At 40.2% G+C, this 72,089-nt stretch overlaps 1 long non-coding RNA gene across 1 annotated transcript; it reads right to left on the reverse strand.

The window, feature by feature from the left end:
• Window positions 1-19,915: 19,915 nt before the first annotated feature.
• On the reverse strand, window positions 19,916-20,994 carry LOC112729250 (uncharacterized). Its single transcript, XR_003166434.2, has 3 exons — window positions 20,488-20,994; window positions 20,257-20,386; window positions 19,916-20,112 (listed from the first exon to the last, which is right to left on the reverse strand). It is a non-coding gene; the product is annotated as an uncharacterized lncRNA (long non-coding RNA).
• Between the last annotated feature and the right edge of the window lie 51,095 nt (window positions 20,995-72,089).

Below are 72,089 nucleotides of genomic sequence, written 5' to 3' on the forward strand. Positions count from 1 at the left end.
TCAGCTGATGATCCCGGATTAGTTAATCCAAGTCACCAAGTGTTGATGCACTCCGAAGAGCTTACTAATCCAAGCAGATCCTAGTACAAAGACACCACAGGCATATATTTTAAGGTTCAAGCTATTGGTGTCCAGCTTTGTTTCTTTTTGTTTCCTTTTGTTCTGCCACTTTTTGGCTATTTCTTTTCTTTCTTTCTTTTTGTTTTTCTTTTTAACCAAGGATTTTTTTTATTGAGATTCATAGACAGTAGGCCACTCTATACTTAGAAGGAGATATCCTAGCTCTTTATTCACTAAAAGTAAGCTATTGTACAATCACACACATACCACCACTTACTTTTATTCTACTTCTATCTAACAGAGACTATCTTACTTCTCATTCAAACATTTCTTTTATTGGATTAAAGATGCAGGGGACAAAACATACTTTTTGTTCAGTGAAAGTAAACACACAAGCACACACATAGACTAGCTTACTTATTTTAAATTGAAACAGAAATGATGTACAGACTACTACACTAACAGTTACTGTTAAGATGGGCATATTCACACTTCCAATTTAGAGCAATTCAATGCTGATGGAGTTAAGTGACAATACAACCTCTTGGTGGCTTCTTCTTCTTTCTCTCAGCTAATGGTGTGTAGTCCTCCCAAGAGAGTGATTGAATTCCTGCAGTGTTAATGGAAGTTGCTTGTTTCTCAAGCCCTTAGATGACTGGTTAGTGTGCAAGACTTTCTTGTAGGCGTTTGAACTTACTTTGGTGTGTGAACACCAAACTTAGTCCCTTGCCATGTTTCTTATGCATAACCATATGTGAAAGCCTAAGTCTTTGCTAAAGGTAATAAAACTAAAAACTAGAAACAGACAATGATTAAATGATTTATCAGATTGCTTGGAGCTAGTAACCCTTTGTGCAGAAGGTGAGAATGTGCTTTTAAGTGAGATTTTGGTGGAACACCAAACTTAGAATCCTTTATTCTCCCTTAAATTGTTTTGGTGTGAAACACCAAACTTAGCTCCTTGCAATACATACCAATCATTTAACCTTTTTATTGAAATAGCTATGAAAAGAAAACTACCTCAGGTTGGGTTGCCTCCCATCAAGCGCTCTTTTAATGTCACTAGCTTGACATTGGGGCTTTCTTTCATGGTGGTTGATGGTTATAGTGCCTCAACTTGTCCCCTCTGATTGTGAGCTTCTTCTTTGTTCCTTGGTGTTCTATCTCAGCATGTTCTAGTGAGAGTATTTTGCTCACAGTATAGTAATCATCAATCTGTTGGCTTGCTCCCAGTTGTTGATAGACTAACTGCACTTTGTCACCTTTGGAGAGCCCTTCTGTTGGAAAACTTTTGTTCTTCCAACCCTTTTTGATTCTGTTTTCATTCTTCTTCCTTCTTCTTATTGATCCTTTCTGCTTGCAAGTGGGCTTCATTTTGGGATTCTTCTTCTTGATAACTAACACATCAATGCTTTCATGAATCTCTTCATTGCTCTGTACAAGTTCTTTTTCTTCTTCCCATGCTGCATTATCTTCTTTTTGCTTTGGGGTGTTGCTGTGAATCACCTTGTTGCTTTCTTTCGTTAACTGTGATTCTTCCTTGTCGAGTTCCATATAATCTTTCTTCTCATCACTGAACTGCGCTTCTAGTACTACTTTCAGAGTGACACTCTTATCATGCATCCTGAGAGTTAGTTCTCCTTGCTCTACGTCTATGATAGCTCTAGCAGTGGCCAAGAATGGCCTTCCCAGTATAACAAAGTCACCATCATCATCGTTTGATTCTAGAACCACAAAATCAGCAGGATATATAAAATTGTCCACCTTGACCAAAAGATTTTCAATTACACCCCTGGGGTATACCATTGACTTGTCTACCAGCTCTAGAGACATCTGTACTGGTTTGACCTCCTCTATATGCAGCTTTTTCACCAAGGAGGATGGTATTAAGTTAATACTTGCTCCGAGATCGTACATTGCTTTAGTGATGGTCAATTCCCCAATGGTGCAAGGCAACAGGAAGCTCCCTGGGTCCTCAAGCTTGGGAGGAAGCCCCTTTTGAATCAAGGCCCTGCATTCCTCAGTAATCATTATGGTTTCTTTCTCATCCCAGCTTCATTTCTTGTTGACAAGCTCCTTCAAGAATTTGGCATACAGAGGCATTTGCTCAAGTGCTTCAGCCAAGGGGATATTGATTTCCAGCTTCTTAAAAATCTCAAGGAATTTGTGAAAATGCTGGTCTTTAACCTCTTTGTTAAACCTCTGGGGATATGGCAGTGGAGGTGTGATGCTCTTTCTTATTTGCTGCTGTCCCTGAGCTACTTCCTTTGAGCTATGTGGCTGGTTGTCCTTCTCTTTAAGTTTCTCAGTGCTTTTGTTTGGCATCACAACTTGCTCCTTAGCTTCATCTGCCTTTGTTTGAGTCTCATCCTCTGTTGGTTCTTTGATGTTCTCTGCTTGCTTCCTTGTAGTGTCATTGTTACTTATCAATGTTCTCCCACTCCTTAATTGTATTGCCTTGCATTCCTCCTTGGGATTTGGAATTGTGTCACTGGGCAGTGAGTTTGAAGGTCTCTCAATAGATACTTGCTTGGAGAGTTGCTCCATCTGTCTCTCTAGGCTCTTCAGGGAGGCTTCCTGATTCTTGGTTACCATTTCCTGGTGTTTCAACATTTTGTCTATCATGGCCTCCAAGTGAGTGATTCTTTGGGCTTCAGGTGATACTTGAGGTGGGTTATGAGATGTGGGTGGTGGATGGTAGGCATTTTGGTTGGTGGGTTGGTTATTAGATTGGTATAGGTTGAGGTTGGGGTAGTTATTTTGAGGTTTTCTGTAGGGGTTTTGGCTAGTCTGCTGCTGGTTGTGGTTTTGGTTGCTTCTTGGGTTGTGTTGGTTTGAGTTCCTCTGCCATGGTTGTTGGTTTTGGGTATGGTTATCTCCCCATCTGAGGTTTGGGTGGTTCTTCCAGGATGGATTGTATGTATCACCATACACTTCATTTGGTCCTTGGTTGTGCATATACTGTACTTGCTCTTGTTGTTGTTCTTCTTGAGTTTCTTCACTCTGTCCCCATGTGGTTGATGGTTGGCTAGTGTTAACTGCTGCAACTTGGAGACTATCAATCCTCTTGGCCATTTGCTCAAATTGTTGTTGAATTTGCTGCTGCATCATCTTGTTTTGAGCCAGGATTGAATCCACTCCTTCTAGCTCCATTACTCCTCTCCTTTGTGATGGTTGGCGGCCTCTTTGATGAGCAAAGAAATATTGGTTGTTGGACACCATATCAATGAGTTCTTGAGCCTCTTCTGCAGTTTTCATGAGTTGCAAGGAACCTCTAGCTGAATGATCCAAAGCTTCCTGGGATTTCAGTGTTAAGCCTTCATAGAAGTTTTGAAGCTTCTCCCACTCATTAAACATGGCAGGGGGACATTTCCTGATCAGAGCCTTGTACCTCTCCCATGCCTCATAGATGGGTTCAGCCTCCATTTGTGTAAATGTTTGTACCTCAGCCTTCAACCTTATAATCCTCTGAGGTGGGTAAAACTTGGCAAGAAACTTGGTTACCAAATTATCCCAGTTGTTGATGCTGTCCCTTGGAAAAGATTCCAACCATTGAGTGGCCTTGTCCCTGAGAGAAAATGGGAATAGCATCAGCTTGTAACTGTCAGGAGGCACACCATTAGTTTTGACAGTGTTGCATATCCTCAAGAAAGTGGATAAGTGTTGGTGTGGGTCTTCAAGTGGTCCTCCACCAAAAGAGCAATTGTTCTGAACCAAAGTGATAAGTTGTGGCTTGAGTTCAAAATTGTTAGCATTGACATTTGGAGCCAAGATGCTGCTCCCACAATGTCTAGGATTTGCAAAGGTATAGGACGCCAAAACTCTCTTCTGGGGTGGGTTGTCATTGTTGTTGCCTGCTCCACCTGGTGGATTGGTTGAATGTTCCTCCATCTCTTGGAATTCTTCGTCTGATTCCTCTTCTCCAAAAATATTTTTCCCTCTTTCAGCTCTTCTTATCCTCCTGAGAGTTCTTTCGTCTTGTTCATGAAAATTGGGTATGGTTCTTCTTGTACCTGACATACAAGCAGAGCATGAGAAATGCACAAAACCAGTGACACTTCAATCTACTGCTAGATTGAAGTGTTAGTTAGTTTAAGCAAAAAATCAAACAGTTGGTGGATTAATCAAAATTAAAGAGAAAGTGTTTGATCTAGATTACCACCTCACTTAATCATTGTCAATCTAATCAATCCCCAGCAACGGCGCCAAAAACTTGATGAGTATTTTGGTGAAAAATAAATTTCTCCCAAAACACACAAATCTAACCGGCAAGTGTACCGGGTCGTATCAAGTAATAAAAACTCACGGGAGTGAGGTCGATCCCACAGGGATTGAAGGATTGAGCAATTTTAGCTTAGTGGTTAATTTAGTCAAGCGAATCAAGATTTGGTTGAGTGTTTTGTGATTTGCAGAAATTAAATTGCATGGAAGTAAAGAGAACAGGGAATTAAAGTGCTGAATCTTAAAGAACAAGAAATTAAATAGCAGAAACTTAAAATGCAAGAAATGTAAATTGCGGAATCTTAAAATGCAAGAAATGTAAACGGCTGGAATTGTAAAGGGAATTGGGGATTGGATTTGCAGAATTTAAACAAGGAAAAGTAAATTGCATCAAGCAGAGAAGTAGAAGAGGTGTGGGATCAAATTGGATCTCAGAGCAGAAAAGTAAATGAACATGGAAAACAGTAACAGAGAATGTAAAATTGGGAAATTAGATCTCAGGACCCAGAGACTAGAAAACCAAGTCTAGATCTCAATGCCTTCCTAGATCCAACAAGAAATTGTAATTGAAATTCAAAGAAAGTGGATGAAGAGCAATTAACAGAAATTGAAATCCAATCAAGCAGTAAATAAAGCAGTGAGATCAAAGGTTGAGATTGAAACAGAATTTCTTCAATTCTCCAACCCAAAATCCAAGACAATTGTAATTGAAATTGAAAGTAATAAAACTGAGAGGAAGAGAAGTGAATTCTCCTTCCCCAAGACGAAGAAATTAAAGGTCACTCAATATCCAAAGCTCTCCGAAAACTATTATGAAAATTCCCAAAAGAAAAGCTCTCTGAAGAACTTGAATTCTATCCTATTTATACACTTTCTTCAAATGATCTTCAAGCCTTGAGTTGGGCCTTTGCTCTTGGTGGAATTGGGTTGAAAGAGGCCTTGGTTGATTGCTCTTGAAGTTTGGAGAAGAACCAAAGTGAACCATTTGAACTGGTTTGGAGTTTTGCAAAAGTTGGACCAAAAGTTTGAGCAAACGTTAGGGGGCTAACTTTTGCCCAAACTTTTCATATCAGCAGCTATACCCATCTGATACCAACGTTGGTGCCAAAGTTAGGGGTCTAACTTTGGCCCTAACGTTGGCCTTACCTTGTGCACTTGTGGCGCCAACGTTAGCCACCAAGTTAGGGGGCTAACGTTGGCGCAAACTTTTGCTCCTCCCCTTGTGATTTTCATGTGCCAACGTTAGCCACCAAGTTAGGGGGCTAACGTTGGCGCAAACTTTTGGTGCCCAGGGAGGTTTTCTTCATGCCAACGTTAGCCTCAAAGTTAGGGGGCTAACGTTGGCGCAAACTTTTGGTGCCCAGGGGTGATTTTCATGTGTCAACGTTTGCCACTAAGTTAGGGGGCTAACGTTGGCGCAAACTTTTGGTACCCAGGGAGTGATTTTCATCATGCCAACGTTAGCCTCCAAGTTAGGGGCTAACGTTGGGGCTAACTTTTCACCCAAAAGTTTGTGCAAAAGTTTGAGGCTAACTTTAGGTCCAGCTTTTTGCTTCCTGGTTCAATTTCACTTATTCCATTGTCCTCCCTTTACTCCTAGCCATTCCTTCTTGCTTCAACCTTTCTCCAAGCATTCTTCACCTATCATTAATCAACCAAACACATCAAAGCTATGCTCAAAATCATGAGATATTCATTCTTTCATAATATGTGACAATTATAGCATAAAACCTCATGAAATAGCATGAATTCATACATGGTTGATTAAATCAAAGGAAACATGAAAATCTAGCCAATTGGCTTGCTTGTAGCTCAAGAAAGTGCATAATTCTAATGAAAACAAAAGAAAAAGACTAGTTAAAATAGGCTAAGATGACTTGTCATCATCCCTCAATTTCAGCCAGAAAATACCTGAAATCACAGAAAAACACACAAACTCATAGTAAAGTCTAGAAAAGTGAATTTTAATTAAAAACTAACAAAATATAATAAAAACAAACTAAAACATACTAAAAACTAACTAAAACATACTAAAAACATACTAAAAACAATGCCAAAAAGCGTATAAATTATCCGCTGATCACAACACCAAACTTAAATTGTTGCTTGTCGCCAAGAAACTGAAAATCAAATAGTATAAAAAGAAGAGAATATACAATGAATTCCAAAAATATCTATGAAGATCAGTCTTAATTAGATGAGTGGGGCTATTAGCTTTTTGCTTCTGAACAGTTTTGGCATCTCACTTTTTCCTTTGAAGTTTAGAATGATTGGCATCTATAGGAACTCAGAATTCAGATAGTGTTATTGATTCTCATAGTTAAGTGTGTTGATTCTTGAACATAGCTACTTTATGAGTCTTGGCCGTGACCCTAAGCATTTTGTTTTCCAGTATTACCACCGGATACATAAATGCCACAGACACATAACTGGGTGAACCTTTTCAGATTGTGACTTAGCTTTTCTCGAGTCCCCAATTAGAGGTGTCCAGAGCTCTTAAGCACACTCTTTTTGCTTTGGGCCACGACTTTAACCGCTCAGTCTCAGGTTTTCACTTGACACCTTCACGCCACAAGCACATGGTTAGGGACAACTTGGTTTAGCCGCTTAGGCCAGGATTTTATTACTGTAGGCCCTCCTATCCACTGATGCTCAAAGCCTTGGATCCTTTTTATTACCGTTGCCTTTTGGTTTAAAGGGCTATTGGCTTTTTCTGCTTGCTTTTCTCTCTTTTTTATTTTTTATTTTTTTTATTTTTTTTAATTTGCAAGCTTTTCACTGCTTTTTCTTGCTTCAAGAATCAATTATATGATTTTTCAGATTATGAATGACATTTTTCCTTTTCCATTATTCTCTCAAGAGCCAACAATTTTAACATTCATGGGCAACAAATTCAAAAATATGCACTGTTCAAGCATTCATTCAGAAAAACAAAAAGTATTGCCACCACCTCAAAATAATTAATCTATTTTAAAATTTGAAATTCAAGTACTTTTTTTCTTTTGTAATTAAAAACACTTTTTATTTAAGAAAGGTGATGGATTCACAGGACATTCATAACTTTAAGACATAAACTTTAAATTTTATTAATCATGGAACGAAAATAAGACTCAAAAATAAATATAAGAGCAAGCCAATAATAATAGAAGACCGAAAATTAAAAATAGAAAGATAAATGACTCTTAAAATAGATTCCTAATAATAGAGGTTATCACAGAGTTAGGATTCAACAACCTTGATTTTGAGCAGTGGATGCTCCTTCAGTCTGTGGGGTATTTGGTCCTTCAAGGGAGAGCTTCTGGCGCTTCAGCTCCTGTAGCTCATGCCCCTGCTTCTCCTGTTCCTTAAGCAGTTTGCAGAGCATGTAGTTTTGGTTCTGCTGTTCTTCCTTAAGTTGATCCATAGCTTCTTGCAGCCTGGTGACAGATGCTTCTAGGCGGGTCCAGTAGTCAATTTCAGGGATTTCTGGGAGGAACTCCTGCGCCCTCCTTTTGATGGAGTTGTCTTGCACTTGTCCTTCCATTGACTTCTTGGTGATTGGGTGTTCGATTGGGATGAATTCATCTACTCCCATCGTCACCCCAGCATCTTTACATAGCAGAGAAATTAAGCTTGGGTAGGCCAATTTGGCTTCAGTGGAGTTCTTATTTGCAATTATGTAAATCTCACAAGAAATCAAATGATGAATCTCCACTTCTTTTTCCAGCATGATACAATGAATCATCACTGCTCTTTTGACAGTGACCTCAGAGCGATTGCTAGTGGGCAATATAGAACACCCAATGAAGTCCAACCAGCCTCTTGCGACTGGTTTGAGATCTCCCCTCTTGAGTTGGTTTGGGACACCTTTTGAATTGGTTATCCACTTAGTTCCAGGGAGGCATATGTCCTCTAGAACTTGATCTAACCCTTTATCTACTCTCACCATTCTCCTATTAAAGGATTCTGGATCATCTTGTAGTTGAGGTAGTTCGAAGACCTCTCTTATTTTGTCCAGATGGAAGTAAATAAGCCTCCCTCTGACCATAGTTCGGTAGGTGTGAAAGGCGGTTCCAGTTATTCTCTGCTTATCTGTTAGCCACAGATTTGAGTAGAATTCCTGAACCATATTTCTTCCAACTTTTGTTTCAGGATTAGCTAGAATTTCCCATCCTCTGTTTTGAATTTGCTCTTGGATCTCCGGATATTCATCTTCTTTCAGATTGAATTTAACTTCTGGGATCACTGACCTCAGACCCATTATTTTGTGGTAGTGGTCTGCATGTTCTTTGGTTAAGAACCTCTCTTGATTCCAAAGAATCTTTGGAGTATTCTCTTTCTTGCCTCTTGAATTGGTTTGTTTTCCCTTAGGTGCCATGATCTTGATGAGTCTTAGCTCAGTGATCACAGAAAAACACACCAAACTTAGAGGTTTGCTTGCCCTCAAGCAAAAGAAAGGAAAGGGGAGAGAGAGGAGAAGAGGTAAATTCGAATGGTGGATAGGAGGGGATGGCCGAATGTGTATTTATAAGAGGAGGGGAGGGATTTCGAAAATTTTGAAATAGATATGACATAGAGATATGATTGGTGGAAGAAAATAAAATTATGATATAAAAAAGATGAGATTTTTAATTGAGAAAGATGTAAAGAGGTTGTTCCGAGGGTTACCTAAAACTGTAGGTCGATCTCGGACGAGATCTTCTGTACTGGTCGGAGTTGACGTGTCCGGCTGGCAGATGGCGGTCGGAGCTGGTGTGTCCGATTTGTCAGACTGATAGCGCTGCTGATCCTTTGTCACCGAAGGCTGGGGGGTACCTGCAAGGGACTCCGATGCTTAAGTTTGCAAGGGTATTATGCAGGTTTTTTGTAGAATTAGAGTATGAGTTATACCTGGGTGCTCCAGTGTATTTATAATAGTGTGGAATGACCTTCTTAGATAAGATAAGTTAGTTATCTTATCTTATCTTTATCTTTTGGCGAGGTCAGCTTATCTTCAATGGAACTGCCCTCATCTTTGTAGGCTTGGGCTGCCTTTGGATCTGGGTCGTATTCCTTGAGTTGGACCCTTTTTTGGGCTTTCTTGTCGATTTGGCCGAGCTCTTTTAGGAAGAGGTCAGATAGTCTGACCTGAAGAGGTCGGTCGCTTTGTCGCCAATCATCGCGGGTCGGATAGCTCGACCCAGGGTATGAACAGTGCCCATGCTTGAGCTCGGTCTTCTTTTTTGAGGTCGAGTTCTTGACCTCGGTCCTTCTCTAGTGAAGCCGATCTCAAGCATTTAGTCGATTCCTTTCTTTGTAGAACTTTTTTGAATGTGGAACGTTTTCCTCTAAAAGCGCGCGCTTTTATATCAGCACTTTGTTTTTGGGAGCATGCGAGGGTTTAATACCTTCATTAATTGGTATTGATTGCCCCGTTTCCCTTGGCTTTATTTTGAATTTTTGCAATTTAGAAACGGTTTCTCTTCTTCGTAACCTCCCTTAATTTTTTCTCTTTCTGTTTTTCGCCTAGAGTTCATAGTTTCTCCTTGCGACGCCTGCTTGCTACTACTTTCTGTGGAAGAAGGGTGATTTTGGATTTCACCTTCCGTTTCCTACTTTTGGCGAGTTTTTCCGTTCGAGGGGTGGCTCTTTCGCCTGCCACTTCTGCTCTTCAGCTTTCATTTGAGCTTTTCTCCTGTTTTTCCAAGTTTTATTTTTCTTCCTTTCTCTTTTTCGTGTCACTTTTTCATGTCTGATTTTGAGAAAGTTTTGGTTTTGCTTGGAGAAAGTTTGGATCTTTCTACTTTTGCCGTGCCTGATTGCTGTTGTAATGTGTGTTCTGGGAGTTTCTTCGCCTTTTTGCATGAACCTTTTTGCCTTTCCTGTTGTTTGATGCTTTTAGGGCTTTTGCATGTTATCACCTTTTCTGTTTGTGCTTTTGATTTTGAAGCTTTGGAATGATGGTTTTGTTTGATTCTGAAAAAGGGTTGCGTCTTTGACGATTTCCACTTGGCATGTTTGATGTTGGCGATGCTTTTTGCTGATAGACTGTAAAAAGATAGTGGCTTTTGATGACTTTTTGTGTTTTGACTTTTCTTTTTGTTATTTGAAATCTTTTTTTCTTGTTTTGAGAGATGCCGGGATGTAAGTTGTAGATTTTTCCTAAAACCTTGCTTTGTTACTGCCTCCAAAGGATGCCCCAGGACTTTGGTTTGAGTCTTAGGGTTTTCCTTTTCTGTTTGTTCTTCTGTGTCATATTAGTCGAGTTATTTTTCCCCTCGTCCGAGATATTTTTTAGTAATCCAATCTTCTTTTCTTATTGTAGGATTAGTTGGCTTCATGTCTTCTCACAATAACATTGTAGAGATGTCTTATAAAGTTCTTGAGGGGATGTCTGATTGGCTAGACTCCCTTGTCTTAATGTGTGTCTCTGTGGTGGACGCTGAGTTTTGTGTAGAGCTGAGGAAACGTCATAGGATTTGTGGTAGCAGTGCCCGGGAGAGGGATTATGAGCTTGAGCGCCCGACTCTGACGAGAGGGTTTGTTTTCCTACTTCGGTTGAAGGGGAGCGTCCATTCTTCTATGCCTATGAATATTTCTTCAGCCAGTTGGACATTACTTTTCCATTTACTGCTTTCGAGACCGACTTGTTGTGGTCGTGTAACATTGCTCCATCCCAGCTTCATCCGAATTCCTGGGGTTTTATCAAGATCTTTCAGCTGCTTTGCCAAGAGTTAGGCGTAACACCTTCTCAAACTCTTTTCCTTTATCTTTTTATTTCTACCAAGCCTGGTGCCTCTTCCAAAAAGAAAGCTTCCTAGGTTTCTTTCAGGTCTTCCCAGGGTCATAAATTTTTGCCATGTGTGATGAGTCTTTTAAGGACTTTAAGAATTATTTCCTTAGAGTCCGTGCTGTTGAGGGGGTCCTCCCTTTTTTTCTTGATGAGAATGACGAGCCTGCTTTCCCTCTAGAGTGGCAGAAGGATGTGAGAGTGTCTCGTTATACATGGGAGATGCTTGACGAGGTTGAGCGGACTTTTGTTATTGTTCTTGAAGATTTATGGGGGGAACCACCCCATCTTGATACAAAAAGGTTGTTGAATGACCCTTCCCTGGTTCGAACTGTTTTGGGTACTGTCTGACTTATTTCTGTACTTCTTTCTTAGTTTTGCTTCCTCTTTTGTGATTGTAACCCATTACTGTGGTTGATTCTATTTTCTCAGAGATGTCAAAAAACAATGATTCCATGAAGGCCTTCAAAAAGGCAAGGAAGGCTGCTGCTGCTCAAAATATCTCGGCCAAGGCGACGGGAGAGGGATCTTCTCAAGTTCAGGTGAAGCTGCCCGTGCCGAGTTCTCCTGGGCCGAGGAAGGTGATTCCCATTCCTCGGGTTCACCTGGCCGACCCTCCACAGTCTTCCGCTACTACTTCTGGTGCTCCTCCCAACAAGAAACAAAAAATAATTGAGCCTTTCAACCTTGATGCCCCTGATTTTGACGCAGTCGAGTTCGTAGATTAGCAGATCGGTCCCTACGGTGTCCTCCTTATGGATGATGTATCACTCCTTCATCACTTGGATTTTATAACTCGGAGTAGTGTAAAAATGGCACATATGGGAGCTGCCCTGTACCGAACTGCTCAAAATCTTCCTCTCCATGCCACCAAAGCTTTTGTGGAGGAGATAAAACAGGAATTCGATCGGATGAAGGGCTTGAAGGAGGAGCTTGAGGTGAAGGTGGCCAAACTGGAGAAGGATCTGAAGAATGAGAAGGTGAGTTCCCTTGCTCTGGCGGCTTCTGTGCGGTTGGTCGAGGACACGGCATTGAGGCATAAAGACAGCTACGTCACATCCTACCGGGAGGGAATGCGTTTGAAGGAGGAGTTGGAGAACGCCTGAGCTAATTACTCCGAGCTCCAGGGTCATCTTGTTGGCAGTGTGAATGCTGCTTACGAGAACCTGAAGGAGCAGGTTCGAATTATTACTCCCGAGGCCAACCTTACTCTTTTTAGCCTGGACAATGTTGAGAGGGATGGTAAGATTATCCCTGATGACCAGGATGATGACGATGTCGAACCTCCCCCTGTGCCTTCTGACAAAGTGTCAACTTCTACCGTTCCTCTAGTTGAGGTCGGTCATTCTATTTCTGATCCGGACTGTCAGATCTTGAATCGGGATGACGGTACCGTGGATGCTGTGCCGATTCAGACTCGCCCTCCTTCTCCCCGTACTGATGCTGACGAGAAGGCTCCCGTTCTTAGCTGATTTTTCTTGGATGTTTGTGTAGATAGCCCGGCTTGTGGGCTTTTAAACTCTTTATTTTGTAGTTTTGAATATTTTGCTGACTGTTGATACTCCTTCTGGTTGCTTGTTTAGCAACTTTTTATTTTGAAAAAACAACAAGTAGCTTTCATGCTTTTGGGCCTGACCCCGAAGCTTGTTATAATATTGTATTTTATATCATGCTTGTTTGCACTTGTCTTGGCACCTTTCTGGGTTTTGAGAATGCTGGAGCCTTGCTGCTCGGCCTCTTTGGATTTCTTTGTACTTATTGCTTGTAGCTTCGATCCTTTGAGGTCGTGGATGTGTGGATCCAACTTGTATTTCAGTTTTCTCGCTCTTACTTGTATTTATTTCTAGCAATCCATAACCGATTTCTTTACGTTGGTCCTCTTTCCAGTTATTTTTGTAGTATTCTTTTTTGGACCTTTGTCAGGTCTCTTTTAGGGACTACTTTTATAACTTGTTTGTGGGAGACCGACTTCTTTGCGTCGTCCTTTTCCATGTTATTTTTGTAATCCTCTTTCTTGGACCCTTGTCAGGTCTCTTTCAGGGATTACTTTTATAACTTGTTTTTTGTAGGAGACCGACTTCGTCATGTCAATCTCTTCTAAGTTATTTTTTAATCCTCTTTCTTGGACCTTTGTCAGGTCTCTTTCAGGGATTACTTTTATAACTTGTTTTTTGTAGGAGACCGACTTCGTCATGTCAATCTCTTCTAAGTTATTTTTTAATCCTCTTTCTTGGACCTTTGTCAAGTCTCTTTCAGGGATTACTTTTATAACTTGTTTTTCGTAGGAGACCGACTTCGTTATGTCGATCTCTTCTAAGTTATAGCAATTCCTCTTTTACAGGGTTGGCCAGATCTCTTTCCAGGGATTTGCTGATAACTTGGGTTGACTTGATCCGACTTTTTTAATGTCGGCCAGTCTTTAAGTTATTACTTAGCAATCCATTAAGACCTCGTCAGGTCCTTTCTCCGGATCACTTTCGATAACTTCTTGCATTATTCTGTTTTCATCTTTGCCGATTTGTAGAAAGTGGATTAAATCCTCGTTTAGTCGACCTTTAGATGAATTTGGTTTTCATCTCTGTTGGTCTTTATCGTGATTGGGCAATGATTTTGTTTTTCACTTTTGCCAATCTGTTGCTTTATAATCGGACGATGAATATTTCAGATTAATGCGTCTTGAAAACTTGTAGAATCATCTAATATATTTTATTTAAAAGACAATGAAAATATGTACATATAGATTTTTTATCCTCTGGATCTCAACATGGTGCCTCATTAAAAAACCTTTTCAGGAAAAAGAGTGCATCTCATGCTGGTATCCTTTATTTCTAACTATAGTACCTTCTTAAGTTGCAGGCGTGCCACGATCTGGGTTACTCTCGCCCGTCGAGTTTGGATAATCTTAGTAGCCCTTCCAAAGTACTTCTATGACTCGATAGGGTCCTTTCCAGTTTGCCGCCAGCTTTCCTTCTCCGGGTCGAGTTGTTCCGATATCATTTCGGATTAGGATGAGATCATTTTCAGCGAAACCTCTTGGCACTACTTTTTGATTATATCTCGAAGCCGTTCGGTGCTTTAGCGCTTCTTCCCTGATCCGAACTCTTTCTTGGATTTCTGGAAGTAGGTCGAGCTCTTCTCGTTGAAGTTGAGAGTTGGCTTCTTCATTGTAGTGGACTACTCTAGGTGACCCTTCCTCGACCTCCACTGGGATCATTGCCTCCACTCCGTACGCTAATCGAAATGGTGATTCGTTTGTGGTGGAATGTGGCGTTGTTCGATATGCCCATAGGACTTGTGGAAGTTCTTCGGCCCAAGCTCCCTTTGCATCTTGCAGTCTCCGTTTCAGCCCAGCCAATATGACTTTGTTGGCCGCTTCGGCTTGTCCATTGGCTTGGGGATGTTCGACGAAGGTGAACTGGTGTTTTATGTTCAAGTCGGCTACTAACTTTCTGAAGCCTGTATCTGTGAATTGGGTGCCATTGTCTGTAGTGATGGAGTATGGAACCGCAAACCTTGTGACAATGTTCCTATATAAGAATTTCCGGCTCCTTTGAGCAGTGGCGTTGGCTAGGGGCTCTTCCTCGATCCACTTTGTGAAATAGTCTACCCCGACTATGAGGAATTTAACTTGTCCCGATCCCTGGGGAAAGGGTCTGAGAAGATCGAGTCCCCATTTTGCAAATGGCCAAGGCGAAGTTACACTGATGAGCTCTTCTGGCGGGGCGATGTGAAAGTTGGCATGTTTCTGGCATGGTGGACATGTCTTTACAAATTCTGTTGCTTCTTTTTGTAGAGTTGGCCAGTAAAATCCCGCCCGGAGTACTTTTTGGGTGAGAGCTTGTGCTCCGAGATGGTTGCCGCAAATGCCGCTGTGTACTTCCTCTAAAACTTCCCTTGTGTTGGAGGTTGGCACACATTTTAAGAATGGTATTGAAATCCCTCTTTTGTATAGGGTGTTATTTATGATAGTGTAGTATTGTGCCTCCCGCTTTAACCTCTTTGCCTCTTTTTCATATGTGGGGAGTGTTTCTGTCTTGAGGTAGTTAATTATAGGGGTCATCCATCCTTGATCCTGTCCTGTTATGGGTAGGATTTTTTCCTCTTCCGAGATTGACGGGCTTTGTAGCATTTCCTGGATGAGGCTTCTATTGTTGCATCCTGGTTTGGTGCTGGCTAGTTTTGAGAGTGCGTCAGCTCGGGCATTTTGTTCACGGGGTGTGTGGTGGATCTCATATTCCCCAAGTTGTCCGAGCTGTTCCCTGGTTTTATTCAAATACTTTTTCATGGTGGGATCCTTGGCTTGGTAGCTCCCTGTTATTTGTGAGGTGACTACTTGTGAGTCGCTGAAGATGATGAGTTTTTGGGCTCGAACTTCCCTAGCCAGCTTCAAACCAGCTAGTAGTGCTTCATATTCTGCCTGGTTGTTTGAGGCAGGGAACCCGAATTTGAGGGAGAGCTCAATTTGGGTTCCTTGGGTGCTTTCAATTATCACACCTGCGCTGCTTCCGGTTTTATTCGAGGAGCCGTCCACGTATATATTCCACTCTATGGGGGTCTCCGGGGTGTCTGTAAACTCTACAATGAAGTCAGCTAAATATTGTAATTTAATGGCTGTCCGAGCCTCGTATTGAAGGTCAAACTCGGACAACTCAATTGCCCATTGTAGGATTCTTCCTGCTAGATCTGTCTTCTGCAATATCCCCTTTATGGGCTGGTTAGTCCGAACCTTAATGGTGTGAGCTTGGAAGTACGAGCGGAGTTGTCGAGATGTTAGTATAAGAGCATAGGCAAACTTTTCTATTTTTTGGTAGTTCAGCTCGGATCCTTGTAATGCTTTGCTGATAAGGTACACGGGTTGTTGCCCACTGTCCTCTTCTCGAACTAGTGCTGAGGCTACCGCTCGACTCCCTACCGCGAGGTATAATATGAGTGGTTCTCCTTGTCGTGGCTGAGATAGGATGGGTGGCCGCCCCAGAAATCTTTTGAAATCTTGGAAGGCTTGTTCGCACTCTGTTGTCCATTCGAAGTTCTTTCCTTTCCTTAGAGTGGCATAGAAAGGAAGGGATCTTATCGCTTATCCCGCTAGGAATCTGGACAAGGCTGCCAATCTCCCGTTGAGTTGTTGTACCTCTTTGAAACAAGGTGGGCTCTTCATGTTGAGTATGGCCTGACATTTATCCAGATTTGCCTCAATTCCTCTTTGTGTGAGCATAAAACCCAAGAACTTTCCTGCTTCTACTACAAAAGTGCATTTTGTAGGATTGAGTCGCATGCCATGCTTCCTTATAGTGTCGAACACATGGGCCAAGTCGGACAATAGTGTCTCTTCACTTTGTGTCTTTATCAACGTGTCGTCCACATAGACTTCCATTATTTTTCCGATATGGTCCAAAAAGACTTTGTTCATTAGCCTTTGATAAGTAGCTCCCACGTTTTTAAGACCAAAAGGCATTACGATGTAGCAGTAGTTTGCTTTTGGTGTTAAAAACGAGGTTTTTCCTGATCAGATGAATACATTGGGATTTGATTTTATCCAGAATATGCATCCATAAATGAAAGGTATTTATATCCTGATGAGGCATCCACCAGGGCGTCGATACTTGGTAGTGGATAAGGATCTTTTGGGCAGGCTTTGTTGAGATCGGTGTAGTCGGTGCACATCCGCCATTTTCCATTTGATTTGTTCACCAAGACGATGTTGGCTAGCCATAGTGGGTACTTGACTTCTCTTATGAATCCTGCCTCCAATAGTGCTTGTACCTGCTCCTCCACAGCTTGGGATCGTTCTGGCCCAAGTTTTCTTCGTCTCTGCTGTATTGGCCGAGATCCTGGATAGACCGCCAACTTGTGGCACATTAGTTTGGGGTCTATGCCTGGCATGTCTGCTGCTTTCCATGCGAAGAGGTCAACATTATCTCGTAAGAACTCTACTAGTGATTCTTTTTCGTCTCCTTTTAGGATTGTGCCAATATTAGTTGTTTTATCCGAGGTGTCTCCGATCTGAACTTTCTCTACTTCACCTTCAGGTTGTGGACGGAGTTCCTCTCGTCTCTGAACTCGTCCAAGCTCAATTGTATGGAATTCTTCTCTTCTGCCTCTGAGGTTTAGACTTTCATTATAGCAGTGGCGCGCCATCTTTTGATCTGCTTTTATTGTAGCTATCCCTTCTGCAGTTGGGAATTTCATGCACAGATGTGGAGTTGAGACTATTACGCCGAGTTGATTCAATGTTGTCTAACCTATTAAGGCGTTGTAAGCTGAACTCACATCGACTACGATGTAGTCTATTTTGAGTGTTCGGGATTGGTTTCCTCTTCCGAACGTTGTGTGTAGTGAGATGTAACCAAGTGGTTGCACTGGGGTGTCTCCCAGTCCGAACAGGCTGTTTGGGTATGCTCTAAGCTCCTTTTCTTCTAAACCAAGCTTGTCGAAGGTTTTTTTAAATAAGATGTCGGCGGAGCTCCCTTGTTCTATCAGTGTGCGGTGGAGATTTGTGTTTGCCAGTATGATGGTAATGACCATGGGATCGTCGTGTTCCGAGATGATACCGGATGCATCTTCTTTGGTGAACGTAATTGTGGGGATGTCGGGTTCTCCTTCCTTCCCCTCGACATGATATACTTCTTTGAGATATCTTTTGCGAGATGATTTGGAGATTCCTCCTCCTGCAAATCCGCCGTGTATCATGTGGACGTGTCTTTCTGGTGTACGAGGTGATCGCTCAGCTCGTCCGACATCTTCGTCCCTTCTTCTCTTTTTTTGCTCATCATCTTGGGTGGCCAAAAACCGATCTAGTTTTCCTTCTCTCACTAATTTTTCTATGATGTTTTTTAAGTCAAAGCATTCGTTGGTGAAATGTCCTCAGACTCGATGATATTCACAGTATTCGTTCCGACTTCCTCCTCCTCTTTTGCCTTTAAGTGGTCGAGCTGGGGGTATCTTTTCTGTGTTACAGACTTCTTTGTAAATATCCACAAAGGACACCCGAAGAGGGGTGTAATTATGATACTTTTTTGATTTTTTCCCTCGTTCGATCTTCCTTCCTCTTGGATTCTTTATCTTTATCTCGGTAGGTAAAACCGGATCTCGAGGCTTCTCCAAGTCGGGAATTTTCTTCCATGTTGATGTGCTTCTCCGCCCGCTCTTGCACCTCATCCAGAGATGTGGGGTATTTCTTTGATATAGATTGGCTAAAAGGTCCCTCCCGTTGGCCGTTGATGAGGCCCATGATAGCGGTCTCTGTTGGTAGGCTTTGTATGTCTAGGCATGTTTTATTGAATCTTTCCATGTAGTTGCGAAGGCTTTCCCGATCTCCTTGCTTGATTCCTAAGAGACTGGGGGCGTGCTTAGCCTTATCTTTTTGGATTGAAAATCTGGCCAGGAAATTTTTGGCTAAGCCGTCAAAGCTTGAGATAGATTTCGGAGGTAGGTTGTCGAACCATCTGATGGCAGTTTTGGTAAGGGTTGTTGGAAAAGCTTTGTAACAAACTGCATCCGAGGCATCGGTGAGGTACATTCTACTTCTGAAATTGCTGAGGTGATGGTTGGGGTCTGTGGTGCCATCGTACAAAGTCATATCCGGAAGTTTGAAGTCTTTTGGGATTTTGGTCTTCATGATCTCCCTAGTGAATGGATCTTGATCCTTGCGAGAGTTGTCCTCAGGGGTGGATCGAGTAGTTTTGGCTTTGAGATCGGCTTCGATTTTTAGAAGTTTATCCTCCAATTCCCGGTGTCACCTTATCTCTCTTTGTAGATCCTTTCCTGCTTCTTACTAATGTTGGGCTTCTTTCTCAAGTTGCTTTAATCGATCTTGAAGCGCCTCTAACGGGTTTGATGAATTTTTGTCCCCATTAGGGTCTGGAGTGTCTTTCGGTGTATCGTCCGCATTTTTGTGCGACGTTCTATCCTCTAGATCTGAGTCATGGTCGTTGTTATGGTCATCCGCCATGGTTATGGGATGACTTCCAGGTTCCCCAACAACGGCGCCAATGTTCCGAGGGTTACCTGAAATTGTAGGTCGATCTCGGACGAGATCTTCTGTACTGGTCGGAGTTGATGTGTCTGGCTGGCGGATGGCGGCCGGAGCTGGTGCGTCCGATTTCTCGAACTGATAGCGCTGCTGATCCTCTGTCATCGAAGGGTGGGGGGTACCTGCAAGGGACTCCGATGCTTAAGTTAGCAAGGGTATTAAGCAGGTTTTTTGTAGAATCAGAGTATGAGTTATACATGGGTGCTCTAGTGTATTTATAATAGTGTGGAATGACCTTCTTAGATAAGATAAGTTAGTTATCTTATCTTATCTTTATCTTTTGGCGACACTACAAGAAAATAAGCTTTCTGCCACGCTTTAAAAGCGTACCGAAAAGTGCAAAAAAGCGTACCGATAGCTTTTCGCCACGCTTTTTGAGCTATCGGCACGCTTTTGAAAGGGTCACATCTGCTAGCGTGCCGGTTGCTCTATCACCACGCTTTTGTGGATCTATCGGCACACTTTTTTTGTTGGCACGCTTTCATCTCTTGCCACGCTTAAAAAGCGTGGCCATAGATCTTAACCTGTAGGTACGCTTAAAAAGCGTACCGAAAAGTGTACATATCGCCACGCTTTTAAAACGTCCCAAAATGTTAGTTTTGGGTACTCTTTAAAAGCGTGCCAATAGGAGAAGATATGGCTACACTTTTTAAAGCGTGGCAATAGCCAGTGATACGACCACGCTTTAAAAACGTGGCAATAGCCTTATAAAATTAAAAAAAATTATTTTTCTTATTTTTACCTTCATCACTGCAAAATATAAATTTCCAATCCTTTTTTATTACCAAACCTACAAATATAGTATGCAATTTTTAGTACAAAATAAATCAAACAATAATTAGTGACATAATTTTTGCAATAATTATTTTATACATTAAAAAACTAATACTCAAATACAAAATAAATCTCAAGTTCAAATTCCAAAACTAAAAACTGAAAAAAAATAACTTAAATTCTATTTCCTTTGCTGTTCCTCCTTCCTCTAGCCCTCTTAAACCTCCTTCCCTTAGATCATACAAGAGACCCTCTGGCAAGAAGATCCTTCTGTCAGGACCTGTCACCAAATGGAAGCAATGATCAGAAACTAGTTTCCTACCTTGAATTGTACAACTAGAGTATATAAAAAAAACTTTGTTAGTTCATTACAAGAACTTAATTAGGACTAATTAGGAGATTATAGGCTATAGCAATAAGTTACCCTCCTCTTACTGCTAAGTCAAACTTTGTTAGCTGCTTTGGTTCTCTCAGTTTATTTACAAGCAACAATAAGTTACTTTGCCTTCTGTTGGCTTTCCCATGCAACAATTTTGGCTTCCTCTTTCTGAATCCTGCAATGAAATAGAAGTTCATCGGAAAACACACAATCAGAACAACTAAATTATATGTCTCTAGTTCATTGAATGATATGAACATAACAATGATGACATACTTGGTTATGTCCATGGTGGACTTTGCAATATCTGAACATGAAGTTTGGATTTCACTATTACTTTCTTGAAAGGAGGTGAGCTTTGTTGCATGACCTTTAGGCCACCTAATAACAGTGGCCTCACTATCAACCTCAACATCTCTAATCTCTAATTTGCTATTTTTCTATTTTCTAATAAAATGCAGATGCTTTAGCACATTAGTTAAAACAGCAGAAAACAGCAGAAATCATCCAATAAAAAGCAAGAGCTAACCACTAATCAATTCAATAAAACAGCAGAAAACATTCAATAATCATCTAATTTTCTTGTTTATAAATTAAGCAGAAGCACAGCAAGAGCTCATCACTAATCAATAGAACATTCACTTACCCTAATACTAAAGCACCAAACCACTGAAGCAAGAATCCAAGAATTGCCGAGCCAAAAATCACGGGTGTGTTTCCGAAGTTCCAACCAAAGGAGAGGACACCCAGAGGGTCTAAGCAGGGCATCATAGCAGCCAGGAAAATCAATGTAATAAAACAATTATGATTGACATTCATGAACAAAAATAAATTGGAACAAATATTTTAAAAATCGGCTACTGATTTAGTACACTTCAGAAAAACAGCAAGCAGTAACCAATTTAGAAAAATCATATAAAATCCATCTTTGGTTGGATTCTCCCAAATTTTGATGTGGTTGAACTAGACTTACCCATCTTTCACCCAGTTCAAGTCCCAGAGAATTTTCACTTCTCTAGAAAAAGTTATGCCTCTCGAAATATGATTTTGTTTTAAGAAAAGGGAGTTGTCACAACAGTGAACAGCCCTGCTTCCAGAAGGCACAACTTTCTCTACAAAACTCGAATTGTCCTAAAATTTGGACATAAAATACTAGACATCCTAATATTTCATCTCTCTTTGATTTCACCTACAAAGAATTTCAGAGTATTGAGATATGTGGTTTTGAAGTTGCTGTTCCAGAATTCAGACAGCATTCTTTCTGCAGAAAATGACCATTTTCTAAAAATCATATCTCCCAAACCACACATCGAAAAATTATGAAATTTTAGGGGAACAATCTAGACATATCAAGGTTTCATAAAAAAATAATTTTACTCATTTTGAGTGGCTAGATTGCTCCCAGTTTTGTTCACAATGTGATGCCCGAAACTGCATAATTCTGCAACATGTAACCTTGGGTTTTGAGAGGTCAAAAATTGATTCCTAGCTTTTCACTCACTCTAATCTTGCATTCTAACTTTATTTTACCTATTGTGACTTGTTAGAAAGATTAAATCAGCCCCATGTGCTCAATAAGATCATCAACCAGCTCAAGGTTTTCAAAACTGAAATAACTTGTACTATATATATATATATATATATATATATATATATATATATATATATATATATATATATATATATATATACACACAATGGATCCTCATTTATTTTTCAGCAAATAAAATTTCAGCAATCAATTTAACTCTCACCAAGTACGGAGGATCTGCCACTACTATTTTGAAGGAATGCTTCAACTCCAGTGGCAACTCCTCAGGGTGATTGTGGTCATAAAATGTGTAATCACATCCGTACTACTCAAAACGTTTGTCATACTCAAAAAGTTGTGCAGGAACATTAGGATCCATGTTCTGAAGATTCAAGAAAGGAAAATTTTTTAAATATCTGACAAAGCAAAAACAAGAACTCAGAAATGACATCAAACAAATTAAAAAAACTCAACAAACCAATGATAATATATAGCTTTCAATGAAAGAATACTGTAGGAACCAGGGTCTAATAATGCCTTCTAATAATTAGTTAAGCTTAAGCTTAAACACTTTTGCTTTATACCATGCTCAAAACATTACCAGGTCCTGGTTGGTGTGAGTTGAAACACAACAAGTTTTACTATTTCTTTGTTGTATAGATCAATGTCTTGTCCTAATCATAATTTGAGGATAATTCTTTAAAAAACAAATGTCCCACATAGAAAACAAACAAAGAAACCATGTATGACTGTGTACAAAACAATCTACAAGATCAAATAATGACTTGAATGCCAAAATTTTATTACACTTACAGTAGCAAGACTATAGTTATCTCGAAGATGTTCACTGAATGCCAACATTAATGCTGTTGTCCTGCATTACCAAATCAGAACCAAAATTCAGAATAAGAAATCGGTTCAGAAACAACATTCAAAACAAGCAAAACCCAAAACAAAAAATTAGAACCGGCAACAAATAATCATAACAAAGAAATCAGAATAAAAAAATAATAACAACCAAGAACAAATAATTAGATCCAAAAAAATTAGAACAAATAATTAAAAGTAAAAAAAAGGTAGAAGTTCAACAACTAACTGCAAATAAGAAAAATAGATGCAGAGTTTCAGAGAGCTGGGTGAAGGATGTAGAGGAATACAACTGTTTATTGCATTGTACCGCGGAGGACGATAGCGGCTGCAAGATCCACGGAGGACGACGGGCGACGGGTGAGTTCCGAGGAGGACAACGGGCGACGGCTTCGGAGTGCGACTTCGAGTGACGGGTGAGTTCCGCGTAGGACTACGGGCGACGGCCGGTGTGACTGCGAGGGAAGGAATGGGTGAGACAGGGACTGCAACGGTGGAGGGGATGAGGCGAGCAGGGAGAGGCGAGCAGAACCACAACAGAGAGAGGCGAGCAGCACGACGACCAGAACCGCGAGAAGGACAGCAAGAGGAATGGCGAGCTGGCTAACACAACGACAAACCAGTGAGATAGATGGCGGTGTGATGGAGGTTAGGGTTTTCTGGGTGCGATGAAGGGTTGGATTCCAGAAGGCTAGGTTCCAGAAGCTGAAGATGAGGCTGGGTTCCAGTGATGAAGATGACGATTGACGCCGAAGGAAGCTGCTGGGTTCGAGAGTGAAGATGAAGTGACGGCGTAATAGGGTTTGAAAGGGAATTTTAAGGTTAAAAAGATTTTAGGGTTTGAAAGGGAATTCTTTTAACTCTGTTCTAACTTTTATCAAAACCAAAGAAACCAAGAAATTCAAATGATAACATTTAAAGTTTTAATTTATACTTTGATATCAAATTTAGTTTAAATATGAATATTGAGTTTACATTAAATATTTTTTATTCTAAATTATAATTTGTTATATTTTTTAAGAATATTAAATAACTAATTATTAATAGAATGTACTAATTTTATCTTAAACTAATTTTGTTAAGTATAATTTGGTAACATAAAAATTAGGTAGACTCTAACAAAGTTATGTGATTTAAAAATAAATAAATTATAAAAAAATACACATTTTGTAATGAAAAAAAAGATACTGGAAAAAGAAGAAAAAAATATTAAATAGTGAAAAAAATAAAATCACAAGTCATCTTAAAATTTAGAATTAAAAATAAGTTAAGTGTGAAAATTTGAAAAGTTATCATTTAGGGTTAAAATTTAAAAACTTAGGAAAAAAAGTTTTCGTGTGAAAAAAAATAAGTGGGAAACTAAATTTTAGGGGAGGGAACTCTATCGGGACATTTTTTTACGGTGCCAAAATAAACACACTATACCCACGCTTATAAAGCGTATCGATTTCTTTCTATGGCCACGCTTTTTAAGCGTGGCAAAAAAACTGGTGGCCAAATTTTTAATCAGTGGCCACCCACTGTAAAAGCGTGCCGATTTCCCTCTATCGCCACGCTTTTCAAGCGTAGCAGTAAAAAAGCGTGGCCAAATTTCAAGTAAGTGGGCACCCTCGTAAAAGCGTGCCGATTTTCTTCTATGGCCACGCTTTTCAAGCGTGGCAAAAAAAAGCGTGGCCAAATCACAAATCAGTGGCCACCCTTGTAAAAGCGTGGCCATAGACCACTTTTCGGCACGCTTTAATAGCGTGGCAAGAAAAATGTGTGCCGAAAGGCCTTTTTTCTTGTAGTGCGAGGTCAGCTTATCTTCAATGGAACTGCCCTTATCTCTGTAGGCTTGGGCTGCCTTTGGATCTGGGTCGTATTCCTTGAGTTGGGCCCTTTTTTGTGCTTTCCTATCGATTTGGCCGAGCTCTTTTAGGAAGAGGTCGGATAGTCTGACCTGAAGAGGTCGGTCGTTTTGTCGCCAATCATCCCGGGTCGGATAACTCGACCCAGGGTATGAACAGAGGTTAAATCTGAAAGTTTGGTCATTGTTCACATCCTGGGTCGATCTATCCGACCCGAGATGTTCAGTAACAAAGCAACCGACCTCTTCAGGTCAGGCTATCTGACTTCTTCTCAAAGAGGTCGGCCAAATCGACAGGAAAGCCTAATAAAGGGCCCAAATAGAGGAACACGACCCAAATCCAAAGGTAATCCAAGCTTTTAGAGATAAAGGTGGTTCCCTTGAAGATAAGCTGACCTCAACTTAAAGATAAAGATAAGATAAGATAACCAACTTATCTTATCTAGAAAGGTCACTCTACAACCACTATAAATACACTGGAGCACCCAGGTATAACTCATACTCTGATTCTACAATAAGCCTGCTTAATACCCATGCTAACTTAAGCATTGGAGTCTCTTGCAGGTACCCCCCACCCTCCGGTGACCACGGATCAAAAGTGAAGCCAGTCCAACAAGTCAGACACAACAGCTCCGGCCGCCACCAGCTAGCCGGACACGTCATCTCTGACCAGTACAGAAGATCTCGTCCGAGATCGGCCTACAGTTTCAGGTAAGCCTCAGAACATTGCCGCCGTTGCCGGGAAGCCTGGAAGTCATCCCATCATCATGGCGGACGACCATGATTCAAATCTAGAGGACAGAACGCCGCACAAAAATGCAGACGCTACACCAAAAGATACTCCAGAATCTAACGGCGACAAAAACTCATCACATCTGGGAGTAATAGAAGCATTTAAAGATCGTCTAAAGCAACTTGAAAAAGAAAGCCAGCATCAACGAGAAGTTGGGAAAGATCTACAAAGAGAGATAAGGCGACGTCAAGAATTGGAAGATAAACTCCTGCAACTTGAAGCCGATCTCAAAGCAAAGGCTACCCGGACCACCCCTGAGGATAATTCACGCAAAGATCAAGATCCATTCACTAGGAACATCATGAAAACTAAAATCCCTAAGGACTTCAAACTCCCAGACATGACTCTGTATGATGGCACTACAGATCCCAACCATCACCTCAGCAACTTCAGAAGCAGAATGTACCTCACCGACGCCTCGGACGCTGTTCACTGCAAAGCTTTTCCAACGACCCTCACGAAGACAGCAATTAGATGGTTCGATAACTTACCTCCCAAGTCCATCTCAGGCTTTGATGACCTAGCCAAAAAATTTCTAGCCAGATTCTCCATCCAAAAAGATAAGGCCAAACACGCCTCCAGTCTACTAGGAATCAGGCAAGAAGATCGGCAAAGTCTTCGCAACTACATGGAGAGATTCAACAAAATGTGCCTAGACATACAAAGCTTGCCAATAGAGGCCGCCATCATGGGCCTCATCAATGGCCTACGAGAGGGACCTTTCAGCCAATCTATATCGAAGAAATATCCCACATCTCTGGATGAGGTGCAGGAGCGAACAGAAAAATATATCAACATAGAAGAAAATTCTCGGTTGGGAGAAACCTCAAAATCCGGATTCTCCTACTGAGACAAAGATAAAGAATCCAAAAAGAAGGAAGATCAAAAAGGGGAGAAAATTAAAAAATATCATAATTACACCCCTCTTAGGGTATCCCTGGTAGATGTCTACAAAGAAGTCTGCCATACGGAAAAGAAACCCCCAGCTCGACCACTCAAAGGTAAAAGAGGAGGAGAAAATCGGAATGAATACTGCGAATATCACCGAGTCTGAGGGCATTCCACCAACGAATACTTCGACTTAAAAACATCATAGAAAAATTAGTAAGAAAAGGAAAACAAGATTGGTTTCTGGCCACCCGAGATGATGATCAAAGAAAGAGAAGAAGGGATGAAGATGTCAGACGAAACAAGTGATCACCTCGTACGCCAGAAAGACATGTCCATATGATACACGGAGGATTCGCAGGAGGAGGAACCTCCAAATCATCCCGCAAAAGATATCTCAAAAAAGTATTTCATGTTAAAGGAAAGGAGGAAGCTCCCGACATCCCTGCAATCACATTCACCAAAGAGGATGCATCTGGCATCATCTCAGGACATGACGACCCTATGGTCATCACCATCATACTGGCAAACGCCAATCTCCACCGCACATTAATAGACCAAGGGAGCTCTACCGACATCTTATTCAAAACTGCCTTCGACAAGCTCGGCTTAGAAGAAAAGGAGCTTAGAGCATACCCTAACAACCTTTTCAGATTGGGAGATACCCCAGTACAACCGTTGGGATACGTGTCACTACATACAACCTTCAGAAAAGGGAACCAATCCAGAACACTCAAGATAGACTACATCGTGGTCGACGTGAGTTCAGCCTAAAATGCCCTAATAGGTCGGACAACACTAAATCAACTCGGCGCAATAGTCTCAACTCCACATCTATGCATGAAATTACCAACTACAGAAGGGATAGCTACAATAAAAGCAGATCAAAAGATGGCACGCCGCTGTTATAACGAAAGTCTAAACTTCAGAGGCAGAGGAGAAGAGTTCCATACAATTGAGCTCTGTGGAGTTCAGAGACGAGAAGAACTCCGTCCACAACCCAAAGGAGAAATAGAGAAAGTTCAGATCAGGGATACCTTGGACAAAACAACTAATATTGGCACGATCCTGAAGGGAGACACAAAAGAATTACTAGTATAGTTCTTACGAGATAATGTCGATCTCTTCGCATAGAAAGCTGCAAACATGCCAGGCATAGACCCCAAGCTAATGAGTCACAAGTTGGTGGTCTATCCAGGATCTCGGCTGGTACAGCAGAGACAAAGAAAACTTGGGCCAGAACGATCCCAAGCTGTGGAAGAACAGGTATAAGCACTACTGGAGGCAGGATTCATAAATGAAGTCAAGTACCCACTATGGCTAGCTAACGTCGTCTTGGTGAAAAAATCAAATGGGAAATGGCGAATGTGCACCGACTACACCGATCTCAACAAAGCCTGCCCAAAAGATCCTTACCTACTCCCAAGTATCGACGCTCTGGTAGATGCTTCATCCGAATATAGATACCTCTCGTTTATGGATGCATATTCCGGATACAACCAAATCCCCATGTATCCACCAGATCAAGAAAAGACCTCGTTTTTTATGCCAAAAGCAAATTACTGCTACATTGTAATGCCTTTCGGTATCAAGAATGCGGGAGCTACGTATCAAAGGCTAATGAATAAAGTCTTTTTAGATCATATCGGAAAAATCAGGAAACTCTACCTGGACGACATGTTAATAAAGACACAAAGTGAAGAGACATTATTGTCCGACCTGGCCCAAGTATTTGACACCATAAGGAAGCATGACATGCGCCTCAATCCCGCAAAATGCACTTTTGCAGTAGAAGTAGGAAAGTTCTTGGGTTTTATGCTCACACAAAGAGGAATTGAGGCAAATCCGGATAACTGCCAGGCCATACTCAACATGAAGAGCCCAACTTGTCTCAAAGAAGTACAACAACTCAACGGGAGGTTGGCAACCTTGTCCAGGTTCCTAGCGGGATCAGCAATAAGATCCCTTCCTTTCTATGCCACTCTAAGGAAAGGAAAGAACTTCGAATGGACAATGGAATGCGAGCAAGCCTTCCAAGATTTCAAAAGTTTCCTGGGACGACCACCTATCCTAACTCGACCACGAAAGGAAGAACCACTCATATTGTACCTTGCGGTAGAAAGTCGGGCAGTAGCCTCAGCACTAGTTCGAGAGGACGACAAAGAGCAACAACTTGTATACTTCATTAGTAAAGCGCTACAGGGATCCGAGTTGAACTACCAAAAAATAGAAAAGTTTGTCTATGCTCTCATACTGACATCTCGACGACTTCGCCCATACTTCCAGGCTCACACCATTAAGGTTCGAACCGACCAGCCCATAAAAGGGATATTGCAGAAAACAGATTTAGCAGGCAGAATTTTACAATGGGCAGTCGAGTTATCCGAGTTTGACCTCTAATATGAAGCTCGGACATCCATCAAATCGCAGTACTTGGCCGACTTCATTGCAGAATTCACAGATACCCTGGAAACTCCCACAGAGTGGAATCTCTACGTGGACGGGTCCACGAATAAGACTGGAAGCGGCGCAGGTCTGATAATAGAAAGCAACAAAGGAACCCAAGTTGAGCTTTCCCTCAAATTTGGGTTCCCGGCCTCAAACAACCAGGCAGAATATGAAGCGTTACTAGCTGGTTTGAAGCTGGCTAAGGAGGTTGGAGCTCAAAAACTCAACATCTTCAGCGATTCACAAGTAGTCACCTCACAAATAACAGGGAGCCATCAAGCCAAAGATCCCACCATGAAAAAGTATTTGGATAAAACCAAGGAACAGCTCAGACAACTCGGGGAATATAAGATCCGCCACATACCCCACGAACAAAATGCCCGAGCTGATGCACTCTCAAAGCTAGCCAGCACCAAACCAGGGGGCAACAATAGAAGCCTCATCCAGGAAATGCTACAAGACCCGTCAATCTCAGAAGTAGAAAAAGTCCTAGCCATAACAGGTCAGAACCAAGGATGGATGAACCCCATAATTAATTATCTCAAAACAGAAACACTCCCCACAGATGAAAATGAGGCAAAGAGATTAAAGCGAGAGGCACAATACTACACCATCATAAACAATACCCTATACAAAAGAGGGATTTCAATACCATTGTTAAAATGTGTGCCAACCTCTAACACAAGGAAAGTTTTAGGGGAAGTATACAACGTCATTTGTGGCAATCATCTCGGGGCACAAGCTCTCACCAAAAAGGTACTTCGGATGGGATTTTACTGGCCAACTCTATAAAAAGAAGCTACAGAATTTGTAAAGACATGTTCTCCATGCCAGAAACATGCCAACTTTCACATCGCCCCGCCAGAAGAGCTCATCAGCGTAACTTCGCCTTGGCCATTTGCAAAATGGGGACTCAATCTTCTTGGACCCTTTCCCCAGGGATCAGGACAAGTCAAATTCCTCATAGTCGGAGTAGACTATTTCATAAAATGGATTGAGGCAGAGCCCCTAGCCATTGCCACTGCTCAAAGAAGTCAAAAATTCCTATATAGAAACATTGTCACAAGGTTCGGGGTCCCATACTCCATCACCACAGACAATGGCACCCAATTCACAGATGCAGGCTTTAGAAAATTAGCAGCCGATTTGAACATAAAGCACCAATTCACCTCCATCGAACATCCCCAAGCCAATGGACAAGCTGAAGCTACCAACAAAGTCATATTGGCCGGGTTAAAATGGAGATTGCAGGATGCCAAAGGAGCTTGGGCTGAGAAACTCCCACAAGTCCTATGGGCATATCGGACAATGCCATATTCCACCACAAAGGAATCACCCTTCCGACTAGCATACGGAGTGGAGGCAATGATCCCAGTAGAAATTGAGGAAGGGTCGCCTAGAGTAGTGCACTACAATGAAGAAGCCAACTCCCAACTGTAAAGGGAAGAACTCGACCTACTCCCGGAAGTCCAGGAAAGATCTCAGATCAGGGAAGAAGCATTAAAACGTCGAATGGCTTCGAGATATAATCAAAAGATAGTGCCGCGAGGTTTCGCAGAAAATGACCTCACTCTAATCCGAAATGATATCGGAACAACTCGACCTGGAGAAGGAAAGCTGGCAGCAAACTGGAAAGGACCCTACCGAGTCATAGAAGTACTTGGGAAGGGCTACTACAGACTGTCCGAACTCGATGGAAGTGAGCTTCCCAGATCGTGGCACACCTGCAACCTAAGAAGGTACTATAGTTAGGAATGATAAAGGATCTTGGGATAAGGTACACTCTTTTTCCTGAAATGGTTTTTTAATGAGGTACCAAGCTAGGACCTACAAACTATCCAACTTACAGGGATGAAAAACTCCCACATGTATATATTTGCACTCTCTTTTAAATAAAATATATTTTAGATATTCTACAAATTCTCAAAACGCATTAATCTGAAGCATTCATCGTCCGATTATAAAGCAACAGATCGGCAGAAAAGTGAAAAACAGATTCACTGCACGACCATGGTAAAGACCAATAGAGATGAAAACGCGATTCATCTAAAGGTCGACCAAATAAAGATAGAAACCACCTTCTACAAATCGGCAAGATGAACACAGAATAATGCAAGAAGTTATCGAAAGTGATCCAGAAAAAGAACCTGACGAGGTCTTATAGATTGCTAAATAATAACTTAAAAACTGGCCGACGTTAAGAAGTCGGACCAAGTCAACCCAAGTTATCAGCAAAATCTTTGGAAAGAGGTCTGGCCAACCCTATAAAAGAGAAATTGCTATAACTTAGAAGAGATCGACATAAAGAAGTCGGTCTTCTACGAAAAACAAGTTATAAAAGTAATCCCTGAAAGAGACCTGACAAAGGTCCAAGAAAGAGGATTACAAAATAACTTAGAAGAGATCGACATAAAGAAGTAGGTCTCCTACAACAAACAAGTTATAAAAGTAATCCCTGAAAGAGACCTGACAAAGGTCCAAGAAAGAGGCTTACAAAATAACTTAGAAGAGATCGACATAAAGAAGTCGGTCTCCTACAACAAACAAGTTATAAAAGTAATCCCTGAAAGAGACCTGACAAAGGTCCAAAAAAGAGGATTACAAAAATAACTTAGAAAAGGACGACACAAAGAAGTCGGTCTCCTACAACAGACAAGTTATAAAAGTAGTCTCTGAAAGAGACCTGACAAAGGTCCAAAAAAGAGGACTACAAATAACTGGAAAGAGGACCAATGTAAAGAAATCGGTTATGGATGGCCAGAAATAAATACAAGTAAGAGCTAGAAAACCGAAACACGAGTTGGATCCACACATCCGCAAAGGATCCAAGCTACAAGCAATAAGTACAAAGCAATCCAAAGAGGCCGAGCAGCAAGGCTTCGGCATTCTCAAAACCCAGAAAGGTGCCAAAAACAAGTGCAAACAAGCATGATATAAAATGCAATATTATAAACAAGCTTCAAGATCAGGCCCAAAGCTTGAAAGCTACTTGTTGTTTTTTTTTTTCAAAATAAAAAGTTGCTAAACAAGCAACCAAAAGGAGTATCAACAGTCAGCAGAATATTCAAATTACAGAATAAAGAGTTTAAAAAAGTCCACAAGTCGGGCTATCTACACAAACATCCAAGAAAAATTAGTTAAGATTGGGAGCCTTCTCGGTAGCATCAGTCTGGGGTGAAGGAGGGCGAGCTTGGAGAGGCACTGCATCCACCATACCATCGTCCCTATTCAGAATTTGACAATTTGGATCTAATTCTGGACGAGCAATCCCAGCAGGAGGAACAATAGAGGTCGACACTTTAGCAGCAGGCGCAGAGGAAGGTTCGACATCATCATCATCTTGGTCGTCGGGGACAATCTTACCATCCCTCACAATATTGTCCAAGCTAAAAAGAGTAAGATCAACCTCAAGAGCAAGAACTTGAACCTGCTCCTTCAAATTATCATAAGCAGCGTTTACACTACCGACAAGGTGACCTTAGAGCTTGGAATAGTCAACTCGGGCAGACTCCAACTCCTCCCTCAGACGTATCACCTCCCGATAAGATGTGACATAACTATCTTTATGCCTCAACGCAGTGTCCTCGACCAATCTCACAGAAGCCGCCAGAGCAAGAGAGCTAGCCTTTTCGTTCTCCAGATCCTTCTCCAGTTTGGCTACTTTCACCTCAAGCTCCTCTTTCAAGCCCTTAATCCGATCGAATTCCTGTTTTGCCTCCTCCATGAAGGTTTTGGTGGCATGGAGAGGAAGATTTTGAGCCGTTCGGTACAAGGAAGCTCCCATATGTGTCATTTTTACACTACTCCGAGTTATAAAGTCCAAATGACAAAGAAGTGATACATCATCCATAGGAAGGACACCGTATGGACCGATCTGCTAATCTACAAACTCGACCACGTCAAAATCAGGGCCATCAAGGTTGAAAGGCTCAATTGTTTTTTGTTTCTTGTTGGGAGGAGCACCAAAAGTAGCAGCGGAAGACTGCGGAGGCTCGGCCAGGAGAACCCTAGGAGTGGGAATTACCCTCCTCGGGCCAGGAGAACTCGGCACAGGCGGCTTCACCGGAACTTGGGAAGATCCCTCTCCCGCCACCTTGGCCAGATATTTTGAGCAGCTGCAGCCTTCTTTGCTTTCTTGAAGGCCTTCATAGAATCGTTGTTTTTCGACATCTCTGAAAAATACAGAATCAACCACAGCAATGGGTTACAATCACAAAAAGAAGAAGTAAAACTAAAAAGCAAGTATATAAACAAGTCGGACAGTACCTAAAACAGTTCGAACCAAAGACGGGTCACTCAAAAACTTTTTTGTATCAAGATGGGGTGGTTTTCCCCATAAATCTTCAAGAACAACTACAAAAGCTCGTTCAACCTTGTCAAGCATCTCCCAGGTATAACGAGACACTCTCACATTCTTTTGCCATTCTAGAGGAAAGGCAGGCTCATCATTTTCATCAAGAAAAAAGGGGCGGGCCCCCTCAACAACACGGACTCGGAAGAAATAATTCTTAAAATCTTTAAAAGACTCATCATACATGCCAAAAACTTTATGCCCCTGGGCCGACCTGAAAGAAACCCAGGAAGCTTTCTTTTTGGAAGACCCTCCGGGCTTGGCAGAAACAAAAAGATAGAGAAAAAGAGTCTGAGAAGGTGTTATGCCTAACTCTTGGCAAAGCAGCTGAAAAATCTTGATAAAACCCCAGGAATTCGGATGAAGCTGGGATGGGGCAATATTACAAGACCACAACAAATCGGTTTTGAAAGCAGTAAAAGGAAAGGTAATGTCCAACTGGCTGAAGAAATATTCATAGGCATAGAAAAAGGGACGCTCCCCCTCGACCGAAGTAGGAAAACAAACCCTCTCATCAGAATCGGGCGCTATAAGCTCATAATCCCTCTTTCGGGCGCTGCTACCACAAATCCTATGACGTTTCCTCAGCTTTACACAAAAATTAGCGTCCACCACAGAGACACACATCAAGACAAGGGAGTCCAGCCAATCAGACATCCCCTCGGGAACTTTAGAAGACATCTCTACAATGTTATTGCGAGAAGACATGAGGCCAACTAATCCTACAATAAAAAAAGAAGATGGGATTACCAAAAAACATCTTGGACGAGGGGCAAAATAACTCGACTAGTATATAGAAGAACAAACAGAAAAAGAAAACCCCAAGACTCAAACCAAAGTCCTGGGGCATCCTTTGGAGGCAGTAACAAAGCAAGGTTTCAGGAAAAATCCACAGCTTACATCCCAGCATCTCTCAAACAAGAAAAGATTTCAAATAACAGACATTTTGAAAAAGAAAGCCAGAACACAAAAAGTCACTATCTTTTTACAGTCTTTCAGCAAAAAAGCATCATGCCAAGCGGAAATCGTCAAAGGCGCAACCTTTTCTCAAAATCAAACAAAAACCAAAACAAATATCGCAGCAGACAGGAAAAGCTATCAATAGGGCAAAAAACCAAGGAGCAATCTTCGATTAAGTGAGTAAAGATGCAGTTTTTTTGGGTATCAGACAGAAGCGACATTAGAACATGCAAAGCCCTAGAAGCATCAAACAACAGGAAAGGCGAAAAGGTTCATGGAAAGGGCGAAGAAACTCTCAGAACACTCAGCAAGCAGGCGCGACAAGAAAGATCCAAACTTTCTCTAAGAAAAATAAAAAATTCACCACAAAACTAAAGACAAAGCAACAAAGACGAGAAGAAATTGCAAATGGAACCAATCTGGAAAAAAGCAGAGCCTCAGAAGGGCTGAAGATGGAAAGACGGAATCGCCGGATCACTGAATGACGCCGCAAAGGCAAAATGTAGGCGAAAAGTAGAAGGTGAGAGAACGAAGGGAGAAGTTACAAAGAAAGATGAAGAAGAGAAACCGTTTTCTGAGTGCAGAAATTCAAAATAAAGCCAAAGGAAACGGGGCAATTAATACCAATTAATGAAGGTATTAAACCCTCGCACGTTCCCAGGAACAAAGCGCTAATACACAAGCGCGCGCTTTCAGAAGAAAACGTTACACATTCAAAAAATTTTATAGAATGAAAGAAGTCGACAAATGCTCGAGTTCGGCTCCACCAGAGAAGGATAGAAGTCTAAGACTCGACCCCAAAAAAGAAAGACCGAGCTCGAGCAGGGGCACTGTTCACATCCTGGGTCGAGCTATCTGACCCGAAATGTTCAGTAACAAAGCGACCGACCTTTTCAGGTCAGGCTATCCGACCTCTTCTCAAAGAGGTCAGCCAAATCGATAGGAAAGCCCAATAAAGGGCCCAAATAGAGGGACACGACCCAAATCCAAAGGTAATCCAAGCCTGTAGAGATAAAGGCGGTTCCCTTAAAGATAAGCTGACCTCAAATCAAAGATAAAGATAAGATAAGATAACCAACTTATCGTATCTAGAAAGGTCACTCTACAACTACTATAAATACACTGGAGCACCCAGGTATCACTCATACTCTGATTCTACAATAAACCTGCTTAATACCCGTGCTAACTTAAGCATCGGAGTCTCTTGCAGGTACCCCTCCACCCTCCGGTGACCACGGATCAGAAGTGAAGCCAGTCCAACAAGTCGAATACAACAGCTCCGGCCGCCACCAGCCAGCCGGACACGTCATCTCCGACAAGTACAGAAGATCTCATCTGAGATCGGCCTACAGTTTCAGGTAACCCTCAGAACAGTCATGCATCTAAGAAATAAGAGATGATATGATGAGTTTGAAAAGATTTGGAAAGAAATTGAAAAGATATTTGAGTTTTTTTTTAAGAAGATTTGGGAAGGATTTAAAGAAATTTGAAAAGAGATTTAGAAAATTTTTGAAAATTGAGGATGAATGATGCAAGTTTGAAACATGTTTATGCTGAAAATTATGAGTCAAAACATGAAAATTTGAAAAATTTTGAAGTGAAAAACAAAATCCTCTTCCCCTGTCTTTCTGGCGTTAAACGCCCAGAATGGTATCCATTCTGGGCGTTTAACGCCCATAAGTTGGCCATTGTGGGCGTTTAACGCCCAGCCAGGTACCCTGGCTGGCGTTAAACGCCAGAAATCCTTTGTTACTGGGCGTTTTTTTGAACGTACAGGATGCTACAATTCTGGCGTTAAACGCGCAAAATGGTACCCATTATGGCGTTTAACGCCCAAAATGGTACCTTTATTGGCATTAAACGCCCAGAATGGTACCCATTATGGCGTTTAACGCCCAAAATGCTATTTACTGGCGTTTTCTTGCCAGTAAGCTCATTTTCTCTGCTTTTTGCGCTGAGTCCTTCTGTGACTCTATGAATTCCTTCAATTTTGATGATTAATCTTTGAAGAGAATTTATTTCAAACTTCTGCTAGTATTACTTAAAACAAATAACTTGCTAATGGCTGGGTTGCCTCCCAGCAAGCGCTTCTTTATTGTCTTTAGCTGGACCTTGACTGAGTTTTATTCAAGCCACAGTTTTAAGTATTCTTGCTCAAAATTGCTTTCAAGATAATGTTTGATTCGCTGTCCATTAACAATGAACTTTTTATCAGAGTCAAAATCCTAAAGCTCAACGTATTAATATGGTGACACACCTTTAATCACATATGGTCCCCTCCACTGGGATTTTAATTTCCCGGGGAATAGTTTGAGCCTAGAGTTAAACAACAGAACCTTCTGTCCTGGTTCAAAAACTCTAGATGACAGTTTCTTGTCATGCCACCTTTTTGCTTTCTCCTTATAAACTTTTGTATTTTCAAAAGCATTGAGTCTGAATTCCTCTAGCTCATTCAGTTGGAGCGGTATTTTCTCTCGAGCTAACTTAGCATCCAGGTTTAGGAATCTGGTTGCCTAGTAGACTTTATGTTTCAGTTCCACGGGCAGATGACAGGCCTTGCCATATACCAGCTGGTATGGAGAGGTTCCTATAGGAGTCCTGAATGCTGTTCTGTATGCCCACAGAGCATCATCCAAGCTTTTTGCCCAATCCCTTCTACGGGCAATCATAGTCCGTTCCAAGATTCTCTTTAGTTCTCTGTTAGAGACTTCAGCCTGCCCATTTATCTGTGGATGATACGGAGTTGCCACTTTGTGGCTGATTCCATATCTGACCATAGCAGAGTAAAGCTGTTTATTGCAAAAATGAGTGCCCCTATCACTGATTAGTACTCTGGGAACACCAAATCTGCTGAAAATATATTTCTGGAGGAACTTCAGCACAGTCTTAGTATCATTAGTGGGTGTGGCAATTGCTTCTACCCATTTAGATACGTAGTCTACAGCCACCAGAATGTAAGTGTTTGAGTATGATGGTGGGAAAGGACCCATGAAGTCAATGCCCCATACATCAAACAACTCAATCTCTAAGATCCCTTGTTGAGGCATGGCGTAACCATGAGGCAAGTTACCAACTCTTTGGCAACTGTCACGGTTACGCAATAACTCTCGGGCATCTTTATAGATAGTAGGCCAGTAGAAGCCACATTGGAGGACCTTAGTGGCTGTTCGCTCACCTCCGAAATGTCCTCCATACTGTGATCCATGGCAATGCCATAGGATCTTCTGTGCCTCCTCTCTAGGTACACATCTGTGGATCATTTCGTCTGCACATCTTTTAAAGAGGTATGGCTCATCCCATAGGTAGTACTTTGCATCAGAAATTAGTTTTTTTCTTTGCACCCTGCTATACTCATTGGGTATGAACCTCACAGCTTTATAATTTACAATGTCTGCAAACCATGGTGCCTCCTGAATGGCAAAGAGTTGCTCATTCGGAAAGGTTTCAGAGATCTCAGTAGGAGGGAGGGACGCCCTTGCTACTGGCTCTATCCGGGACAGGTGATCAGCTACCTAGTTCTCTGTCCCTATTCTGTCTCTTATTTCTATATCAAACCCTTGCAGAAGCAACACCCATCTTATGAGCCTGGGTTTTGAATCCTGCTTTGTGAGTAGGTATTTAAGAGCAGCATGGTCAGTATACACAATCACTTTTGAACCTACTAAATAGGATCTAAACTTGTCAATGGCATAAACCACTGCAAGTAACTCTTTTTCTGTTGTTGTGTAATTCTTTTGTGCCTCATTTAAAACATGGCTAGCATAGTAAATGACGTGCAGAAGCTTGTTATGCCTTTGTCCCAACACTGCACCAATGGCATGATCACTGGCATCACATATTAGTTCGAATAGTAATGTCCAGTCTGATGCAGAGATGGATGGTGCTGTGACCAGCTTAGCTTTTAGGGTTTCAAACGCCTGCAGACACTCTGTGTCAAACACAAATGGCGTGTCAACAGCTAGCAGATTGCTTAGAGGTTTTGAAATTTTTGAAAAATCCTTTATAAACCTCCTGTAGAACCCTACATGTCCCAGAAAGCTTCTGATCGCGTTTACATTGGCAGGTGGTGGCAATTTTTCAATTACCTCTACCTTAGCTTGATCCACCTCTATTCCCTTGTATGAAATTTTATGCCCAAGGACAATTCCTTCAATCACCATAAAGTGACATTTTTCCCAGTTTAAAACTAGGTTGGTCTCTTGGCATCTTTTCAGAACAAGTGCTAAGTGGTCAAGACAAGAGCTGAATGAGTCTCCAAATACTGAGAAGTCATCCATGAAGACTTCCAGAAATTTTTCCACCATATCAGAGAAAATAGAAAGCATGCACCTCTGAAAGGTTGCACGTTGATGAGCGGATAATTTATACGCTTTTTGGCATTGTTTTTAGTATGTTTTAGTTAGTTTTTATTATGTTTTTATTAGTTTTTATTTAAAAATCACATTTCTAGACTTTACTATGAATTTGTGTGTTTTTCTGTGATTTCAGGTATTTTCTGGCTGAAATTGAGGGACCTGAGCAAAAATCTTATTCAGAGGCTGAAAAAGGACTACAGATGCTATTGGATTTGACCTCCCTGCACTCGAAGTAGATTTTCTGGAGCTACAGAAGCCCAATTGGTGTGCTATTAATTGCGTTGGAAAGTCGACATCCTGGGCTTTCCAGCAATATATAATAGTCCATACTTTGCTCAAGATTTGATGGCCCAAACTGGCGTTCCAAGTCAGCTTAAGAATTCTAGCGTCAAAACGCCAGAACTGGCACAAAAGCTGGCGTTTAACTCCAAGAAAAGTCTCTACATGTGAAAGCTTCAATGCTCAGCCCAAGCACACACAAAGTGGGCTCAGAAGAAGATTTCTGCATTAATTACTTATTTCTGTAAACCCTAGGCTACTAGTTCTCTATAAATAGAACCTTTTACTATTGTATTTTCATCTTGGTTCTTCTGGTTCCCTCTTTGGGGCCAAAGCCAATGACCACCATTATCACTTTTGTATTTTCAACGGTTGAGTTTCTACACACCATAGATTAAGGTGTGGAGCTCTGCTGTTCTTCATGAATTAATGCAAAGTACAACTGTTTTTCTATTCAATTCACGCCTACTTCTTCTCTAAGATATTCATTCGCACTCAAGAACATGATGAATGTGATGATTATGTGACACTCATCACCATTCTCACCTATGAATGCGTGCCTGACAACCACTTCCATTCTACATGCAAACAAGCTTGAATGTGTATCTCTTGGGTTTCTAATCTAAGATTAGAACCTTCGTGATATAGGCTAGAATTATTGGCGGCCATTCCTGAGCTCCGGAACGTCTAAACCTTGTCTGTGGTATTCTGAGTAGGATCTAGGAAGGGATGACTGTGACGAGCTTCAAACTCGCGAGTGTTGGGCATGTGACAGACGCAAAAGGATCAATGGATCTTATTCCAACATGATCGAGAACCGACAGATCATTAGCTGTGCGGTGACAGCGTGCGTAGAACATTTTCACTGAGAGGACGGGAAGTAGCCATTGACATCGGTGATGCCCAGCATAAAGCTTGCCATGGAAGGGAGTATGAATGATTGGAAGAAGGCAATGGGAAAGTAGAGGTTCAGGAGGAACAAAGCATCTTCATACGCTTATCTGAAATTCTCACCAATGAATTACATAAGTATCTCTATCTTTATTTTATGTTTTATTATCAATCCTCCATAACCATTTGAATCTGCCTAACTGAGATTTACAAGATGACCATAGCTTGCTTCAAGCCGACAGTCTCCGTGGGATCGACCCTTACTCACGTAAGGTATTACTTGGATGACCCAGTGCACTTGCTGGTTAGTTGTGCGGAATTGTGACAAAGTGTGATTCACGTTTGAGAGCTCCAAGTCTTTGGCGCTATTGTTCATGATCACAATTTCGTGCACCACAGGTGCATTGCACAAACCAAAAGGCATCCTTCTGTAGGCAAATACTCTAGAAGGACATGTGGATGCTGTTTTCTCTTGATCCTGAGGATCTACTGCAATTTGGTTGTAGCCTGAATAGCCATCCAAAAAGCAGTAATAGTCATGACCTGCTAGTCTCTCTAGCATCTAGTCTATGAATGGTAAAGGAAAATTATCCTTTCTCGTGACTGTATTGAGCCTTCTGTAGTTAATACACATACGCCACCCTGTAACTATTCTTGTAGGAACCAGTTCATTCTTTTCATTGTGAACCACTGTCATGCCTCCCTTTTTGGGTACAACTTGGACAGGGCTTACCCAGGGGCTATCAGAAATAGGATAAATAATCCCAGCCTCTAGTAACTTAGTGACCTCTTTCTGCACCACCTCCTTCATGGCTGGATTTAGCCGCCTCTGTGGTTGAACTACTGGCTTAGCATCATCCTCCAATAGGATCTTGTGCATGTATCTTGCTGGGCTAATGCCCTTAAGATCACTTATGGACCACCTAAGAGCTTTCTTGTGTGTCCTTAGCACTTGAATTAGTGCTTTCTCTTCCTGTGAATTTAAAGCAGAGCTTATGATCACTGGAAAAGTGTCACCTTTTCCCAGAAATGCATATTTCAGGGATGGTGGTAGTGGTTTGAGCTCGGGTTTAGGAAGTTTATCCTCTTCCTGAGGAATTTTCAGAGGTTCTTTTATTTCCTCTGATTTCTCTAGATCAGACTGAACATCTTTAAAGATGTATTCTAGCTCTGATTCGAGACTTTCAGTCATATTGATCTCTTCCACCAAAGAGTCAATAATATCAGTGCTCATGCAGTCATTTGATGTGTCTGGATGCTGCATAGCTTTGACAGCATTTAACTTGAACTCATCCTCATTGACTCTTAGGGTCACTTCCCCTTTTTGCACATCAATAAGAGTTTGTCCAGTTACTAGGAAAGGTCTTCCTAGAATGAGAGTTGTACTCTTGTGCTCCTCCACTTCCAGCACTACAAAGTCAGTGGGAAAGGCAAATGGCCCAACCTTGACAATCATGTCCTCAATTATGCCTGATGGATATTTATTGGAGCCATCAGCAAGTTGAAGACATATCCGGGTTGGTTTGACTTCTTCAGTCAAGCCAAGCTTTCTAATAGTGGATGCAGGTATTAGGTTGATACTTCCTCCAATCCTTTTTATGACTTAAGATCTCTTTCATGAACTTAGCATAAGAGGGTATTTGCTCAAGTGCCTCTGTAAATGAGATCTTTATCTCAAGAGTCCTGAGATAGTCTGCAAAGCGGGCAAATTGTTTATCCTGCTCCACTTGGTAGAGTTTTTGAGGATAAGGCATCTTGGCTTTATATTCTTCAACCTTAGTTGCTGCAGGTTTATTCCCTACAAAGGTGGTTGGAGAAGCCTTCTTAGAGGGGTTATGATCAGTACTTGCGGGTGTCTGATCCCTCATTGACGTTTGAACGCCAGGATAGGGTGCTGGATGGGCATTTAACGCCAGCTTCCCACCCTTTTCTGGCATTTGAATGCCAGAACTGGGCAGGGAATGGGCGTTTAACACCAACTTTTCTCCCTTTTCTGGCGTTTGAATGCCAGAAGTGGGCATCCACTAGGCGTTTAATGCCAATCTTTCACCCTTTTCTAGCATTTGAACGCCAGAATTATTCCTCTCTGGGCTCTTGCTATCCTCAGAGGGATTTTGGGCAGTGGGTTGGTCATCCTCTGTCAGTTGTTCCTTTCTTGGCTTTCTGCTACTTTGAGCTAATTTATTCAATGTCTTCCCGCTCCTTAGTTGAACAGCTTGGAATTTTTCTATTATCTGTTTAGATAGTTGTTGTCTTGTCTAATTCAATTGTGCTTCCATATTCTTGTTAGCATTTTTAGTATCTTGGAGCATCTCTTTAAATTTTGCTAATTATTTTGTCACAAGGAGTAATTGCTGATTAAGTTCAACAATCTTTTCTTGAGGATTAGGATTAGTAGTTACTACCCTAGCCTCTTCTTTTATGGAGGACTCACTGCTAGAGTACAAATGTTGATTTCTAGCAACTATATCTATGAGTTCTTGAGCCTCTTCAATCGTCTTTCTCATGTGTATAGATCCTCCAGCTGAGTGGTCTAGAGACATCTGAGCTTTTTCTGTAAGCCCATAGTAGAAGATGTCTAACTGTACCCACTCTGAAAATATTTCAGAGGGGCATTTCCTTAGCATCCCTCTGTACCTCTCCCAGGCATTATAAAGGGATTCGTGATCCTCTTGTTTAAATCCTTGGATGTCCAGCTTTAGCTGTGTCATACTTTTTGGAGGGTAAAATTGATTCAGGAATTTGTCTGATAACTGTCTCCATGTTTTTATGCTTGTTGTGGGTTGGTTATTTAACCACCTCTTAGCTTGATCTTTTACAGCAAATGGAAATAGTAATAATCTGTCGACATCCTGATCCACTTCTTTATCACGTACTGTGTCAGCAATTTGTAAGAACTGTGCCAGAAACTCAGTAGGTTCTTCCTGTGGAAGATCGGAATACTGGCAATTTTGCTGCACCATGATAACGAGCTGAGGATTTAGCTCAAAACTGCTTGCTTTGATGGGAGGTATATAGATGCTACTCCCATATGCAGCTGTAATGGGGTTAGCATATGACCCCAGAGTCCTTCTAGACTATTAATTTTCACTTATGTCCATGATGGAGAAAATGGAATTGATATGAATTACAATTAAATTATATTTTAATTTTTTTTTTTAGATTTTTAATTAAAAGTAACCGAAAATAAAACAAAGTAAATGGAAGATAAAATAAAACTTTCGAAAATCAGAAGAAAATAAAATAAAAGCAAATTGAAAACTAAATTAATTAATTAATAAAAAAAAAGATTTTGGAATTAGCAATCAAAAAGATATGATTGAAACTTATTTTGAAAAAGATATGATTGAGAAGATATGATTGCAATTTATTAAAAAAAATATGATTGAAAATTATTTTGAGAAAGATATGATTGAGAAGATATGATTGCAATTTATAAAAAAAAAAGATATGATTGAAAAGATATGATTGAAGAAATTAAAAAGATTTGATTTTTGAAAAATATTTGAAAAGATCAATTTTTGAAATTAGAATTCTTGACTTGACTAAAAAAAAGATATGATTTTGAAAATCTTTGACTAATTTAATGCAAAATTTCGAAATTTATGAGTAAAATAAGGGAAAGATATTTTTTTTTAATTTTTGAATTTTAATGAGGAAAGAGAAAAACAACAAAATGACACTAAACTTAGAAATTTTAGATCAAAACAAAGAGAACAAACAAGAAAACTTTGAATGTCAAGATGAACACCAAGAACACTTTGAAGATCAAGATGAACACCAAGAACAAATTTTTGAAAAATTTTTAAGTAAATAAAAGCACAAGGGACACCAAACTTAAAATTTTTAGAAAGTCAAACACAATATTTTCAAAAATTTAAAGGAAAACACAAAGAAGACACCAAACTTAGAATTTTTAAAGATCAAGAAAGAACTAAGAACATGCAAATTCGAAAAATTAAAAGAAAATAAAAGCATGCAATTGACACCAAACTTAAAATATGAAACTAACTCAAATAAAAGACTCAATTTTAGTGACTCTAAACCAACAAAAAATAAATTATTCCTAATCTAAGCAACAAGATAAACCGTCAGTTGTCCAAACTCGAACAATCCCTGGCAACGGTGCCAAAAACTTGGTGCACGAAATCACAATCACACTTTTGCAATTCCGCACAACTAACCAGCAAGTGCACTGGGTCGTCCAAGTAATACCTTACGTGAGTAAGGGTCGATCCCACAGAGATTTTCGTCTTGAAGCAAGCTATGGTTATCTTGTAACTCTCAGTCAGGATATCAATAATTCTAAGATTTAATTGTAAAAAGTAGAAGAACATGAAATAAATACTTGTTATGCAGTAATGGAGAATAGGTTGAGGTTTTGGAGATGCCCTGTCCCCTGAATCTCTGCTTTCCTACTATCTTCTTCTTCACACACGCAAGGCTCATTCCATGGCAAGCTTTATGTTGGGCATCACCGTTGTCAATAGCTACTTCCCGTCCTCTCAGTGAAAATGTTCCAAATGCGCTGTCACCGCACGGCTAATCATCTGTCAGTTCTTGATCATGTTGGAATAGGATCCATTGATCCTTTTGCGTCTGTCACACGCCCAACACTCGCGAGTTTGAAGCTTGTCACAGTCATCCCTTCCCAGATCCTACTCGGAATACCACAGACAAAGTTTAGACTTTTCGGACCTCAGGAATGGCCGCCAATAATTCTAGCCTATACCACAAAGATTCTAATCTTAGATTAGAAACCCAAGAGATACACATTCAAGCTTGATTGCAAGTAGAACGGAAGTAGTTGTCAGGCACGCATTCATAGGTGAGAATGATGATGAGTGTCATGGATCATGACATTCATCAGGTTGAAGTACGAATGAATATCTTAGAATAGAAGCAAGCGTGATAGAATGGAAAATAGTAGTAATGGCATTAATTCATCGAAACACAGTAGAGTTCCTCACCCCCAACCATGGGGTTTAGAGACTCATGCCATAGAGAATACAATATGAAACGTGTAAAGTGTCATGAGGTATCCATATACAATAGCAAAAGGTCCTATTTATAGAAAACTAGTAGCCTAGGGTTTACAGAAATGAGTAAATGATGCAGAATCCACTTCCGGGCCCACTTGGTGAGTGCTTGGGCTGAGCATTGAAGCTTTCATGTGTAGAGAATTTTCTTGGAGTTAAACACCAGCTTTTATCCCAGTTTGGGCGTTTAACTCCAGCTTTTATGCCAGTTCTGGCGTTTTGACACCAGAATTCCTATGTTGACTTGGAACGCCGGTTTGGGCCATCAAATCTCAAGCAAAGTATGGACTATTATAAATTGCTGGAAAGCCCAGGATGTTTACTTTCCAACGCAATTGAGAGCACACCAATTGGGCTTCTGTAGCTCTAGAAAATTCACTTCGAGTGCAGGGAGGTCAGAATCCAACAGCATCTGCAGTCCTTTTTCAGCCTCTGAATCAGATTTTTGCTCAGGTCCCTCAATTTCAGCCAAAAAAATACCTCAAATCACAGAAAAACACACAAACTCATAGTAAAGTCCAAAAAAGTAAATTTTAATTAAAAACTAATAAAAGTATAATAAAAACTAACTAAAACATACTAAAAACATACTAAAAACAATGCCAAAAGGCGTATAAATTATCCGCTCATCAGCGTGGCACGCCAAGCTGGGCATGGCACGCCAAGTCCATCACACACTATGGGCGTGCCACTTGGACCATTGGGCGTGGCATGCCAGTTCATCAATCCAAAAGGGACAACCACTTGGGCGTGCCACTTGGTATCGAAGGCGTGGCACGCCAGTACAACATTCCAGAGGAGAAGGTAGAGGGCCAAACATATGAGCGTGCCACTTGGTGTCAAAGGCGTGGCATGCCAGCTACCATTTCCCACTTGGGCGTGCCACTTGAGCCTCAGGCATGGCACGCCAGCATCATCAATCAACAAGAAGAAGACTTGGGCATGCCACTTGAGCTTCAAGCCCTGGCACACCAAGACTAGGAGGCCATGGGCGTGCCACTTGAGTTCTGGGCGTGGCACGCCATCAAAGAAACCATGCACATACAAGGGGAGCGACACGCCAGACCCTGGGTGTCCCACGCTAGTTCAACTCTCCAGAGAAGGAACCAAGTGCAGGCGTGCCACGCTAGTTCAACTTTCCAGAAAGGAGAAGAAGAAGGAAAAGGCTTGGGCGTGCCACTTGGGCTCGAAGGCATGCCATGCCAGGCTAACCAAGGTTTAAAAAGACCCTAGGCATGCCACTTGGGCTCGAAGGCATGGCATGCCAAGGAGATGGATGCATGGGGCGTGCCACTTGAGGGATTGAGCGTAGCGCGCCAAGCCAAACTTAGTGGCCAGGCGTGGCACGCCACTCAAGCGCCAGTCACACGCCAAGCCTGAAAGGTCACGTTTATTGAGTTTTCTTTTCCCTCAAATTGTAATTTTCTTTTCCTTTTTGAATTTTCTTAATTCTAGTGATAGAAGTAGTATAAATAACCCCTGAAAGTATTGAGAAGGGGTTGTTGAGTAGGAGTTTTGTTGAAGTATAGTTAGATTTATTTTTCACATCATCTTCTTCCATCTCTTGTACTTTTCTCTTAAGGTATGAGTAGCTAAATTCCATCTCATTGAGAGAGGGAGCTCTGTTGTACTTGATGGATTAATGATAGTGAATTTCTTCTTCTCTTCATCTTCTCTTTGATTTTCTAGAAGGAATTTCGTTTTAATGTTAGTGTTCAATCAACTTGGGAAAGAGGTTGAATGCAAAATAGGTTTCATGGGAACCTTGGAAAAAGAAACATGAAACCATGCTAGAAATCCCTTCTCACACTTGAGTATAATCTAGGTTTTGGTGATTGGATATGGTGACATATAATCCACCCTCTACTTGGATCTACGAGGATGTGTGGTATAATCAGGGACCAAGCATATCTCTTTTCATGAGCAATTAGACCAAGGAATTGGCTATTGATCAAGATCTGAGAGATTGAATCACCAAGGGATTGGGGTTCAATCAATCATGATTGCCAAAAAGTCAATGAGTTGCATGATTGAAGATGAGATGAGCTAGATTTAATCCAAAGAGAACAACATCTCCTGATCTCAATGAATTCCCCCTATTCTTATCTTTCACATTCTTTATAGCTTTCTTTACATTCTGTTATTCCCCATTCCCATTTACAATTAAGTCATTTATGTTTCTGCACTTTACATTCTTGCCATTTCCTTTCCTGCACTTTACTGCTTCTCTTTACTTTTGAGTCACTTACATTTCTCCTCATTTACAATTCTGCAATCACAATCTATCTTGCTCAGCTTGACTAATTCACCCGTTGATTAAAATTGCTCAAATCTACCAATCTCCGTGGATACGATCCCACTCCTAGTGGGTTATTACTTGACAATATTTTTGGTGCGCTTGCCAAAAGAACGGATTCATTATTTTATATGGGGAGTGAATTCCGGTCATCAAGTTTTATGGCGCCGTTGCCTGGGATTGGTTTGAATTTAACAATGATTAAATTGATGGGTAGCTAGACTAAGAACTTTAATTACCTTGTTAATTTTTTTTTCAGTTCTTTAATTTTCTCCTTTTCTATTTTATTTTAGTTTTACTTTCATCATTTTTGCTATTCATTGTTCATACTTCCATTTTTCTTACAACTCTATTAACTGTTTGATTAATTGCACCAACCAAACTAACCACCAGCATTAACAAGGAGCGAGTGATTCCTTCACTTGTCCTCTGTCTACTGTTTGATGAATGTATGACAGATAGGAGAGGAGAAACTTCATCCTCTTTTGATAGTGAACTTGAGAGGACCTTCCTCAGATTAAGGAGGGAAGCAAGAGGCAAAGGAATAGTTGGAGAGGAAGTAGTGGAGGAAGATCTGGGAGCTACTATGGAGGAAGAGGTACAAAACCATGTTGGAGTAGATGCAGGCAATCATATTGGGCAAGAGAGGAGAGTCTTAGGCTCCTACATCAACCCAAATCCAGGAAACTGTGGCAGCAGCATTCTAAAGCCAACAATCCATGCTAACAACTTTGAGTTGAAGCCTCAGCTCATCACACTTGTCCAGAATAATTGTTCATATGGAGGGGGTACCCAAGAGGACCCAAACCAACATCTCATTACATTCTTAAGGATTTGTGACACAACTATCATCCCTAACAAAGAAGAAGGAGACAAGCCAAGTCTCAGCTGTCCAAGTTCAAGCACCACTACAAGAAGGAGATGCACCAGAAACTGAATGCGAATGGGAGCATGCAAATTATGTGAACAATTTCTCCAGACCACCATATGATCCAAACTCCAAGACTTATAACCCAGGTTGGAAGAACCACCCAAATTTTGGGTGGGGAAACCAACAAAGCCACAACCAAGATTATAACAAACCATACCAATCCAACCAATACAACAACCACAACCCCAACCATTAATCAGGCAACAACAGACCCTACCACAACTCACAACAACCACCATCAAGATATATCAGCCTCAACTATGCAACCATGTGAAATCAGCAGCAATTTTGCAAAATTAGAGGCTGTAATAGCACAATTGTCATCACAGCTGACAGGAACCATTTCCACTATTCTGGAGAGACAACTACAGGCTGAAAGAAAGATAGATGCAAACCAAGAAGAGTTCAGATCCAACATAAGAAATCAAGGCGCGGCAATCTCAAAATTAGAAACACAAGTGATGAGCGGATAATTTATATGCTTTTTGGCACTATTTTTAGGTAGTTTTTAGTATGTTTTAGTTAGTTTTTATTATATTTTTATTAGTTTTTAAATAAAAATCACATTTCTGGACTTTACTATGAGTTTGTGTGTTTTTCTGTGATTTCAGGTATTTTCTGGCTAAAATTGAGGGACCTGAGCAAAAATCTTATTCAGAGGCTGAAAAAGGTCTACAGATGCTATTGGATTCTGACCTCCCTGCACTCAAAGTGGATTTTCCTGAGCTACAGAAGCCCAATTGGCGCGCTCTCAATTGCGTTGGGAAGTAGACATCCTGGGCTTTCCAGAAATATAATAGTCTATACTTTGCCTGAGCTTTGATGGCCCAAACCGGCGTTCCAAGTTAGCATAAAAATTCTGGCGTCAAAACACCAGAACTGGCATAAAAGCTGGAGTTAAACTCCCAAACTGGCACAAAAGCTGTCGTTTAACTCCAAGAAAAGTCTCTACATGTGAAAGCTTCAATGCTCAGCCCAAGCACACACCAAGTGGGCCCAGAAGTGAATCTCTGCATTAATTACTTATTTCTGTAACCCTAGGCTACTAGTTTTCTATAAATAGGACTTTTTGCTATTGTATTTTCATCTTTTAATCATATTTTAATCATGCTTTGATGATTGAACCCTCTTTGGGAGGCTGGCCATTCGGCCATGCCTAGACCTTTTGTTCTTATGTATTTTCAACGGTGGAGTTTCTACACCCCATAGATTAAGGTGTGGAGCTCTGGTGTTCCTCATGAATTAATGCAAAGTACTATTGTTTTTCTATTCAATTCAAGCTTATTCTTGTTCCGAGATATTCACTCGCACTTCAACCTGATGAATGTGATGATCCGTTACACTCATCATCATTCTCACCTATGAACGCGTGCCTGAGAACCACTTCTGTTCTATCTGCAATAGCTTGAGTGTGTATCTCTTAACCTCCATTCTGAAAGATCGGAGTCTTCATGGTATAAGCTAGAATTATTGGCAGTCATTCTTGAGATCCGAAAAGTCTAAACCTTGTCTGTGGTATTCCGAGTAGGATCTGGGATGGGATGATTGTGACGAGCTTCAAACTCGCGAGTGTTGGACATACATCTGGGATAGGATCTGGTGACAGCGCATTTGGACCATTTTCACTGAGAGGACGGGAAGTAGCCATTGACAACGATGAAACCCAACATACAGCTTGCCATGGAAAGAAGTATGAATGATTGGATGAAGACAATAAGCAAGCAGAAGTTCAGGAGGAACAAAGCATCTTCATACGCTTATCTGAAATTCTCACCAATGAATTACATAAGTATCTCTATCTTATTTTATATTTTATTCATCTTTTAATTATCAATTCTCCATAACCATTTGAATCCGCCTGACTGAGATTTACAAGATGACCATAGCTTGCTTCAAGCCGACAATCTCCGTGGGATCGACCCTTACTCACGTAAGGTTTATTACTTGGACGACCTAGTGCACTTGCTGGTTAGTTGTGCGGAATTGTGAAAAAGAGTTGAGATTACAATTGTGCGTACCAAGTTGTTGGCGCCATTGATGATCACAATTTCGTGCACCATGTTTTTGGCGCCGTTGCCGGGGATTGTTCGAGTTTGGACAACTGACGGTTCATCTTGTTGCTCAGATTAGGTAATTTTATTTTAATTTTAAACTTCTTGTTTTTATTCTTCTTATTTTCGAAAAATTTTCAAAAAAAATATAAGAATTAATTCTAGAGTTTCATGATGATTTTTTGAAGTCTGGCTGGTTGTGAAACCATGTCTAAACTTTTGGACCGAGGTTTCAACTTATCATCACAAGAGCTTGTTGATTTCTATCAATCTTGCTGTTGAATGTAATGATCTGCTAAAGCTTGGCTGGCTATTGGCCAAGTCTAGTGTTTTGGACTGAAGCTTTCACTGAAAGCTTGGCTGGCTAGTAACCCATGTCTAATTCCTAGACCGGAGTTTTAGACTAACATTGCATGATTCCTGGAATTCTCATTAAGAATTTTGAAATCCTTATTTTCCTTTTCCAAATAATTTTCGAAAAATTACAAAAAAAATTTATAAAATCTTAAAACCAAAAATATCTCATGTTTCTTGTTTGAGTCTAGTGTTTATTTTTACGTTTGGTGTCTTGCATGTTTTATTTAATTTCTTGCATTTTTCAAATATATGCATTATATTCTTCATTAATCTTCAAGTTGTTCTTGATGATTTCCTTACTCTGATCTTTAAATTCTCTTGTTTTGTGTGTTTTGTTGTTTCTCATATGTATTCTAAATTTGTTAGTGTCTCTAATATGAAAATTTCTAAGTTTGGTGTCGTGCATGCATTGTTTATTTGATCTTAGTTTTCCATGATTAGTTGCATTTTGATTGTTTCTCATTATTGAAAAATTTAAAAAAAAATTTTCAAATTATGTTTTTTCAAGTCAATAATACAGAGAATTGAAGATAAGAACATTCAGCAGAGGAATTACACAGAAAAAGCTGGGCGTTCAAAACGCCCAGTGAGGAAGGAAAACTGGCATTTAAACGCCAGCCAGGGTACCTGGCTAGGCGTTAAATGCCCAAAACGGTAGAATTTTGGGCGTTAAACGCCAGAATGGATACCATTCTGGGCGTTAAATGCCCAAAACGGTAGATTTTGTTTCTAATTCAAATCTTTTTCAAATTTTCATACTTTTTCAAAATCAAATCTTTTCCAAATCATATCTTTTCAAAATCAAATCCTTTACATTTTTTTACTATTTTCGAAAATCCTTGCTACAATTAATGATTTAATTCAAAAATTTTCAAGTTGTTACTTGCCTATTAAGAAAGGATCAAATTTTAAATTCTAGAATCATGTCTTTTAATTTCTTGTTAGTCAAGTAATCAACTTTAATTTTAAAAATTTCTTTTTTTAAATTAATTTTCAATCATATCTTCTCAATCATATCTTCTCAATCACATCTTTTTCAAAATAATTTTCAATCATATCTTTTTTATTTCTGATTTCAAAATCTTTCTCAATTTTAATTTTCGAAAATCATCAATCAATTTTTTTTTAAATTTCTTTTGATTATTTCAAAATCTTTCTAAATTTTATTTCGAAAATTCTTCCCCTCTTCTCACATCCTTCTATTTAAGGACTAACACTCCTCCACTATCAGCAATTCGGACTCTCTTTCTATAAGTTCGAATTCTCATTTCTACCTCCTCCTTCTATTCTCCTTTTCATCTGACATCTCAAGGAATCTCTATACTGTGACATAGAGGAGTCCATACTTTCTTTTCCTCTCTTTCATATGAGCCGGAACAAGGACAAATGCATTCTTGTTGAAGCTGATCCTGAACCTGAAAGGACCTTGATGAGAAATCTAAGAGAAGCTAAAGCACAACTCTCTATAGAGGACCTAACAGAAAGTTTCAAACAAGAAGAAGACATGGCAGCCGAAAATAACAAAAATACCAACAATGCAAGGAAGGTGCTTGGTGATTTTACTGCACCTACTCCCGACTTCTATGGGAGAAGCATCTCAATTCCTGCCATTGGAGAAAACAACTTTGAGCTCAAGTCTCAATTAGTTTCTCTGATGCAACAGAATTGCAAGTTTAATGGACTTCCATTAGAAGATCCTCATCAGTTCTTAGCTGAATTTTTGCAAATCTGTGACACTGTCAAGACCAATGGGGTTGATCCCGAGGTCTACAAGCTAATGCTTTTCCCTTTTGCTGTAAGAGACAGAGCTAGGACATGGTTGGACTCACAACCTAAAAAAGCCTAAACTCTTGGAAAAAGCTGGTCAATGCCTTTTTGGCAAAGTTTTTTCCACCTCAAAAATTGAGTAATCTTAGAGTGGAAGTCCAGACCTTCAGACAGAAGGAAGGTGAATCCCTCTATGAAGCTTGGGAAAGATACAAGCAATTGATCAGAAGGTGTCCTTCTGACATGCTTTCAGAATGGAGCATCATAGGTATCTTCTATGATGGTCTGTCTGAACTGTCCAAGATGTCATTGGACAGCTCTGTTGGAGGATCTCTTCATCTAAAGAAGACGCCTGCAAAAGCTCAGGAACTCATTGAAATGGTTGCAAATAACCAATTCATGTACACTTCTGAAAGGAATCCTGTGAATAATGGAACAAATCAGAAGAAAGGAGTTCTTGAGATTGATACTCTGAATGCCATATTGGCTCAGAACAAAATATTGACTCAACAAGTCAATATGATTTCTCAGAGTCTGTCTGGCATACAAGCAGCAATAGGCAGTACCAAAGAAGCTTCATCTGAAAAAGAAGCTTATGATCCTGAGAATCCAGCAATGGAAGAGGTGAATTACATGGGAGAACCCAAAGGAAACACCTATAATCCTTCATGGAGAAATCATCCAAATCTCTCATGGAAGGACCAACAGAGGCCTCAACAAGGCTTCAACAACAGTAATGGTGGAAGAAATAGGTTTAGCAATAGCAAACCTTTTCCATCATCTTCTCAGCAACAGACAGAGAATTCTAAGCAGAGCAACTCTAACATAGCAACCATAGTCTCTGATCTAATTAAAACCACTCAAAGTTTCATGAATGAAACAAGGTCCTCCATTAGAAATTTGGAGGCATAAGTGGGTCAGCTGAGTAAGAAAGTTACTGAACTCCCTCCTAGTACTCTTCCAAGCAATACAGAAGAGAACCCAAAGAGAGAATGCAAGGCCATAAACACGTCCCACATGGCCGAATGTATAGAGGAGGGAAAGGCAGTGATTTCTACTGAGAAAGACCTCAATGGACGTCCACTGGCCTTCAAGGAGTTCCCTAATGAGGAACCATGGGAATTTGAGGCTCATATAGAGACCATAGAGATTTTACTGAACCTACTTCTGCCATTCATGAGCTCTGATGAGTATTCTTCCTCTGAAGAGGATGAAGATGTTACTAAAGAGCAAGTTGCTAAGTACCTTGGAGCAATCATGAAGCTAAATGCAAAGTTATTTGGTAATGAGACTTGGGAGGTTGAACCCCCCTTGCTCACCAAAGAACTGAATGACTTGACTAGGCAGAGATTACCTCAGAAGAGACAGGATCCTGGAAATTTTCAATACCTTGTACCATAGGCACCATGACCTTTGAGAAGGCTCTGTGTGACCTGGGGTCAAGTATAAACCTCATGCCACTCTCTATAATGGAGAAACTAGGGATCCTTGAGGTACAAGCTGCAAGAATCTCACTAGAGATGGCAGACATTTCAAGGAAATAGGCTTATGGACTTGTAGAGGATGTCTTGGTAAAGGTTGAAGGCCACTACATCCCTGCTGATTTCATAATCCTAGACACTGGGAAGAGTATGGATGAATCCATCATCCTTGGTAGACCCTTCCTAGCCACAGCAAAAGCTGTGATTGATGTTGACAGAGGATAATTGGTCCTTCAAGTGAATGAGGACTACCTTGTGTTTAAAGCTCAAGGATCTCCCTCTGTAACCATGGAGAGGAAGCATGAAAAGCTTCTCTCAATGTAGAGTCGAATAGAGCCCCCACATTCAAACTCTAAGTTTGGTGTTAGGAGGCCATCATCATGCTTTGAGTATCTGTGAAGCTCTATGAGAGCCCACTGTCAAGCTATTGACATTAAAGAAGCGCTTATTGGGAGGCAACCAAATTTTATTTTATTATATCTATTTATTTTCAATTGTTATTTTATGTCTTCTGTAGGTTGATGATCATGTGAAGTCACAAAAACAACTGAAAAAGCAAAAACAGAATGAAAAATAGTATTAAAAACAGCACACATTGGAGGAGAAGCTTATCGGCGTTTAAACGCCAGTAAGGATAGCAGAATGGGCGTTAAACACCCAGTCTGGCACCATTCTGGGTGTTTAACGCCAGAAAGGGGCATAGAGCTGGCGTTTAAACGCCAGAAAGGAGAGAAAAGCTGGCGTTAAACGCCAGAAATGGGCAACAACCTGGCGTTTAACGCCAGGATTGGCAATCAAGGGGCGTTTTGGTGTACGAAATTGTGATCCCTGGTAATGGCTCCAAAAACTTGGTGCTCTAATCTTAATTCATAATTTGTCACAACTTCGATACAACTGACCAGCAAGTGCACTGGGTCGTCCAAGTAATAAAACCTTATGTGAGTAAGGGTCGATCCCACGGAGATTGCTGGTATGAAGCAAGCTATGGTCACCTTGTAAATCTCAGTCAGGCGGATATCAAATGGTTATGGAGTTTTCGAAAATTAATAATAAATAAACAGCAAATAAAGATAGAAATACTTATGTAATTCATTGGTGAGAATTTCAGATAAGTGTATAGAGATGCTTTCGTTCTTCTGAACTTCTGCTTTCCTGCTGTCTTCATCCAATCCTTCCTACTCCTTTCCATGGAAAGCTTTCTGTAAGGGCATCACCGTTGTCAATGGCTACATCCCATCCTCTCTGTGAAAAAGGTCCAAATGCTCTGTCACGGCATGGCTAATCATCTGGAGGTTCTCGATCATACTGGAATAGGATTCACCCTCGTTTTTGCGTCTGTCACTACGCCCAGCACTCGCGAGTTTGAAGTTCGTCACAGCCATCCTTTCCCAGATCCTACTCGGAATACCACAGACAAGGTTTAGACTTTCTGGATCTCAGGAATGGCCATCCATGGGTTCTAACTTATACCACGAAGATTCTAATATCTCGGACTCAGTCCGCTGTATTAGATATCTAAGAGATACTCATTCTAGCTTGTTTGCATGTAGAACGGAAGTGTTTGTCAGGCACGCGTTCATAAGTGAGAATGATGATGAGCGTCACATAATCATCACATTCATCATGTTCTTCGGCGCGAATGGATATCTTAGAAGCGGAATAAGTTGAATTGAATATAAAACAGTAGTACTTTCCATTAAATCATGAGGAACAGCAGAGCTCCACACCTTAATCTATGGAGTGTAGAAACTCTACCGTTGAAAAATACATAAGTGAAAGGTTCAGGCATGGCTGAATGGCAAGCCCCCAAACGTGATCAATATGATCCAAAGTTGAACTAAAAATCATAAGATGTAAATACAATAGTAAAAAGTCCTATTTATACTAAACTAGCTACTAGGGTTTACAGAAGTAAGTAATTGATGCATAAATCCAATTCCGGAGCCCACTTGGTGTGTGCTTGGGCTGAGCTTGTAGTTTACACGTGCAGAGGCTTCTTTTGGAGTTGAACGCCAAGTTGTAACGTGTTTTTGGCGTTCAACTCTGGTTCGTGACGTGTTTCTGGCGTTTAACTCTAGAGTGCAGCGTAGAACTGGCATTTAATGCCCTTTTGCGTCATCTAAACTCGGCCAAAGTATAAACTATTATATATTGATGGAAAGCCCTGGATGTCTACTTTCCAACGCAATTGGAAGTGCACCATTTTGAGTTCTGTAGCTCCAGAAAATCCACTCTGAGTGCAGGGAGGTCAGAATCCAACAGCATCAACTGTCCTTCTTCAACCTTTGAATCTGATTTTTGCTCAAGTCCCTCAATTTCAGCCAGAAAATACCTGAAATCATAGAAAAACACACAAACTCATAGTAAAGTCCAGAAATGTGAATTTAACATAAAAACTAATAAAAACATCCCTAAAAGTAACTAGATCCTACTAAAAACATACTAAAAATAATGCCAAAAAGTGTATAAATTATCCGCTCATCACAACACCAAACTTAAATTGTTGCTTGTCCCCAAGCAACTAAAAATCAAATAGGATAAAAAGAAGAGAATATACTATAAATTCCAAACTATCAATGAAACATAACTCCAATCAGATGAGCGGGACTTGTAGCTTTTTGCCTCTTGAATAGTTTTGGCATCTCACTTTATCCATTGAAGTTCAGAATGATTGGCATCTATAGGAACTCAGAGTTCAGATAGTGTTAGTGATTCTCCTAGTTCAGTATGTTGATTCTTGAACACAGCTACTTTATGAGTCTTGGCCGTGGCCCTAAGCACTTTGTTTTCCAGTATTACCACTGGATACAAAAATGCCACAGACACATAATTGGGTGAACCTTTTCAGATTGTGACTCAGCTTTGCTAAAGTCCCCAATTAGAGGTGTCCAGGGTTCTTAAACACACTCTTTTTTTGCTTTGGACCTTGACTTTAACCGCTCAGTCTCAAGTTTTCACTTGACACCTTCACGCCACAAGCACATGGTTAGGGACAGCTTGGTTTAGCCACTTAGGCCAGGATTTTATTCCTTTAGGCCCTCCTATCCACTGATACTCAAAGCCTTGGGATCCTTTTTATTTACCCTTGCCTTTTGGTTTTAAGGGTTATTGGCTTTTTGCTCTTGCCTTTTGGTTTTAAGAGCTTTTGGCTTTTTCTGCTTGCTTTTTCTTTTTTTCTATTTTTTTTCGCTATTTTTTTTTCTATTTTTTTCTGCAAGCTTTTGTATTCACTGCTTTTTCTTGCTTCAAGAATCATTTTTATGATTTTTCAGATTATCAAATAACATGTCTCTTTGTCATCATTCTTTCAAGAGCCAACATATTTAACATTCTTAAACATCAAATTCAAAAGACATATGCACTGTTCAAGCATTCATTCAGAAAACAAAAAGTGTTGTCACCACATCAAAATAATTAAACTAAGTTCAAGGATGAATTCGAAACTCATGTACTTCTTGTTCTTTTGTAATTAAAACATTTTTTATTTAAGAGAGGTGATGGATTCATATTCACTACTTTAAGGCATAGACACTTAAATACTAATGATCATATAATAAGACACAAACATAGATAAACATTTAACATAAAAACGAAAAACAGAAAATTTAAGAACAAGGAATGAATCCACCTTAGTGATGGTGGCGTTTTCCAATGATGTCCTTGAGCTCTTTTATGTCTCTTCCTTGTCTTTGTTGCTCCTCCCTCATTGCTATTTGATCTTCTCTAATTTCATGAAGGATGATGGAGTGCTCTTGATGTTCCACCTTTAGTTGCTCCCAATAATTGTGTGGAGGAAAATGTATCCCCTGAGGTATCTCAGGGATCTCTTGATTTGCAGTCAAATGTTCTACCACTGAGCTATAGACCCTTTATGGAAGCTTTTGTCTTCCCTTTCCTCTTTCTAGAGGTTTCTCTGGTCTTAGGTGCCATCAATGGTTATGGAAAAACAAAAAAAAGCTATGCTTTTACCACACCAAACTTAGAATGTTGCTCGCCCTCGAGCAAAAGAAGAAAGAATAGAAGAAGAAGAAGATATGGATGTGAGTGGTGAAGAGGTGATGGGGAAGAGATTTTGAATTTTGGAGGTATGTGGGGTGTATGGATGTGAGTAGTGAATGGAAAACAGAAGGGATGACTGTGAATGGAGAGAGAGAGGGTGATATAGGATTATGAGGAGGAAAGGTGAGTGGAGGTATGTGGGGATCCTGTGGGGTCCACAGATGCTGAGATGATCCTGTAGGGTCCACAGATCCTGAGGTGTCAAGGAGTTGCATCCCTGCAGCAATTAGGCATGTAAAATGCCTTTGCATGCAATTCTGGCGTTTAAATGCCGAATTGGTGCTTGTTCTGGGCGTTCAGCGCCCAGATGCTGCATGTTTCTGGCGTTGAATGCCAGTTCTATGCTTGTTTCTGGCGTTCAGTGCCAGCTTTCCTCAGTGTGCATTCCTAGCGTCTGAACGCCAGGATGCTGCTTGTTTTGGGCGTTCAACGCCAGATCCATGCTCTGTTCTGGCGTTGAACGCCAGCCAGATGCTCCTTACTGGCGTTTAAACGCCAGTAAGTCCTTCCTCCATGGTGTGATTTTTCTTCTGCTGTTTTTGAATCTGTTTTTAATTTTTTGATTTATTTTGTGACTCCACATGATCATGAACCTAATAAAACATGAAAGAACAATAGAAATAAAAATAAAATTAGATAAATAAAAATTGGGTTACCTCCCAACAAGCGCTTCTTTAATGTCAATAGCTTGACAGTGGGCTCTCATAGAGCCACACAGGTGATCAGGTCAATTTTATAGACTCCCAACACCAAACTTAGAGTTTGGAGATGGGAGTTCAACACCAAACTTAGAGTTTGACTGTGGGGGCTTTAGTTGACTCTGTACTGAGAGAAGCTTTTCATGCTTCCTCTCCATGGTTACAGAAGGAGATCCTTGAGTTTTAAACACAAGGTTATCCTCATTTAGTTGAAGGATCAATTCTCCTCTGTTCACATCAATCACAGCTCTTGTTGTGGCTAGGAAGGGTCTTCCAAGGATAATGGATTCATCCTCATCCTTTCCAGTGTCTAGGATTATGAAATCAGCAGGGATGTAAAGGCCTTCAACCTTTACTAACACGTCCTCTACCTGACCATAAGCCTCTTTTCTTGAATTGTCTGCCATCTCTAATGAGATTCTAGCAGCTTGCACCTCAAAGATTCCCAGTTTCTCCATTACAGAGAGTGGCATGAGGTTTATTCCTGACCCAAGGTCACATAGAGCCTTCTCAAAGGTCATGGTGCCTATGGTACAAGGTATTAAGAACTTTCCAGGATCCTATTTCTTCTGAGGCAATCTCAGTTGATCCAATGCATTTAGTTCATTGGTGAACAGGGGAGGTTCATCTCCCCAAGTCTCATTACCAAATAATTTGGCATTCAGCTTCATGATTGCACCAAGGAACTTGGCAACTTGCTCTTCAGTAACATCCTCATTCTCTTCAGAAGAAGAATACTCATCAGAGCTCATGATGGGCATAAGGTGGTTGAATGGAATCTCTATGGTCTCTAGATGAGCCTCAGATTCCTTTGGTTCCTCAAAGGAAAACTCCTTGTTGATCACTGGACGTCCCAGGAGGTCTTCCTCCTTGGGATTCACGTCCTCCCCTTCCTCCTTGGATTCGGCCATGATGGTTATATCAATGGCCTTGCACTCTCTCTTTGGATTCTCTTCTGTATTGCTTGGGAGAGTACTAGGAGGGATCTCAGTAATCCTTTTACTTAGTTGGCCCACTTGTGCTTCCAAATTTCTAATGGAGGACCTTGTTTCATTCATGAAACTCACAGTGGCCTTAGATAGATCAGAGACTAAATTTGCTAAGCTAGATGGATTCTGCTCAGAATTCTCTGTCTGTTGCTGAGTGGATGATGAAAAAGGCTTGCTATTGCTAAACCTGTTTCTTCCACCATTATTAAAGCCTTGTTGAGGCTTCTGTTGATCCTTCCATGAGAAATTTGAGTGATTTCTCCATGAGGGGTTATAGGTATTTCCATAGGGTTCACCCATGTAATTTACCTCTGCTATTGCAGGGTTCTCAGGATCATAAGCCTCTTCTTCAGAAGATGCTTCTTGAGTACTGTTGGATGCAGCTTGCATTCCATTCAGACTCTGAGAAATCATATTGACTTGCTGAGTCAATATTTTATTCTGAGCCAATATGGCATTCAGAGTATCAATTTCAAGAACTCCCTTCTTTTGAGGCATCCCATTACTTACAAGATTCCTCTCATAAGTGTACATAAACTGGTTGTTAGCAACCATGTCAATGAGTTCTTGAGCTTCTGCAGGCGTTTTCTTTAGGTGAATGGATCCACCTGCAGAAGTATCCAATGACATCTTAGCTAATTCAGACAGACCATCATAGTATATATCTAGGATGGTCCATTCTGAAAGCATGTCAGAAGGACACTTTTTGGTCAGTTGCTTGTATCTCTCCCAAGCTTCATAGTGGAATTCACCTTCTTTTTGTCTGAAGGTTTGAACATCCACTCTAAGCTTACTAAGCTTTTGAGGAGGAAAGAACTTGGCTAAGAAAGCCTTGACCAGCTTATCCCAAGAGTTCAGGCTATCTTTGGGTTGAGAGTCCAACCACACTCTAGCTCTATCTCTTACAGCAAACGGGAAAAGCATAAGCCTGTAGACCTCGGGATTAACCCCATTGGTCTTAACAGTATCACAGATCTGTAAAAATTCAGTTAAGAACTGAAAAGGATCTTTAGATGGAAGTCCATGAATCTTGCAGTTCTGCTGCATCAGAGAAACTAATTGAGGTTTTAGCTCAAAGTTGTTTGCTCCAATGGCAGGGATCGAGATGCTTCTTCCATGTAAATTGGAATTAGGTGCAGTAAAGTCACCAAGCATCCTCCTTGCATTATTATTATTTTCGGCTGCTATCTCCTCTTCTTGTTCGAAAATTCCTGTAAGGTTGTCTCTGGATTGTTGTATTTTAACTTCTCTTAATTTCCTTTTCAGAGTCCTTTCAGGTTCAGGGTCTGCTTCAACAAGAATGTTCTTGTCCTTGCTCCTGCTCATATGAAAAAAAAGGGAACAGAAAAATAATAATAGGGATCCTTTTTACCACAGTATAGAGGTTCCCTTGTGTGAGTAGAAGAAAAGAAGAGTAGAAGAGGGAAAAAAAGGAGAATCCAAACAGAAGGGTGAGGATAGGAGCAGTGATTTGATATGAAGAGAAGTGTTAGTAAATAAATAAATAGAAGGAGATGAGAGAAAGAAGTTTTCGAAAATAAATTTTGAAAAGGGGTTAGTTATTTTCGAAAATTAGATAAGAAATAAAGTTGGAATTAAAATTTGAAACAATTAATTAATTAAAAATAATTTTTGAAAAAGAGGGAGGAATTTTTGAAAATTAGAGAGGGACAAGTAGTTAGGTGGTTTTGAAAAAGATATGATTGAAATTTAAAAAGATATGATTGAAACAAAAAGATAAGATTTGAAAATCAATTTTAAAAAAAAGATAAGAAGATAAGAAGTTAGAAAAGATATTTTAAAATCAAATTTTTGAAATAGATATGATTTAAAAAGATATGATTAAAATTCGTTTTGAAAAAGATTTGAATTTAAAATCAAAATTAATGACTTGACTCACAAGTAATCACAAGATATGATTCTAGAACTTAAAGTTTGAATCTTTCTTAACAAGCAAGTAACAAACTTGAAATTTTTGAATCAAAACATTAATTGTTGATAATATTTTCGAAAATTATGAGATAAAATTAGGAAAAAGATTTTTGAAAAATATTTTTTTTAAAATTTTCGAAAATAAATAAAAAAAATGAAAAAGATATGATTTTTGAAAAAGATTTTGAAAAAGATAAAATTTTTAAATTGAAAATTTGATTTGACTCATAAGAAACAACTAAATTTTAAAAAGTTTTGAAAAAGTCAACTCAAATTTTCGAAAATTTATGAGTGAAAAAGGGAAAGATATTTTTTTTATTTTTGAATTTTTAATGAAGAAAGAGAAAAACATGAAAAAGACTCAATGCATGAGAATTTTAGATCAAAACAATGAATGCATGCAAGAACACTATGAATGTCAAGATGAACACCAAAAACACTTTGAAGATCATGATGAACATCAAGAACATATTTTTGAAAAATTTTTGATGCAAGGAAAACATGCAAGACACCAAACTTAAAGATTTTTAATATTTAGATACTAAGAATTCAAGAATGCATATGAAAAACACCATACAACACAAAACAATATAATATGAAGATCAATCAAGAAGGTTTATCAAGAACAACTTGAAGATCATGATGAATGCAATGTATGAATACAATTTTCGAAAAAAAATGCCAGATGAGTATGCAATTGACACCAAACTTAAAAATTGACTCAAGACTCAAACAAACAACATAAATTTTTTTTTTATGGTTTTATTATTTTTTTTGTATTTTTATTTTATATTTTTCGAAAATAAATTTTGGAAAAATGAAAAAATAAAGAAAAATTTTGAAAAATTTTTGAAAACTTTTTGAAAACAAAATAAGAAGAAAATTACCCAATCTGAGCAACACGATGAACCGTCAGTTGTCCAAACTCGAACAATCTCCGGCAACGGTGCCAAAAACTTGGTGTACGAAATTGTGATCCCTGGTAATGGCTCCAAAAACTTGGTGCTCTAATCTTAATTCATAATTTGTCACAACTTCGATACAACTAACCAGCAAGTGTACTGGGTCGTCCAAGTAATAAAACCTTACGTGAGTAAGGGTCGATCCCACGGAGATTGCTGGTATGAAGCAAGCTATGGTCACCTTGTAAATCTCAGTCAGGCGGATATCAAATGGTTATGGAGTTTTCGAAAATTAATAATAAATAAACAGAAAATAAAGATAGAAATACTTATGTAATTCATTGGTGAGAATTTCAGATAAGTGTATAGAGATGCTTTCGTTCTTCTGAACTTCTGCTTTCCTACTGTCTTCATCCAATCCTTCCTACTCCTTTCCATGGCAAGCTTTCTGTAAGGGCATCACCGTTATCAATGGTTACATCTCATCCTCTCTGTGAAAAAGGTCCAAATGCTCTGTCACGGCACAGCTAATCATCTGGAGGTTCTCGATCATACTGGAATAGGATTCACCCTCCTTTTTGCGTCTGTCACTACGCCCAGCACTCGCGAGTTTGAAGTTCGTCACAGCCATCCTTCCCAGATCCTACTCGGAATACCACAGACAAGGTTTAGACTTTCCGGATCTCAGGAATGGCCATCAATGGGTTCTAACTTATACCACGAAGATTCTAATATCTCGGACTCGGTCCCCTGTATTAGATATCTAAGAGATACTCATTCTAGCTTGTTTGCATGTAGAACGGAAGTGTTTGTCAGGCACGCGTTCATAAGTGAGAATAATGTTGAGCGTCACATAATCATTACATTCATCATGTTCTTGGGCGCGAATGGATATCTTAGAAGCAGAATAAGTTGAATTGAATATAAAACAGTAGTACTTTGCATTAAATCATGAGGAACAGCAGAGCTCAACACCTTAATCTATGGAGTGTAGAAACTCTACCGTTGAAAAATACATAAGTGAAAGGTTCAGGCATGGCCGAATGGCCAGCCCCCAAACGTGATCAATATGATCCAAAGTTGAACTAAAAATCATAAGATGTAAATACAATAGTAAAAAGTCCTATTTATACTAAACTAGCTACTAGGATTTACAGAAGTAAGTAATTGATGCATAAATCCACTTCCGGGGCCCACTTGGTGTGTGCTTGGGCTGATCTTGTAGTTTACACGTGCAGAGGCTTCTTTTGGAGTTGAACGCCAAGTTGTAACGTGTTTTTGGCGTTCAACTCTGGTTCGTGACGTGTTTCTGGCGTTTAACTCTAGACTGCAGCGTAGAACTGGCGTTCAACGCCCTTTTGCGTCATCTAAACTCGACCAAAGTATAGATTATTATATATTGATGGAAAGCCCTGGATGTCTACTTTTCAACGCAATTGAAAGCGCGCCATTTTGAGTTCTGTAGCTCCAGAAAATCCACTTTGAGTGCAGGGAGGTCAGAATCCAACAGCATCAGCCGTCCTTCTTCAACCTCTGAATCTGATTTTTGCTCAAGTCCCTCAATTTCAGCCAGAAAATACCTGAAATCACAGAAAAACACACAAACTCATAGTAAAGTCCAGAAATGTGAATTTAACATAAAAACTAATAAAAACATCCCTAAAAGTAACTAGATCCTACTAAAAACATACTAAAAACAATGCCAAAAAACGTATAAATTATCCGCTCATCACGTTTACACGCCAACATGGTGCAGGGATGAGAAATTCTTGACACCTCAGGATTTGTGGACCCCACAGGATCCCCACCTACCTCATCTCTCTCTCCCTTCTTCACACCTCAATACCTCTTCCCCAAAAAAATCCCTCAACTATCAAATCCTACTCTCTTCTCCATAATCTCTTCACCAATCCACATCCATCCACCATAAAACTCCACCTACCTCACCATTCAAATTTAAACCAATCTTTACCCCTTCATTTTCATACATCATACACACTACTTCTCCCCCTTGGCCGAACCACTAAACCCCCTCCATCTCCTCCATTTTCTTCTACTACTCTTTTCTTTCTTCTTTTGCTCGAGGACGAGCAAACAATCTAAGTTTGGTATGGTAAAAGCGTTGCTTTTTGTTTTTCCATAACCATTTATGGCACCAAAGGCTAGAGAAACCTTTAGAAAGAGGAAAGGGAAGGCAAAAGCTTCCACCTCCGAGTCATAGGAGATGGAAAGATTCATCTCAAGGGTGCATCAAGACCACTATTATGAAGTTGTGGCCAAGAAGAAGGTGATCCCCGAGGTCCCTTTCAAGCTCAAAAAGGGTGAATATCCGGAGATCCGACATGAGATTCGAAGAAGAGGTTGGGAAAGTCTCACCAACCCCATTCAACAAGTCGGGATCTTAATGGTTCAAGTGTTCTTTGCCAATGCATGGATCACCAAGAACCATGATCAAAGTGTGAACTCGGACCCAAGAAATTAGCTCACAATGGTCCGGGGGAAATGCTTAGATTTCAGTCCGGAAAATGTAAGGTTGGCATTCAACTTGCCCATGATGCAAGGAGATGCATGCCCCTAAACTTGAAGGGTCAACTTTGATCAAAGGTTGGACCAAGTCCTCATAGACATTTGTGAAGAGGGCGCTCAATGGAAGAGAGATTCAAGAGGGAAGCCGATTCAGCTAAGAAGGTATGACCTCAAGCCCGTGGCTAGGGGATGGTTGGAGTTCATCCAACGCTCAATCATTCCCACTAGCAACCAGTCTGAAGTTACTATAGACCGGGCTATCATGATCCATAGCATCATGATTGGAGAGGAAGTAGAAGTTCATGAGGTTATATCCCTAGAACTCTACAAGGTGACGGACAAGTCCTCTACTTTGGCAAGGTTAGCCTTCCCTCATCTCATTTGTCACCTCTGCAATTCAGCTGGAATTAACATAGAGGAAGACATCCTTATTGATGAGGACAAGCCCATCACTAAGAAAAGGATGGAGCAAACAAGAGAGCCCACTCATGAACCTCATCAAGAGCATGAGGAAATTCCTCATCATGAAATCCCTGAGATGCCTCAAGGGATGCATTTTTCTCCACAAAACTATTGGGAGCAAATCAACACATCCCTAGGAGAATTAAGTTCTAACATGGGACAACTAAGGGTGGACCACCAAGAGCATTCCATCCTCTTCCATGAAATTAGAGAAGACCAAAGAGTCATGAGGGAGGAGCAACAAAGGCAAGAGACATTGAGGAGCTCAAGGACTCCATAAGATCTTCAAGAGGAAGAACAAGCCGATATCACTAAGGTGGACCCATTCTTTAATTTCCTTGTTCTTATCTTTCTGTTTTTCAAAAATTATGCTTTATGTTTTATTTATGTTTGTGTCTTATTACATGATCACTAGTGTCTAAGTGTCTATGCCTTAAAGCTATGAATGTCCTATGAATCCATCACCTTTCTTAAATAAAAAGTGTTTTTAATTGCAAAAAGAAAAAGAAGTACATGAATTTCGAATTTTAAAACAGATTAATTATTTTGATGTGGTGGCGATATTTTTTGTTTTTCTAAATGAATGCTTGAACAGTGCATATTTTTGAATTTGTTGTTCATGAATGTTAAAATTGTTGGCTCTTGAAAGAATGATGAAAAAAGGAGAAATGTTATTGATAATCTGAAAAATCATAAACATGATTCTTGAAGCAAGAAAAAGCAGTGAAAAGCTTGCAGAAAAAAATATATATGCAAAAAAAAAGAAGAAAAAAGAGAAAGAAAAAGCAAGCAGAAAAATCCAATAGCCCTTTAAACCAAAAGGCAAGGGTAAAATAAAAAGGATCCAAGGCTTTGAGCATTAGTGGATAGGAGGGCCCACAGGAATAAAATCTTGGTCTAAGCGGCTAAACCAAGCTGTCCCTAACCATGTGCTTGTGGCGTGAAGGTGTCAAGTGAAATGCTTGAGACTGAGCGGTTAAAGTTATGGTCCAAAATAATAAGAGTGTGCTTAAGAGCTCTGGACACCTCTAATTGGGGACTCTAGCAAAGCTGAGTCACAATCTGAAAAGGTTCACCTAGTTATGTGTCTGTGGCATTTATATATCCGGTGGTAATACTGGAGAACAAAATGCTTAGGGTCACGGCCAAGACTCATAAAGTAACTGTGTTCAAGATTCAACATACTGAACTAGGAGAATCAATAACACTATCTAAATTCTGAGTTCCTATAGATGCCAATCATTCTAAACTTCAAAGGATAAAGTGAGATGCCAAAACTGTTCAGAAGCAAAAAGCTAATAGCCCCGCTCATCTGATTAAGACTAATCTTAATAGATGTTTTTGGAATTCATTGTATATTCTCTTCTTTTTATCCTATTTGATTTTCAGTTGCTTGGGGACAAGCAACAATTTAAGTTTGGTGTTGTGATGAGCGGATAATTTATACGCTTTTTGGCACTGTTTTTAGGTAGTTTTTAGTATCTTTTAGTTAGTTTTTATTATATTTTTATTAGTTTTTAAATAAAAATCACATTTCTGGACTTTACTATGAGTTTGTGTGTTTTTCTGTGATTTCAGGTATTTTCTGGCTGAAATTGAGGGACCTGAGCAAAAATCTGATTCAGAGGCTGAAAAAGGACTGCAGATGCTATTGGATTCTGACCTCCCTGCACTCGAAGTAGATTTTCTGGAGCTACAGAAGCCCAATTGGCGCGCTCTTAAATGCGTTTGGAAGTAGGCATCCTGGGCTTTCCAGCAATATTTAATAGTCTATACTTTGCCCGAGATTTGATGGCCCAAACCGGCGTTCCAAGTCATCATAAAAATTCTGGCGTCAAAATGCCAGAACTGGCATAAAACCTTGAGTTAAACGCCCAAACTAGAACAAAAGCTGGAGTTTAACTCCAAGAAAAGTCTCTACATGTGAAAGCTTCAATGCTCAGCCCAAGCACACACCAAGTGGGCCCGGAAGTGAATATCTGCATTAATTACTTATTTCTGTAACCCTAGGCTACTAGTTTTCTATAAATAGGACCTTCTGCTATTGTATTTTCATCTTTTAATCATCTTTTAATCATGTTTTGATGATTGAACCCTCTTTGGGAGGCCGGCCATTCGGCCATGCCTAGACCTTTTGTTCTTATGTATTTTCAACGGTGGAGTTTCTACACCCCATAGATTAAGGTGTGGAGCTCTGCTGTTCCTCATGAATTAATGCAAAGTACTATTGTTTTTCTATTCAATTCAAGCTTATTCTTATTCCAAGATATTCACTCGCACTTCAACCTGATGAATGTGATGATCTGTGACACTCATCATCATTCTCACCTATGAACGCGTGCCTGACAACGACTTCCGTTCTATCTGCAATAGCTTGAGTGTGTATCTCTTAGCCTCCATTCTGAAAGATCGGAGTCTTCGTGGTATAAGCTAGAATTATTGGCGGTCATTCTTGAGATCCAGAAAGTCTAAACCTTGTCTCTGGTATTCCGAGTAGGATCTGGGATGGGATGATTGTGACAAGCTTCAAACTCGCGAGTGTTGGGCGTAGTGACAGATGCAAAAGGATCAACGGATCCTATTCCAATATGATCGAGAACCGACAGATGATTAGCCGTGCGGTGACAGCACATTTGGACCATTTTCACTGAGAGGACGGGAGGTAGCCATTGACAACAGTGAAACCCAACATACAGCTTGCCATGGAAAGGAGTATGAATGATTGGATGAATACAATAAGAAAGCAGAAGTTCAGGAGGAACAAAGCATCTTCATACGCTTCTCTGAAATTCTCACCAATGAATTACATAAGTTTCTCTATCTTATTTTATATTTTATTCATCTTTTAATTATCAATTCTCCATAACCATTTGAATCCGCCTAACTGTGATTTACAAGATGACCATAGCTTGCTTCAAGCCGACAATCTCTGTGGGATCGACCCTTACTCACGTAAAGTTTATTACTTGGACGACCCAGTGCACTTGCTGGTTAGTTGTGTGGAATTGTGAAAAAGAGTTGAGATTACAATTGTGCGTATCAAGTTGTTGGCACCATTGATGATCACAATTTCGTGCACCAGCAAGTAGAGAGTTTATCTAAACAAATATCAATGCCCACACATACATTTTCTAGTGATACCATGGCCACAAATACCAAGGACTGCTGATGCTGTTGGATTCTGACCTCCCTACACTCAAAATGGATATTCTGGAGCTACAGAACTCAAAATGGCGCGCTTCCAATTGCGTTGGAAAGTAGACATCCAGGGCTTTCCAGCAATATATAATAGTCCATACTTTGCTCAAGTTTAGATGACGCAAATTGGCATTTAACGCCAGCTCTCTGCCCAATTCTGGCGTCCAGCGCCAGAAACAAGTTGCAAAGTGGAGTTCAACGCCCAAACTGGCACAAAAGCTGGCGTTCAACTCCAAGAATGACCTCTCCACGTGTAGACTTCAAGCTCAGCCCAAGCACACACCAAGTGGGCCCCGGAAGTGGATTTATGTATCAATTACTTACTTCTGTAAACCCTAGTAGCTAGTTTATTATAAATAGGACCTTTTACTATTGTATTAGACATCTTTGGATCATCTTTGGATTATCTTTTGATGTATTGATCACATTTGGGGGCTGGCCATTCGGCCATGCCTGGATCTTCATTACTTATGTATTTTCAACGGTAGAGTTTCTGCACTCCATAGATTAAGGTGTGGAGCTCTGCTGTTCCTCAAAGATTAATGCAAAGTACTACTGTTTTCTATTCAATTCATCTTATTTCGCTTCTAAGATAATCATTCGCACTTCTACCTGAATGTGATGAACGTGACAATCATCATCATTCCCTATGAACGCGTGCCTGACAACCACTTCCGTTCTACATTAGATTGAATGAGTATCTCTTAGATCTCTTAATTAGAATCTTCGTGGTATAAGCTAGATTGATGGCGGCATTCATGAGAGTCCGGAAAGTCTAAACCTTGTCCGTGGTATTCCGAGTAGGACTCTGGGATTGAATGACTGTGACGAACTCCAAACTCGCGAGTGCTGGGCGTAGTGACAGACGCAAAAAGGATAGTAAATTCTATTCCAGTATGATCGAGAACCTCCAAGATGATTAGCCATGCAGTGACAGCGCATCGGACCATTTTCACAGAGAGGAATAGGATGCAACCAACGACAAGGGTGATGCCTCCAGATGATTAGCCGTGCTGTGACAGAGCATTTGGACCATTTTCCCGAGAGGATTGAAAGTAGCCATTGGCACCGGTGACATCCTTACACAAAGCCAGTCATAGATAGGAGTAAGACTGATTGGATGAAGACAGCAGGAAAGCAGAGGTTCAGAGGAATGAATGCATCTCCATACGCTTATCTGAAATTCTCACCAATGATTTACATAAGTATTTCTATCCTTATTTTAGTATTAATTTCGAAAACTCCATAACTATTTTATATCCGCCTGACTGAGATTTACAAGGTGACCATAGCTTACTTCATACCAACAATCTCCGTGGGATCGACCCTTACTCACGTAAGGTTTATTACTTGGAGGACCCAGTGCACTTGCTGGTTAGTTATGCGAAGTTGTGAAGATATGTTTAGACCATGGTTCTGTGCATCCGTTTTTGGTGCCATTTCCAGGGAATCAATTTCGAACAATAATTCACAACCTGAGTAACAATTTCGCATACCAGAAGCCTTCTGAAGTCTCTGAGGATATGGCATTTTTGGCTTGTATTCAGAAGCCGTTGGCAATATAGGATACGTGTCAAGAGAGTCAGGGAACAGGTTGTCTGCACGCTTTGGAGGGGCGTGCTCCACTTCTTCCTTCCTCTCCTCTAGAGCTTTCTTTTCAATTAGCTCTTCGTTGGCCCTTGTCTCAGAGCCAGCTGTTTTACCACTTCTCAAATGAATAACCTTGCAATCTTTTCTTGGGTTCACCACTGTATCACCTGAAAATGTACTTGTAGACCTCTCAGGTATTTGCTTGCTCAGTTGGCCCATTTGTACCTCTAAGTTTCTAATGGATGCTCTGGTTTCCTGCATAACACTCCTCATCATCTCCCAATTAGAATCTTCTTGGGATTTAGAGTTTGCCTGCTGAGGTGGTTGTTGCTGCTGAAACTAAAATTGGCGGTTATTATGATTGTTCTGTTGAAAGTCTCCCTGAGAATTATTGTTAACATTCTGAGGTCTCTGAGGTTGGTCCCTGACGTAGCGGAAATTGGCGAGTTAAGAAATTATTATAAGAGATACGTTGCAAGTATAGTTCTTAACCAACCGAAAATCTGCTTATCAATTTAGAAGGGGTTGTCACAAAATTAGAATTAAAATACTGGGAGTATGAATCCCAGGTCGTCTCCCAATGAGTTGCAGAAAGGTGTGCTATTTTATCAATCAGATGTTTTCTAAAATGGTTTGAATTGATAAACAGGAAATTAAATCAGAGAATTTATGTAATTTAAATAAAAACCTTGACCGGGAGTAGATTAGTTGGAAGCCCTATCCTTGATGGAGTTCTCCCAAGATCAAAATGATAATTAAAGGTTGTTCTGCTTAGTTATCCTTTACTAGGTATAGGAAAGTCAAGCAAGTTGGAAGGCAATCTCTATTCACAAGTCCTAATCCTCTCCCTTGGGAAGGACTAGTGTCAGTGACTAGAGGGCAATCCAACAATAAACCCAATTACAATTTTTCTCTTGAGTGTTCCCACTCAAGGTTCTCCTTTCAATCATCTTCCAATCAAGTTATGGAACTACTCGCTCATTATGAATGTAAATCTCACAAAGTAAGGAAGAGAAATAAAGAAAGACATGATAAATAATAATAATCAAAGAAACCAATTAAAAATAAAAATAATTCTTGTAATAATAAATTCTAAAAATAATCCAATAGTAACTCTGAATAAATTAAGGACATGGAAGAGTAAGTGACAAGTAAGGAAACAAACTAGAATGATGAAGTCTTGACGGAGGTAATAACTCTTCTCAATATTCTAATCCAAAAAGCAATAAAAACGAAATTCTAAGAACTATGAATGTGTAGAGAGAAAACCTAGAGGAGGAGTAAAGTTAGATCTAAAACTAAAATTATGCAGAATGAATGTTCTTTTTTTTCTTCTCTGCATGTTCTCTGGCTCTAATATGCTTTTCTGGGCCAAAAACTGGGTCAAAACAGGGCCCAAAATCGCCCCCAGCAAATTCTGCAGATTCTGCAGATTGCGCATGTCACGCGATTGCGTCATCCAGGCGTTCGCGTCATCCAGCGTTTTGCCTTGCCATGCGTGCGCGCCGTCCACGCATTTGCGTCACTTGTGCAGTTTCCAATCCATGCGTTCGCGTCAGGCACGCGAGCACGTCACTGCAATTTCCTCTATTTCGCGCGGTCACGTGAGCCATGAGTCCGCGTCACTTCTCGCTGGACATCTCCTCAATTTCTTGTGTTCCTTCCATTTTTGCAAGCCTCCTCTCCAATTTCCAAGTCATTCATGCCCTATAAAGCCTGAAACACTTAACACATGGGTCACGACATCGAATGGAATAAAGGAGAATTAAAATACATAATTAAAAGTCTCTAGGAAGCAAGTTTTCAATCATGGAGTAATTTTTGGGAAGGAATTGTAAATACATGCTAATCATATGAATAAGTGGATAAAGGTTTGATAAATCCACACAATTAAACACAATATAAACCATAAAATAATGGTTTATCAACCTCCCCACACTTAGACCTTAGCATGTCCTCATGCTTAGTTGAAGGAGATAAAATAAATGAGTAGGAACATGTAAAACTCATGCAATGCAATTCAACCTATATATGTGAATGCAACTATATGATTCTTGTCCACTTGGTCAAAAGAAAATTAGCTCTTCAAGACAATCACAAATCAAATTCCACTAATTCAATTCTTATACAGTAACAACAGATAAAAATGCAAGAAGGTAGATCATGAAAGCAGGGAACATAGAATTTAAGCATTGAACCCTCACTGATGATGTATGTGCACTCTAGTCTCTCTAGTGTATAGGGTAATCACTCTATCCTTCTCTAATCATGCTTTCTAATTTTTGTTCTTCTTCTAACCAATCAACAACATTTAATATACCAATGCAAACATCATGAGGTCTTTTCAAGGTTGTAATGGGGCCAAGGTAAGGGTAAGGGTACATATATGGC

The sequence above is a fragment of the Arachis hypogaea genome, chromosome 12, assembly GCF_003086295.3.
Source record: "Arachis hypogaea cultivar Tifrunner chromosome 12, arahy.Tifrunner.gnm2.J5K5, whole genome shotgun sequence".
NCBI lineage: Eukaryota > Viridiplantae > Streptophyta > Magnoliopsida > Fabales > Fabaceae > Arachis > Arachis hypogaea.